The 69,534-nt window shown below is 40.2% G+C and overlaps 12 protein-coding genes across 12 annotated transcripts; 6 read left to right on the top strand and 6 right to left on the bottom strand.

Moving 5' to 3' along the window:
• Positions 1–16,022: 16,022 nt before the first annotated feature.
• BKA55DRAFT_531331 (uncharacterized protein) lies at positions 16,023–16,307 on the bottom strand (the record flags this gene model as incomplete). Its single annotated transcript, XM_046189220.1, has 1 exon — positions 16,023–16,307. A coding segment is annotated over one exon (285 nt), but the record flags the coding sequence as incomplete, so codon positions are not given.
• Positions 16,308–22,881: 6,574 nt separating this feature from the next.
• On the bottom strand, positions 22,882–27,494 carry BKA55DRAFT_587627 (uncharacterized protein). The gene is made up of 7 exons (XM_046194686.1): positions 27,216–27,494; positions 25,375–27,106; positions 25,068–25,322; positions 24,176–25,002; positions 23,739–24,126; positions 23,571–23,685; positions 22,882–23,517 (listed from the first exon to the last, which is right to left on the bottom strand). The coding sequence occupies exons 1-7, from the start codon at positions 27,269–27,271 to the stop codon at positions 23,273–23,275; spliced, it is 3,618 nt and encodes a 1,205-aa protein (XP_046040697.1). The 5' UTR covers positions 27,272–27,494; the 3' UTR covers positions 22,882–23,272.
• A 1,227-nt stretch (positions 27,495–28,721) lies between these two features.
• Positions 28,722–29,605, top strand: BKA55DRAFT_698827 (uncharacterized protein; the record flags this gene model as incomplete). Its single annotated transcript, XM_046200558.1, has 3 exons — positions 28,722–28,919; positions 29,001–29,065; positions 29,131–29,605. 3 exons carry the CDS (start codon positions 28,722–28,724, stop codon positions 29,603–29,605), a joined length of 738 nt encoding a protein of 245 aa, XP_046040696.1.
• A 102-nt stretch (positions 29,606–29,707) lies between these two features.
• Positions 29,708–30,014, top strand: BKA55DRAFT_587613 (uncharacterized protein). Its single transcript, XM_046194685.1, has one exon. The coding sequence runs from the start codon at positions 29,729–29,731 to the stop codon at positions 29,903–29,905; it is 177 nt and encodes a 58-aa protein (XP_046040695.1). The 5' UTR covers positions 29,708–29,728; the 3' UTR covers positions 29,906–30,014.
• Positions 30,015–30,111: 97 nt separating this feature from the next.
• BKA55DRAFT_547444 (uncharacterized protein) lies at positions 30,112–30,989 on the bottom strand (the record flags this gene model as incomplete). Its single annotated transcript, XM_046191022.1, has 4 exons — positions 30,112–30,230; positions 30,294–30,756; positions 30,790–30,860; positions 30,968–30,989. 4 exons carry the CDS (start codon positions 30,987–30,989, stop codon positions 30,112–30,114), a joined length of 675 nt encoding a protein of 224 aa, XP_046040694.1.
• A 3,542-nt stretch (positions 30,990–34,531) lies between these two features.
• Positions 34,532–34,974, top strand: BKA55DRAFT_292865 (uncharacterized protein). Its single transcript, XM_046185553.1, has one exon. The coding sequence runs from the start codon at positions 34,648–34,650 to the stop codon at positions 34,903–34,905; it is 258 nt and encodes an 85-aa protein (XP_046040693.1). The 5' UTR covers positions 34,532–34,647; the 3' UTR covers positions 34,906–34,974.
• A 5,834-nt stretch (positions 34,975–40,808) lies between these two features.
• BKA55DRAFT_600518 (uncharacterized protein) lies at positions 40,809–43,041 on the bottom strand (the record flags this gene model as incomplete). Its single annotated transcript, XM_046196540.1, has 5 exons — positions 40,809–41,209; positions 41,274–41,654; positions 42,041–42,623; positions 42,691–42,883; positions 42,983–43,041. 5 exons carry the CDS (start codon positions 43,039–43,041, stop codon positions 40,809–40,811), a joined length of 1,617 nt encoding a protein of 538 aa, XP_046040692.1.
• Positions 42,893–43,385, bottom strand: BKA55DRAFT_292849 (uncharacterized protein). Its single transcript, XM_046185552.1, has 3 exons — positions 43,142–43,385; positions 42,983–43,074; positions 42,893–42,924 (listed from the first exon to the last, which is right to left on the bottom strand). The coding sequence occupies exons 1-2, from the start codon at positions 43,328–43,330 to the stop codon at positions 43,045–43,047; spliced, it is 219 nt and encodes a 72-aa protein (XP_046040691.1). The 5' UTR covers positions 43,331–43,385; the 3' UTR covers positions 42,893–42,924; positions 42,983–43,044.
• Positions 43,386–44,209: 824 nt separating this feature from the next.
• BKA55DRAFT_587604 (amino acid/polyamine transporter I) lies at positions 44,210–45,808 on the top strand. The gene is made up of 5 exons (XM_046194684.1): positions 44,210–44,458; positions 44,512–44,582; positions 44,645–44,758; positions 44,817–45,367; positions 45,413–45,808. The coding sequence occupies exons 1-5, from the start codon at positions 44,321–44,323 to the stop codon at positions 45,610–45,612; spliced, it is 1,074 nt and encodes a 357-aa protein (XP_046040690.1). The 5' UTR covers positions 44,210–44,320; the 3' UTR covers positions 45,613–45,808.
• Positions 45,809–46,356: 548 nt separating this feature from the next.
• BKA55DRAFT_698822 (cyclic peptide synthetase) lies at positions 46,357–55,853 on the bottom strand (the record flags this gene model as incomplete). The annotated part of the gene is made up of 2 exons (XM_046200557.1): positions 46,357–55,120; positions 55,168–55,853. 2 exons carry the CDS (start codon positions 55,851–55,853, stop codon positions 46,357–46,359), a joined length of 9,450 nt encoding a protein of 3,149 aa, XP_046040689.1.
• Positions 55,854–58,781: 2,928 nt separating this feature from the next.
• On the top strand, positions 58,782–60,463 carry BKA55DRAFT_682000 (ketoisovalerate reductase; the record flags this gene model as incomplete). Its single annotated transcript, XM_046198281.1, has 3 exons — positions 58,782–60,146; positions 60,183–60,282; positions 60,455–60,463. Exons 1-3 carry the CDS (start codon positions 59,014–59,016, stop codon positions 60,461–60,463), a joined length of 1,242 nt encoding a protein of 413 aa, XP_046040688.1. The 5' UTR covers positions 58,782–59,013.
• A 658-nt stretch (positions 60,464–61,121) lies between these two features.
• Positions 61,122–66,079, top strand: BKA55DRAFT_658150 (putative ABC-type multidrug transport system). The gene is made up of 12 exons (XM_046197508.1): positions 61,122–61,504; positions 61,585–61,690; positions 61,755–61,839; positions 61,886–61,940; positions 61,994–62,329; positions 62,387–62,557; positions 62,629–62,723; positions 62,786–63,458; positions 63,550–65,204; positions 65,266–65,384; positions 65,439–65,875; positions 65,961–66,079. The coding sequence occupies exons 1-12, from the start codon at positions 61,382–61,384 to the stop codon at positions 65,985–65,987; spliced, it is 3,882 nt and encodes a 1,293-aa protein (XP_046040687.1). The 5' UTR covers positions 61,122–61,381; the 3' UTR covers positions 65,988–66,079.
• The last annotated feature ends 3,455 nt before the right edge of the window (positions 66,080–69,534 follow it).

The raw sequence follows: 69,534 nt of genomic DNA, 5'->3' as shown, positions 1-69,534 counted from the left end.
TAAGCAGTTAATAGCATATTATGCTCTTATTAGCTATTCCTAGTTATTTTATTAGTTGTAATAAGTATCTTTATCTAAATAATATAAATACATAATAGTCTGTATACTTGTTAGATAGGTAAGAGATCCTGGATAGAAGGTCTTAGAATATTAATACTTTAATTAGGTAAGGAGACTAGGTATAAAAGCTATAGACTTTATTTATAAAACCTATATTAATAACTAAGATAGCGCTAATATTTAAAACATAGCTTTACTTCTAACCCTAAGATTTATATATCTTTATATTACTCTTTAGTATTAGGATATTAAGTAAAACTAGTATCTGCGTTTATTCTTTATTATATTAGCTTAAGGAGACTAATAAGGATTATATCTGTATTTATTTATAATGTTATTAGTTACTGCTATAAGCTATTAATAAGGGTATAATATTATTTTATAAGTAATATTTTAATATAGTTTAGTCTAAGATAGATTTAATTATAAAAGATATAAAAGAAAGTAGTATAGATGCTGTAAATAGTAATTAAAATATTAATAATAGATATTAGAAGATTAATTATTCTTTTACCTATTACTATATATTACTTTTGCCTTACCTTTTACTATAGTTAATTTTTAGTAGATTTTACTTGCTATTTTCTAGCTAACGCTTAAATTTAATAAAGACATCACGGCCATCCTAACCCTATCTCTACTTACCCTCTTAATATTATTAGCATTTACTCTGCCATTAGCGTTTACTCTCCTTACCTTACTCTATGCTTAGCGTTTACCCTGCTATTAGCGTTTACTCTCTACTCTTTAACTACTCCTTGCTCTGCATAACCCTTACCTTAGGATTTATATAGGTTTACCTACCTACCTATTAAAAACTTTTTTTATCCTTTTTATTACTTTCTTAATGCTATATACCTACTTACTATAAGTAGATTTATATAAGTTTAACTTACTTACCTATTAAAACCTTCTTTTTAACCTTAACCCTAACTTTATTATCTTACTGCTATTATACTATACTTACTATATATATATTCCTTTACCTTATAAATTTATATTATTTTATTTTAATTAAAACCTAGCTTTTATATTTTTATTTAATTATTATATATCTTTATCTTAACCTTTACCCTTCCTTTTTATATCTTTTTTTACCTTTACCTTTTCCCTTTAATCTCCTTCTATTTATATTTCTTTTTATTTTTTTATTTTTTTTTTCTTTTAACTTTCTTTTTTTTTATCTTTTTTTTTACTTTACCCCTTACCTCTTTCCTCTTACTTTTTAACCTTTATTACTCTTTTTACTTATTTTAATTTTCTTTTTCTTTTTACTTTATATCTTTATATCTTTATATTTATTTTTTTAATTTCCTTTTACCTTATTTTTTAATTTCCTTTTACCTTATTTTTTAATATCTTTTTTTCTTTTCTTTTTAAATAATATCTTTTTTAATATTCTTTTATTTACCTATTTTATAAATATTTACTTTATTTAATTACCTTTTTATAATATTTTATCTTTATTTAAATACTTATATTTATATAGTATCTTCCTCTTTTAATTAAGCCTAACTTATAGTAATAAGCTTATTTATAGCGCTCTGACTTCTAGTATTAGCTATATTAGCTATATTATCTAAGCCTTTAATATTGCTATCTTCTTAAATAATCTAGTATTATATATAATGCCCTCCTATCTATATCTATAGCCGCATATTAGTCATCGCTCCTTAACTACTTTATGCCCTGCCTCTCTCTAGTAGCAGATAATATTATCTTATATAATAGTAAGATATTGTATATATTATAGCTATATCTGCATAAGATAGTAAGTTACTTAATTACCTGGCTATTATCTTTAGGTATTGCAGTAAGCTTTAGGTTAGCTAGTTTAAGTATATTATAATAGTCTTTAATATCCTTAAGCACTTAACCCTTTAGCTAATACTTCTATTAGAAATATAATTTAATACCTAGGCCTGGCTAAATAGCTACTTAATATAATTAGTAGATTAGTATTTAATATTCCTAATTAAGCTATATAATATCCTTTATTTTACTTTAATATTGCCTTTTTTATCTTAATAATAAATAAAATAAATAGTTATATTTTATAGATTTATTATAAGTTACTTATATTAAGGTTAGTTTTTTTTTTTAAAGACTATTTATTATTTTTATATATATTTACTTTTTCTATTATTATAATTATATTAATTTAGCCTTAAATTCTAAATTAATAGAGTTATTCTTCTTTAACTCTAACCTACCTACCCTATACCTCTCTAGCATTAGCACTTTACCTAAAATTACTATATTTATCTTATTTATTTTAACTAAATCTAATCTACTTACCCTATACCTAGCACAATACTGCATTAACCTCTAAGTATTAAACCTTATACCTATTTATCTAACCTTAAATTTCTATTTAAAGCTGCCTACCCTATACCTATATAAAAACTGCATAAAACTTATAACCTTAAAAGTATAAGGGATAGCAGCTATAGGTTAAAAGGAGGATTTAACTTTTGCCCTCTTATCTAGAAGTTAAGATTTAGCTAAAGAAGATAGCTAACTTACTTAGGTTTAGCTAGTTATACTAGGACTTCTAGCCTACCCTATAGCAACTATACTAGTATCTATAACTAAGAGATATATATTAGGCCAGCCTAGAGGGCCAGCTGCTAGGTAGGTTATACTGCATACTAACTAGCATATAAGCCCAAATCCTCTAGCAGGCGCCAGAGAGCAAGCAGTGCTGCCCAGCATGGCATTGCATGCCTAATAGCTATCTAGAAGTTAAGATCCAGATTAAACCTAGGTAAGGATCTATGCTGGCATCTTACTATACTACTTAGGTATAGGGAGTATAAGTTACCTAGCTAGCTAGTAGCTATCTAACCTATAAATAAAGTAAGTAAGAAGTAAGCCCTTAAGGCAAATAGTAATAATAGGAATCTTATATTAATTTATATACTAAAACTATTAAATAAAGTAAAAAATAGTATTTTATTTATTATACTAGCTATAAACTTTATAGTTATAGGCAGGGTAGGGGGTAAGGGGGTAAGGGGGTTCTACCTATAACTACTTAGTTATAAGTATAAAAAGGGATAGCGCAATTAAGGGAGGTAGGGAGGGGGGTGCTATAAGAGGCCTAAGTAACCTATAGGCTATAATATATAGCTACTGCTATATAGAAGCCTAATAGTTAATCCTTCTTTTTTCTTTAATTAAGGCAGTAATATAGTTAGTACTTGCCCCCTTACTTTAGTCCCCTTTATAAAAGGGGCTAACTAACCTATTTTCTATTACTAATACTAGCTTAAGACTGCTAGGGGCAATCTATATAAGTCCTACTTAGGTAAGCCTCTAATCTCTCCCTGTGCCTTAAGGCTATAAGGAGGGAGGTAACTATTTATATAAGGTATACTATTAACTCCTTATATATCCTGCGCCTTATTACTTTATATAATATAGGAATTACCCTATATGCTAAATAAACCTATTAAGGTTTATTTATTATATCTACTTTAAAGCTCCTTATTAATACTTATTAAGCAGGCTAAGGTATAATATAAGAGAATAAGTAGTCTTTTCTTTTCTAGTTTAACCCTATTTATCTAGGCTGCACTAAGCCCTAACCCCCTATTATAAAGCTAGGCCTTATATAATTGCCCTAATAATATATAAGCCTACCCCCTAGAAGCCTCTATTACTAGTATAGTAATAAGGTATAAAACAAGATCTTTTGCCTTAAATCCTAGCTAGCCAGCCTAGTTAGCAGTCTAAGCAGCCGCAGCAAGCAGAAAGGATAAGCTATAGCTATCTTAAATATAATATAGGAATAACTAGTAAAACCTAAGGCAACTTAAGGTAGGCTTAATCGCGAGACCAGCCCCCAGGCGCCCTCCTACGCCTCTAATACAATACAGGAGTATCTATATAAAACTAGAGTTAGTTTAGCTGCTTAACGTGCCCCAGAGCCCTCTCTGCTAGTAGTATTAAAGCCTAAGTATTATTAGCTTATTTAAAAGAGGCACTACAGCATTAAAGACATAGCAGTTAGATCCTCTATAATATATAGTCCCCTTATTGCCCTATTAATATACTTCTAGCTAGCATAACTAGCTATATAGGCCTATCTGCCTATTTACATAACCTTAAAAGGTCTGCTAAGTCTAGCTATAATAGCAGGTATAATCTATATAACCTTATGCTAGAGTATAGGCTTTTAGGAAGGATGCTTGCTTTACTACCTTACTGCAAGGCCAGAGCCTATTAGGTTATATAGATATAATATATTTAAAGAATAGTTAGCCCTAATAACTAAAGGGCAGACTATATAGTCTAGGTATTTAACTAGAGCTATTCCTTATATATAATGCAATTTAAGATTAGGTATATAAGGGTAATACTAATCCGGTTAACCTATGCCTTTTTAGACCTAGTTAAAGTTACCTCCCTTATATACCCTTTAAGACTGTTTTAATAAGCTATATACTAGAACTGCCTTATAGGCTACTTTTTATTTTCTATAATATTTATTTATATAAGTAAATAAAAAAATTAACTTATAGCTACTAAACTATAAAACTATTTTATATATATTTTTCTAAAAGTTACTATATAAGTTCTTTTAATTAAGGCAAATTAAATAGTAATATCTTATTCTTATATATTACTATATAGCTATAAAAAGATTTAGAGTTTAGTATAAGTAGTATAAGGTAGTATAATAGCAGGCCTAGTAAGTAATAGTAGTTTAATAGTAAAGGGCTTATAAAGCTATAGTAGGTATAATTATAAAATATCTAGTAAGTTACCTTATAGTAATTTAAAAGGTAAGTATAGGTAATTAAGGGTTAACCTATAGTAATTTAGAGAGTTAAGCAGTAATTTAGAGACTTAAGTATAATTTAGAGAGTTAGGCAGTATTTAAAGAGTTAAGTAGTAATTTAGAGACTTAAGCAGTGATTTAGAGAGTTAGGCAGTGATTTAAAGAGTTAAGCAGTAATTTAGAGACTAAGCAGTAATTCAGAGAGTTAAGCAGTAATTTAGAGAGTTAAATAGTAATTTAGAGAGTTAAGCAGTAATTTAGAGAGTTAGGCAGTAATTTAAAGAGTTAAGTAATAATTTAAAGATTAGGCAGTAAATTAGGTATTAAAAGCCTTTAATATATAATATAGCTAGAATATTATTTTATTTTATATTAAATTAGAAAGTTAACTTATAGTAATTAAAAGAGTTAACTTATAATAATTTAAATATTAATAATAATATTTTTATATAAGCTATAATTTATATATAGAGTTTATATACCTAGCTTTTTAGGCTAATTATATACTATACTAGCTAACCTTAAATATAAAGTTAAGGTTAATTTAAGCTAATTTATAACTCGGCCTAGTATTAAATAATTAAATATAAAAATTTAAGTAAAATTACTTATTTTAATAGCTAATTTATAATAAATTATATTTTAATAATACCTAGGCTAATAAATAAGTATTAACTTTTTATACTTATAGCTAAGAATAAACTATTTATTCTTATCTTTTTATTATTTTAACTTTATTAATATTATATTTATTCTTTTACTTAACTATTTATATTATTAGTATTATTAGTAATATAAAAAACGCCTTTATTAATTTAGTAAAAGCTTTATAATATTAGTTATAATTAATTTTCTTATCTTTTAAAGTCTTAATATCTTTATTTTAACTTAAAAAGCCTTAAAGCTAGTTCTTTTTAATACCTTTTAAAAAGCTATTATAAATAGTAATCTTACTAGTAAACTCCCTAACTTACTAGTATAATATAAGGCATCCTAGATTAGCCTAAATAAGAATTAATCTCTTAAATACCTTTCCTAAATATTAAAGAGCTTTTACTGCCTTTTTTAAGCTTCTCTTAATATTATACTTCCTTTAATTTAACCTTATAAAGTAAAACAATTAATGCATAAGCTTTTATTACTTTATTTACTAAAACTCTATTTATAACTATCTAAAGCATAATACTTATATTTTTTTTAATAAAAGAAGGTATTTTAAACTAATTAGTATTAGTTTAAAATTAATTAGAATTAAATTAATAGAGTTATAGCTGTTTAAAGTATATATAATTTATATAGCTAGGTAAAAAATAAGGTAGCTAGTCTATAGGGGTAGTAGCCGTCTGTAGGTAATAGATATTATAGCCTATATGCCTGGCTTTTTGGCTAATTACTTAATATGCTAGCTAACCCTAAGTATAGAGTTAGGGTTAATTTAAGCTAATTAGCAACTCGGCCTAGTATTAAATAATTAAGTATAAAGATTTAAGTAAAATTACCTATTTTAGTAGCTAATTTATAATAAATTATATCTTAATAGTACCTAGGGTTACTCCTAGGGTTAAAGGCTATACTTAAGCCTTAATTTAACTTATAGCTTAATATTAATATAATAACTAGCTAATCTGTTTTTGTCCTTTGCCTAACCCTCTTAAATACTTACTAGCCTCTTACCTTCCTTAATTAAATAAAACTTTTGCTTTTGCTTTAGGGTTAGGGTTAGGGCTATAGGTAAACTATTTTTATTACCCTTAGTCCTTAATATATAAGCAAGCAACCTAATAGATAATAATAATAAAAATAAATAATAATTATACTTAATATTTCTATCTTAATTACCCCTATATTATACCTAACTTCTTATCTTATTGCCTACTTATTATTACTATTTAGCTACCTTAGATTTACCTAAATACTATTATTATTTATTTATTTATTTATTAATTAATTAATTTACTATCTAAATATTATTACTATTATTACTTTTATTAAATTTATTATTTTTATTATTATTATATTTCTTATTTTATTATATTACTTCTCTTTTAACTATTTTATTTTCCTTTATTTTTATTCTCTTGCCTCTAGTTAAGTATTATTATAAATACTGCTATAGTATTAGTTATCTCCTGCCTATATAGTACTTACTATACTTCTAACCTAGCCAGTCCCTATAGTCTTACTGGCTCTTAAACTCTTATCTGGCTGCCTCTTATATCTATAATAGTAAATCTGCCTTTAGTTATAGCTAATGCTATAGGGATTACTATATGTTTCTACTGCTAGTATAAGGCCCCCTTTATCTTATAGCTTCTTAGTAGAGCTCTTATAATATATAGCAGTAAAAGTAGCTTAGGAATCTTACCTACTAGTCCTTCTTATAGTTAATTAAACCTAGAAGTCTATATAGTAGTAAAGGATAGGTCTTTTATCCTAGCTATTAACTAATACTTGCCCTATATATCCTGCCTCCTTAATATTATTAAACATCTAGCAAATATAAAGCCTATCTTGCAAGCTCCTTAACCTCTTTTAGGGCAATTGAGAACTTTAAGGGCATAGGTATCCTGCCTGCCTTGGGCATATAAGGCAATAATCCCCTACTAATAGCTCGCTCTTCACACCAGCTTATTATAGTGGCAGTTATTGCATCTTATAACCTTAGCCTCGTTATTACTGCGAGGTCCTTATAGTCCTGCAGGTCGCTTTAGGCATTAGCCGAGTAGCCATACCGGCACCTTAGTCTAGACTAGCCTGATACCTCCTATATACTTATATCTAAGCAGGACTTACCTGCAGTATCCTTATCTAGCTAGTCCTTATCTTTAATAATAACCTTAGCTATTATAGGCTCTTTAGTTTATTGGCCTGCCTGGCCTCCTAGGTATATTAATAATACTAAAGGGCGCCTTAAGGTAGATAATGTAATAATACTAGTAATATTAATGCCTATACCTAAAGCGCTATTACTACTATATAAGAGGCCTTGCCTTAGAGCTATGCTTAAAACCCTCCTTATATTAGGCAATAAACTGAAGTTGCTATTATTGCATAAGGTATAGTATAGTAATAGTTAAGCTAGTAGGCAAGGGCCTTATATTTTGCCTAGCTATATAGTATATAATACCCTTCTCCCTTACTAATAGGTCTAGTAATTATACCTTTACCTATCTCTTTACTTCTATTACGCCCTGCCTATTACAGATATAAAGGACAGTATATTGTATATTTAGCTAGTAACTTAATGCCTATATATAAAGTAGGTTCTATAGCTATATAGCCTCCTCGAAGTCATGCTAGCAGAGTGGCAGTAGGGTCCTGGTTAAGAAGATAAAGGGATAACCTAGGCTCTGTAAGAGGATAAGGCCCTAGAGCTTTAAGTAGTAGGTCTCGGTAGCTATAAAGGTTAGGTAGCACTTATTAATAACTATACAGTTTAGCCTCTTATTAACGCTTAAGTTAGCTGCCTATTATAGGAAGTTATTAGTTATAGCCGCCTTAGCTAATATAAGCGTAATCCTGGCCAAGATAACTATGCCTCGGCCAGGGCTTGCAATCTAGGCCGGCATTAATACAGCATTAAACAAGCTGCCTCTTAAGCTCGGCATAGGGAGCTACTATAATAGTAATACCTATGCTTGCTAGTATAGCCAGGACTATAAAGACTAAGCTCTTGCTGCTACCTGTTAGCAGTACTGCTATAAGCAGGCTCTATTAAGCTGCAGCTTGCCTTATAGCCTCTTCCTGCTAGGGTAACTGAAATTAGGCATTATTATTATATAGCACTGCCTATAGCGCCTATATAATTATATCCTCCTCCTCCTCCTCTTTATTCTTCTCCTTCTCTTGCTTTTCCTTCTCTTTTACCCTATCTTGCCTGCCTATAATGCCTTAAGGGATATAACCTTGCCTGCTTCTAGGGGGTATCCTTCCTTTACCTCTCTATTTTATCTAGGAATAGGCTTAACCTTCTTACCTAATAGTAATAATAGCAGTAATAAGCTTTTATTATAGCTAAGGAACTTATATAGTAATAGCTTACCTGCCTAAAGATTTTAAGGACTTAGCTATTAAGTATTTAAGTATATTAATTATAATACTATAGTTAGTAGCTATCTAGCTAGTATAAGAGGCAGCTAGTTATCTAATACCTTATATTGCTTTAACTTATTATAATTATCCTTACTATCCTTAAAGTCAGCCTAGCTAGCTCCTTAGTTATAGGTATACTTCTTATTAATAGTAATAGTAATATAGCACTAATCCTAAAGCATAATCTAGCGCTAATATAATAAGACATCTACCTCCTTATAGCTGCTAATATTTAGCTGCTCTCTTAAAGTACTCTCCTGCTGCCTTATTATGCCAGATAAAGTTACTTAGCAATACCATCTTCTCCCTATATAGCTCCTACTTATTGGCCTCCTAGCAATCTATTAGCAGCTAGATATAGATTATATATATTATAAATAGCTGCCTAATCTGCCTAGGCAAGAAGTAAGGGATAACCTTAAGTAAGTTAAAGTAGGTAAGGGACTTATAATACTATATAATAAGAATAACCTTGCTATTAATAATAAAGATATTGCAGTCCCTATTAATGCCATTAATAAGGCATAGCCCTATAATCTCCTCTCCTCGGCTAGGTTGGCCTCCTGTAATATAGGCAAGAAGTAGCAAGAACTCCTTAAACCTCTTAACTAGCTTAAGGTACTTCTTAATGCCTGCCTACTTCTATTTGCCTATTTAGTTAAGAAGGTCAGTCTTCCAGAAGCTTATAATAAGGTCCTCAAGCATCTTAACCTCCTTACTGGCAAGACTATTATAATAATAAAGGATTACCCCTACCTTATCTGCATAAGGTCGTCCTTAATACTGGCCAGGGAGATTATAAAGCGCTTGTTATTACCCTCCTTAAACATTAGCTAACCCTAGAGGAGGTCCTTAGTATCGGCCATTATCTTGGCCACTATAGTCTAGAGGTCTTTTATTAGGATTGGCTTGCCTATAAAGTATATTATCTTACCTTACTTACTCTAGGATACTATAAGCCTGCTCCCTGTCTCCCTTATAATCTTCTTCCTAAATAAGAGCAAGCTAAGTATATAACCTATAAGTAAGTATATAGCCTTATAGAGCTAGGCGTCCTGGACCTAGGCAAATTGCTAGGTAAGGTCTTTTATGCTATCCTGCTCTTAGGTAGGTATAGCCTACTTCCCTAATAGCGCCTGTCTTATAAAGATAAGACTAGTAAGCATATAGGTAAATAGGTAGGCCAGTTATAGCTACCCTATCTCGCCGTTAATCCCTAGCATACTAACGAAATGCCACAGCAGGCTTATAAAAGGGTCCCTATTAAGCCGCTATATCTAGAAGCCCGCTAAGACCTATAGTATCTGCTCTTATAGGCCCTTATTGCTATTAGGGCTATTATAGCGGCTGCTTAATAGCCTGCCCCCTAAATCTTATCCTCCTCTGCCTTATTATTATTTCCCTTAATCTCTTTATCTTCCTCCCCTTATAGATAGGCCTAGAGCTTCTTAAGGTTAGCCCTTTACTCTAATATAAAGCGAAAGCCATAGTTAGCCAGGAGGACCTCTTCTTCTAGTAATAATATATTAAGATAGTAATACAGAAAGCGTTTTATATAGCCTAGGTACTGGTTTATGCTAGTCTTCTCTTATAGCGGCCTAAACAGTTAGCTATAGGCGTTATAAGGGTGTAGGCTAGCTAGCAGCAGTTAGGTTATTAGGGGCATACTCTTTAGTCTGCTAATATAGCAGTTAAAGAAGAGTTAATCTAGAGCTTTGTTTATATGCCGCAGTACCTTATTATTGCCCTTATTACCTTAGCTAGGTATCTTACTATAGGCCTAAATATCTATTAAGTTCTTACTAATAAAGTAGGCTAACTAGCTAGTCTGCTTTAGCTAGTTAGTTATCTTATGCCTTAAGATGCCTTTATCTATAACCTTCTGCATTTCTTCTTATTCTTCCTGCTATAGTAACTATCCTTTAGTAATATAGGCGATTATTATTTAGTCTTCTGGCTAGGTAACTATTGTTGCTCCTTTTCCTCTTCTCCTCCTTCTTTTACTTCCCCCCCTTCCCCCTCTCTCCTTCCCCTCTTCTTACTTTACAAATGTAAAAGTAATAAATCGCCCTCTTTAGACTAGTAAAGAAGGTCTATAAATGCATGGCAGCCTAGAGGTCTGCCTAGGTCTTCCTCTTAGCTGCCTTAGCATTATGCTTATTATTAAAGTGTATGTATAGGTACTTCTAGCTTGGTATAAGGTACCTGCAGCCTGGCTAGGTGTATGCGAAACCCTAGTAGATAGGGAGACCCTCGATAGGCTTGGCCGGGTTAGACGAGCCATGCTGGGCCAGTTAATCCTCTCTTAGTCCCTCTTTTAGTAGTGTTAATAGCAGGCCCTTATGACGGCAGATAAGATTGCTGCGGACTTGATGGCTAAGATCTAGGTAATAATCCTTTAGATAGCCTTCCAGGTTATAGAAATAGACTGCATAGCTATAGAAGGCATAAATTAGTAATTAATATTCTTTATTATAAAGAAGCTACCTTCCTTTACCCTCTCCTCTTTCTGACCTATCTATTCTTCTCCTTATTGCCTAGGTATTGCTATTAGTATTGCTAGGTAGTAAGTCTGGCAGGTGCTATTGGGCTATTATAGTTATAATTAATCGGTTAGCTTATATATATAGTTAAATAAATTAAGCTTGTTAGTTATGGCCTTTCTAAATTAAGATAAGATAAAGAGAAAAAGAGAGAGGTAGTGTAGATAGATAGATAAATAGATAGACTATCCTAGCCTCTTTTTTTCTTTTCTCTCTTATATTATCTATTATCTCTCTCCTCTTACTTTGCTTTTTCTGCTTTCTTGTTTCCCTATCCTGGTTTACCTTAAGGACTAAAGTAGAGACTTGGGGTTAACTCTAAGTCTGTAATTAGCTGCTTATAAGGTTAGTAGTTTAGGGTTAGTAGTTTGGCCTCCCTATTGTCTGTCCTGTCTCTACTAGATAGGGTTTCCCTATATTATTATTAGCCTATGCCATTTTTAGAGGTTGGCAGTTTGGCCTAAATTACTAATGGCCTATTAGTTAGGTTAGTAGTTAGCAGTTACTCTTTACTCTCTATCTATTACTTACTCCCTATAACCCTTACCTTAGAGGTTATACCTTCTAACTTACTTCTAAAACCCCTAATACTAGAAGTTAGCCTCTACTTCTCTTACCTTATACCTAACCTCTTAGCTATAGCTCTTTAAACTTCTTATTATAGTCTCTAAGTATATAGCGGTTAGTTACCTTCCTTTTCCTTTAACCTCCTTCCTTAACCTCTTTAAGTCACTCTAGACCTTATAGCTTAGCTTTACTTCCTACCTTCCTTAACCCCTTCTCTCCCTCCTTCTTTTAACTTTACCTTTACCCTTACCCCTTAACCCTAACCCGATATTAGGTTAGGGTTAGGGTTACCCTTAACTTACTATTACTATCTAACTTAATAGCCCTCTTATCTCTTAACCTATACTTACCCTCTACCCCCTTAACTTTCTAATTAAAATAAAAACCTCGCTATCTATTATAAGGTCTGCCTTGCCCCCTTAAACTCCTGCTAGTCTCTTAACCTTTTAATTTAAAGAAAAATCCACCTTTTGCCTTAGGGTTAGGGTTAATATTATATATAAGCAAATATTAACTCTCCTTTAAACTATTAGTAATAGTTAAAATTATATTTATTTAATACCTTTATATAGTAACTAGTTAGATCTTTGCTTTTTTATATAATTATAAGTTACTTTTCCTTAAGAGAATAAAAGCATTATTTTCTAACTGCACTTTAGTATTTATACTTACTATCTTAACTTTATTCTATTTCGCTAGCTAGATAATATATAGTCTCTTATAATAATTATAAGGATATACTATAAATAATAGTAATACTTCTCCTTCCCTTCTCCTTACTTAAATTCTCCTAATAAAAGAGTAGCTATATAGTTAGCATTTATATATTAACTACTGCCTAGAAATATACCTTTACTAAGCTATAATATATATTCCTGGCATGTTTTAAATAACTTATTAAAATGCTTTAAAAACTATTTAGTATAGCCTAGTTAACTAAATGCACTAAAGTATAAAGGCATTACTATATCTAGGTATTAATATAAATTATCCCCTTTATACTCTAGATCTGCAGCTTGGCAAATCTCTTATAGCTAGTAATACTTCTAGCATACAGCATGCCGGTCTATTTATTCCTTCTTCTTGCTTTAATAGTCTTAAAGTGCTTTTTGCTTAGCTTAAATTTAATTAAAATATTAAGTATAAGCTATTATAGTATACTTAAATAATTTTCCTTCTATATAGTAATAGAAATAGTAGCCTTTTATTATCTTAAGATCTCTTTTATACTAACTTAATTCTTTATTATATACTTAGTCTTAATAAAGCACCTTAGTAAGTCTAGTAAAGATTATCTTACTAACAGTAAGGTTAGTGCTGCCATTATCCCTGTCCTATCTGGCTTTAGTCTTATTATATAAGGGCTGCAGTAGATAAAACTCTAGGGTAGGCGGTTAGCATTGCGTATAATGCTTAGGACAAATGCTATAGAGCTTATTGCCCTCTATGTACTACTGCTAGTTAGGTTTACTATTAAGGAATTAGCTTAAGACCCTATATAAGCAGTATTCTTATAAAAGATATAGTTATATGGCCTCTTTATCTGCTGCTATAGGTTGACCTAACTGCGGCTATTAGGCTGTATTAAGTAAAATAATTAACTTAGCTACTTTGCTATCCTAACCTGCTTTACCTAACTTCTAAGAGAAATCCGTTAGAAGGCTTAGGGTATTAATATAAATGACTAATTAAATATAAGGGTAGTTAAACCCAGGACCTAGCGCTAATGTCGCTATAATAATAGGCAAATCGGCTGCCGTTAGCTATTACTTTATAATTACTATCTTCTCTTCTTTTATGCCAGACTTAGCTATATAGGACAGATAGCCGAATATATTAGCAAGCTCTGCTATAAGATCCTTTATTAGATAGTATATAATAACCTAGTCTTGCTTGCTCTTAAATAGGTCTATCTAGGTCTAGTAAGACTATATAAGACAAGCTGCCTGCTTATATAGATTGCCTAGCTTACGTTCTTGCTAGATAATATATTAGATATTAGGATAATTTATTAACTCTTTAATAATATATAGCTATATAAGCTTATTATGCTTAAAGAAAAGCTCTTAATAAATTAGTAGTAGTATTACTATTAGCTAGATAGTCTATATATAAATCTGCTATATATACTATACTAGCTGCAATATACTTTATTGGTAATAGCTTGCTATAATTATAAGATAGTATTTATTAATTATAATCCGATCTAGATACTGTCGATTAGACAGTTAGTTAGCATACTCTAGGAACGCCTCTATATAAGCTGCCTTAGCTAATATAATAATAATAAGGGCTAATTTCTTTAAGCCTAGGCACTAAATATAGTGCTTTAGCATAACTTTATTAAGGCGCCTAAGTATATTACTATATAAGGCTATAGTAGAAAGGATTAAGATAGTTATTTTAGCTCCTACTAGTATAGCTCTAATTATAAATACTAATATCTTCCCTAAACCCGTTATAAGAATGATAATAACCTGCTTAGGTATATATAGACCTATAGTTGCTAGCATGGCATCCTGCTAACCAGGGCAATGCAATTATAGCTCTGGGTTATTATGCAGCCTATAGGCAGCTGCAATAATTCCATCTTCTTTAGCAGCTAGCCTTATATAAAACTATACCTTCTTATAAGTATTAAGTAGCCCTTGCGCTTATATATCCAATATAGCAGAGGGCCGCTTACCCTAGAGCACTTAATTAATCCGAAATAGAGACTGCTAGCTTTAAGATACTTAATAGGCATAGTAAAGTAAGCTTATTATAGTTAAGGTCATACTGCTAGTATAGCTATAGTTAAATATCTAGAAACTATAATTGCTTATCCTAGTAAGGTATATAAGATCTACTTTATCTTTAACTTCTTTAGATACCGCAATCTTACCTATATTAAAATTAGCCTGCTCTTTAGCACTAAACTTCTCCTTTATAATAGAAGCAGCAACTTGGCGCCACCATGCTACCTAGAACTAGGGCACCTCTGCCTGCATATATGCCCTCTAGAGGCAGGATAAGACCATACTATCCTGCCAGACCTCGCCATTAAGCTTTAACTATAGGTATGGCAAAAGTAAAGCCCCTGGCTTGCTCTAATATAGAAAGGCCTAATATAACGGCAGTATAAATACGAGATATATTAAGAGGAGGTTTCTAATAGCTAGGGGTAGGAACCTAATATTATCCTTCTCCTCCCTGGTTTATTCCTGGCTTTTACTGTATTATATATATATTATAACTATCTTCTCTTATAGAAATACTAACTGGTAGCGGGTACCTGTATTAATATATGTAATAGAGAGTAGTTCTGGGGAGTATAATGGAGGGCCTAAAGGAACTGAGATAGGTACTAGTATCCTCTTAAGGAACTCCTAAATATGCGCCTTATAGATAGCTATTGCCTTAGGGCAGAGGCGAACCCTACTATTTAGATCTAGCCGCATAAATACCTGCTATAAATCTGCCCTTTCTTTAATCTATTAGAGCAGGGCATTATATATCCCTGCCAGTATCTCGCGATTCCTCTTATCTATTAACCATAAAGCGCTATAGTTATCTATATCTAGATTATTATACAGCCTCTATGCCTTAATTAGAGCAATATCCCTTATTCTAAACAAGAGCTTATTATATAGAAGCAAGTATGCCTAGCAGAACTTAGACTCGACTAGCTATATTACTTGTTCTATATATAGTTTTATCCCCATATAGTTAACCGTTTCCCCATTAAGGGACTAGCAGGCTTAGTACTTAGTAAGACTAGTACAGGAGGCCGCAAAGAGATATAGCCTCTATTATAGTATATATCTAAAAGGTATCTCTACTATCTGCTAAAAGTACTTCTTATATATTTAATCTAGCAAATCAGGGATTCCATCTTTATTATCCTGCTTTTAAAAGCATATAAAGTCAAATAGGATAAGCTAGGCAGTCTAGGTAAGTGCTAATAAATTGCTATTAAAGTTCCCTAGTTTGCGCTATATGCACTGCTTATGCTGCTTGTTATCTACCTGGCGCATTAGAGCCTTTATCCGGCTAAGTATAATACAGAAGCTTAAGATAGTAAACCAGAATAGCCTGCTTCTGACAGTCTGGCAGATAAGTAAGATATAAAATTTGCAGATAGTATGCTTTAGCTTGGCATTATGCTTATTATAGTCCCTAGTAGCTATACTATCCTTTTTATTATAACTTGGCATCCCCCTCCCCTTTGCTGCCTTATCTCGCCTCTGCAATATACCGATAACGTCCTTTATAGCTTGTTATTATAAAGGGGTTATTTTAATTATATCCTGTAGCACTATATGGCTTTTATCCCCTCTTATAAAATAGCCATCCTTATAATATACTACCTAGTAATAGTATATTAATAGCTATTTTATAATTTAGAAATAGGAAGTAAGGGATAATTTGTTCTTAAAGCTCTAGAACTTACTGGCTTTTATACTGCTTATATAGCTATTATTGCTGCAGAAATTGCTTAGCCTCTTTGCATACTACTGCATTATCTTGTAATTAGGTAATTTATTACTATATAACTTATATATATCTCTAAGTATACTCTCTACTGCGGCAAGAATGCGCCCTAGATCTATATCCGTATTAACTGCGCTGCCTTCTTCTTCTCTATTATCGTCATCACTACTATCGCCGCCGCCATTGCCATTATTATCCCTGCTTTATAGTAATGCATATAATGATATAATCTCGGTATCGCGGAGACCCTGCAGGTGCATAGGGAACCCGGTATAGATAAGCCAGGGTACCCAATTAGCCTGTAATGCCTCGACGTCTTATACAATCTTGGCTTCCTTATCTAGGTCGCGTAAGGCCTAGATAATATTAGCCTTTAGGTCTTTAAATAGCTTTCCTTCCTCTTATAACATAGATGCCATAGCCAGGCCTGACCCTGCTAGTGCTCCTCCTGTTAGTAGTAGAGATAGGTCTTTTTTAACTAGAAAGTAGTTAATAAGGCCCTTAGCCGTAAAGTATATCTAGAGCTTATATGCCCTCTAGAGAGGTATAGCGTTTATATGCTCTAAGGCCTTCCTCCTGTAAACCGGTATATAATTATATATCTTCCTAGCCTGCTATATATAATAGTTATATTAGACTTCTATGTAGGTGTAGATATAGGCTTTGTATATAGTAAGACCCTCTATAGGCCGGCATGGCCTTTTTCTATTGGCCCTCTACTGCTGCAATGCCTCGACTAGGCGCAGTTTATAGCTTAAAAACCGCTCGACTATCAGTCGCAGTTCGTCACCTTTTATCCGGTGCGGCTCGGCCTGCAAGTAACTCCTTTAGCTTGTTTGTTTTAGAACCAGGTATATTCTGCAGAGGCGGCAGACTATAACCTGGTAATTGGCGTTATAATGGAAGCTATTAAGACCTATAATAGGTAGTACTATTACTATAAGATAATATATTTTTATTAATCTAGGAATAATAAATAAAATAGAGAGCCTTAATTTATATCTATATTCTTATATATTATATTTATTTTAACTTTCTCTCCTTTTTCTTCTTTTCTCTCCTTTATTTTCTTCTTTATTTACCTATTAATTTAAACTTCCTGCTTACCGTGTTCCGTTAATATCTGTCTAATTATAATTAACCCTTTTACTAAAATCCCCTTTTACTTAACGCCTGCCATGCCCCTGTTAATGCCATGTTATTTCCTAGCCATGTTATGCTGCGCGGGGTACCTCCAGACCTGACCAGGGTTGCCCCTTTTACTAAAAGAGTCTTAACTCATAGTAGCTAGGAATTAACTTTAATATCTTTCCTCTAAATAAAGAAGTAGATATCTTCCTTAATATAGACTAGCTATAAAGTAAAAACCTATATATTAACTAAAGGACTAGCTAGGTTACTTTTTCTAATAACCCTAATAGTAATAATTAATTAATTATAATAAATAATAAGAGATCTTAAACCCTAACTAAAGAAAATAATATAGGTATATATAAAATAAAGAATTTACTATTTTTAATAAAAATAAAGTATAAGTATATAAAAGGTAAGAAATAATAAAATTAATAAACCTTAGGTCTTTTTAAATATTAATTATATAATTTAAATAAATAATTAAAAGATTAAAAGTAACTTTAAGAAAAAGAATAGTAAAATAGACTTAAAAATATTTTAGAAAAATATTATATTTATAAAAAACTATTTAAAAAAGAACTTAAAACAAAGGTATTATAATATAGCTATTAAAACTATAAAATATAACTTAAAATAAATAACTTATTATTTTAAAAGATTTATAACTTTAATAAAAAAAACCTTATTATATTAAGAAAATACTTAAAAATAAAACTAATAAAAGAAAATATTAAAATATTTATATTATTAATAGGATTTCTAGTAATATTTATTTTTAAAAAAAAATAAGAAATTATAACTTATTATAAATTATAAGAAATTAAATACCTTTATAATTAAAATTAAGACCTTACTTTTACTTATTATAAAACATAAAGACTACTTATAAGGTAAATAAAATTTTATTACTTTAGACTTTAAAAAAGCTTATAACTTAATTTATATAAAAGAAAGAGATAAATAAAAGAATATATTTAAAATTAAGTTTAAACTCTTTAAGTATTTAATATTACTATTTAGACTTATTAATATACCTATAATATTTTAATAAATAATTAATAATATACTTTAGTAATATTTAAATATCTTTATAATATAGTACTTAAATAATATCTTAATTTTCTTAAATAATAAAGAATAATATAAAGAATATATCTATAAGGTTTTAAAAGCCTTATAAAATACTAATTTATTAGTTAAATTTAAAAAATAATTATTTTTATATAAAAAAAATAAACTTCTTAAGATATATTATTATATTTAATAAAATAAAAATAAAATAAAATAAAATCTTAATAATAATAAATTAGCCCTTATTAATAATAGTTAAAGAAGTATAAAGCTTTTTAAAATTTACTAATTATTATTAATAATTTATATAAGATTTTAATAAGATTATTAATTTTCTTATTAAACTTATAAAAATAAGTAAAAAGTTTATATAAAAATAAAATATATAAATAGTATTTAAAATATTATAATAAGTAATCCTTAATAAACTAATATTAATTATATTTAATTTTAATAAGGAAATAAAACTAAAGATTAACTTATTAGATTTTACTTTAAAAGGATAAATTAAATAATAAAATAAAAAAGGAAAGTTTTACTTAATTATATTTTATTCTTATAAACTATATAAAGTAAAGCTTAACTACCTTATTTATAATAAAGAATTCCTAATAATTATTAATTACTTTAAAGAATTTAAATACTATCTTATAAAAAGTATATATTAAATTAAAGTCTATATTAATTATTAAAATATTTTATATTTTACTTTAAGATAAAAACTTAACTAATAATAACTATAATATATTAAATACCTTTATAAATTTAACTTTATAATTATTTATAAAAAAGGATTAAATAATAAAAGAGTAAATGCAATTAGTAGATAGCTAGATTATAATACTAATATATTAAAAATAAAAAAATAACTCTTAAGGAAAAACTAAAAAGGAAAATATTAGTTTACATAACTAATATAAATATTAAAATAAATATAACTAGCATTAATAAAAGAAATCCTAAAAGATAAAGTATATAACTTTCTTTATAAATTTTATTTATATATATTATATAAATATTAAGGAGTTATAAAAACCTTTAAATAGCTATAATAATAAGGATATAAAATCTAAAGAAAAGAAGTAAAAAAAATAATTAAATAATATAACCTATATATAAAAATAAGGTTATAATAATATAAATTATATAGGTTATTATAACTATTAGAAGTAGTAAAAAGACCTTAAAGTTTAATTATAATAGACTTTATAACTAAGCTGCCTTTATTAAAAAAACCCCTAACTAAAATCTTTTATAATAATATCCTAGTTATAGTAAATTAACTTATTAAGTTTTCTTATTATATACCTTATAGAGAAAATATATATATAAAATAAATAGTATATATTTTTTATATTAAAATAGTTAGAGAATATAAACTACCTTATAAAATCTTAATAAATAAAAGAATTATATTTATTAGTAAATTCTAGTAAGTACTTATAATATATATAAGACTAAACTATTAACTATTAATAGCTTTTAAATTATAAATAAATAGATAGACTAAATAAATAAACTAAGTATTAAAGTAATATCTATAATATTATATTAACTATAAATAAAATAATTAAGTAAAAAAGCTATTAAGTGCCTAACTTGCTTATAATATAGTATATAATAAAAGCATTAAGATAATATTATTAATAGCTAATTTTAAATTTAACTTAAACCTATATTATATACTATAAGAACTAAAAACAGTTAACCTAGCTATTATAATTAGAAGTAAGGATTTAAAAGCCTTATATAAAGAATTAAAGAGAAAATTAGAATTTATTTAAAAATAAATAAAAAAATACTATAATATAAAAAGAATTAAAAGACTAACCTTCTTAAAGAAATATATAATTTACCTAGCTATAAAAAACATTATAATAAAATAACTAAGTTATAAATTAGATTATAAGTATATTAAACCTTATAAAGTTAAATAAAGGATTTTAGAAAATAACTATAAACTAAACCTATTATTAAAAATTAAACTCTATTTAATCTTTTATATTATATTATATAAATTAGTAGCTAATATAATATAAGTTAAAACTAATAATAAACTAAAAGAAATTAAAAGACTAAAAGTTTATAAAGTAAAGGTAATTATAAATATAAGGAAAACTAATAAATAAATAAAATACCTTATTAAATAGAAGAACGACTTAGAAAATAAAAATATATAAGAATTATTAAAATACCTTATTAATACCTAATAACTCCTAAAGAATTTTTACTAAAACTAGAGGAATTAAGGAAAGTATTAAGGCCTAATAAATCCTATTTAAACTACTTAATAATAGTAAATTAATTCTAAAAGGACTTATTAATTATAATACCTTCTAGAGTAGCTTATTTATTATATTCTGCCTTTTTTAACTTATTTATAAAGCTAAGATTATAATAAATTATATTTAAGCCCTTTACCTTTATTTAATAATATTAATACCTTAAATAAGTAAGTTTAGTAAATTAAGTATTTATTATATTATAAATATAAGTAGATTTTACTTAGAAATTAATTAGTTTATCTTTAATAGCCTTTTCTTTATATTTTAAATAATACTTTTTATTAAGAATCTTTTTAGTTAATTTTATATTAGTAAAACTTATTAAATAATTTTATATTAAAAGAAATATACCTATTACTATAAAAAAAACTATAACTATTATAAGATATTTCTAACTTAATATAAGGATTATAGTAATTTAACTTTATAAAGTTAAGGATATAAGAATCCTTTATCTTTTAATAAATATAATTAAAATAAGGTATAATAAGGTTTTTAAATACTATAATAAGAATATAAAGAGAATTATAATTTTTAATAAAAGTTTTCTTAATTTTAAAGATATAATTAAATATCTTAAAGGATTATAAGATTAAGAATATACTTATAAAGGATAATTAATAAAAAAAATATATTAATTAGGCCTTAAGGATAAGGCCTAAGAGAGGAAAGAGATTATATTATAACCTTAGTAGTTTTATTATATATACCTTATATTTTCTACTAATTATTATATCTTTTACTAAATATAATTAATACTAAGACTTTATAATTAAAACTAATTTATTATAATTAATATTAATTTATTTAAATTATTATTAATCCCTTAATAACCTTACTAATTACCTAAAGATATATTTAATATATAGACTATATTTATTAGCACTTTTATAGAACTTAGCTTATTAGCTATTAATAAGACTTCTTTATATTAATAAGCCTAATATATATTACTTAATTATTAAGAGATATAATAACTAAGCTGCTTAATTTAATACTTTATATTATTTATAAATATAAACCTAATATAGACTAGTTTCCCTATTTAAAACTGTAATTATTATATATATTTAATTTTATATTTTATATAAATATAAAATAGAAATATAAGTAAATAAATAAATAGCTTTATATTATATATTATATTAAATATAAAATAGTAAATAATAAACTTCTTAAGGGTATTATTTAATTACACTATCTCTTTACTTTTATTATAACTTTCTTTTTTCTAACTTTTTAATTTTAAATTATTAAACTTTATAACTAATAGCCTACTTTCTTTAAATTATCTAGGTAATTAAATTATTAAAATTCTTTACTTTTTATAATATCCTTTAATTAACTATTAAACTTTAACTTAATATTATAACTATAAATAAAAAATTACACTTTAAAAATAAAATTAAATACTAAATTATATCTCTGCTTTCTAATAATATTAATTTTATTTAATTCTATACTCTAGTTTTAATTCATACTAGCCCCCTGTTATTAATAGCGCGGTTTTATTTTATATAGGACTTTAATTCGCGGCAGCCTCGTTCAATTTAGAATTTGGAGTTAGGCTATTAATGATATGTCAGGGATGATGGAGGGAGTGTGTTCTCAAGCCAAGATCATCTATGCACATTTCAGTATCTAATATGCATGATAAGCTGCTGTCGCGGGCAAGCAAGTGGCGCGCAATGTCGGAGCCAACTTTCTCCTGTTACGCCGGTAACTATGGCAGGCTATAGAGGTGACTGTTGCAAAACCCCTGAAATTACTGCAAGTGTGCTAAATTGGGTTTGTTAGAGATTATAAGTATGAGGCGACCAAGGCGGTGGTAAGGTATAGAAGAAGGAGGAATATTCTATAAGAGATTATGCCTGTATATAAATAGTAGTTCCCCTGCTGCACTTTTAGGATGAATCAAGCAATAAGCATCTTCTCATTCCCACACCATCTGCCGGCGCCATAGCATCATACAGCCAACTTTGTAGATCTCTGCAGCGCGCCTGAGCTTCCATTTTAGGTCATTTTGAAGGGCCAAAAGGGCAAGAAGGATTCTACCCTCAATATTATGGTCTGACATATTTCGTGGTTGAGAATCAATTGATCAAATATAGATGATATAGGTTGAGGGATTTTTGTCACGCAAGCTTGTTTGTCACATAAGCTTATCATATACGTTAGTAGTAGTAGTAGTAGTAGTAGTAGTAGTAGTAGTAGTAGTACACTTATTGAGAAAATTCACTCCTCCCGTAAATATCTTGCTTTTACACCTCTATTCTGACCTTCGCCTCATTAACACCCCTCTCGTTAAGTACTGGTACAAGTTGTCCCAAACTGACTGGCCGTGTCAGGAAGACGTCAAGGCCGCTGGCAAACGCCTCATCTCTAGCGCCGTCTGTCGCGAGACCAGTAATAGCGATGATGGTAACAGGCTTGAGGTGATTTTCCCTCTCAAATTTGCGGATGAGTCGCGTCGCTTCAAGACCGTCCATTATTGGCATATTGATATCTGGCATGTTCATTAGCCTCGGTTTCTTAGTAGGATCTGGGGGTTGGAGGTACCCATTAGGACGCAGCAAAATCTCTCCGGGTTAAGCTGGAACGTCTTCAGAGCCTCGAAGCCGTTCACAGCCGTGCGATAATTTATGCGTAATCTCTTCATATAGGCGGAGAGAATCTGGAGATGGGTAAGTGTTTGAAGCTTGCCAGACATTCAGAGTGTGAACTCGCCTTCAGATTAATCGTGTTGTCATCTACAAGTAGAAACTCGGAATGCGGCTGGACAGATCCTTCTTCGGTTGCTGAGTTGTCTGGGCTGCTTCCGCGTGTCTGTTTGGATTGAGGCCCTTGATCCTCAGATTTGATCGGCCCATTGGGGTTCGAACTCGAGTTCGTCTGCTGGTCGGGCTGGCTATCCGCGGATGACGCACTCTCACTAGACTGTTCTCGAGTCGTCCAATTCCATGACCGATTACTGTCTGCGCTCGATACGGGAAGAGGAGACTCGTCAGTATTGTTGCTAGAACCCTCTGTGTCACTCAGAGTATGTGTCGTTTGGAGCTGCTTCCAGCGATTGAGAGCATAGCCAAGGATCCTGCTGAACTTTCGGGGTGTATTCCTATCAGTCAGTGAATAGATGGTTAGATGATGGTCGCGGCTCGACTCACGGCTGGTGAATGAACTCAAATACAGATTTTGTGCCAGACTCCCTGTACATTGTGTCTAGCTTTACAGTAGTTCCAGCGTTGTGGCATATCACGACCGCAGGAAGGAGGTGGCCGTTGATCGTATTCTCATCAAGTTTGCTAAAGGCAGCCTCACTGTAAATGATGATATCGGGGCCAGGGGCGGCAGGATCACTATTCTCAGCTTCCCAGAGGTTGATATTGAACCACTTCAGAGGCAGACTTTCCAGTGGGAGTTGTGCTACGCTGTTGACCTCGGCAGCAGCACACGGGACACGGGTGAATCCCACAGCTGCCACCCGGATAGAGTCAAGAATGCTGCCATCGAAACCCAATGACTCTTCTTCCCGCTCTGTCTTACCCGTGTTGTCAGTTCCAGGGTCGGCGTAAGCTAGTGGCAAGGAGACTGACATGGTCGTGCCCTTGCCGACATGGCTTCGAACGCCAATCGAGCCGCCGAGTGATGTGACAATCTGCTTCACAATACTGAGCCCTAGACCGGTGCCCACAGCAAGCGAGTCTTCCTGGGAGAATGGAACGAAGAGTTTGTTGTGCAGAAACTCATCCCCAATGCCCTTGCCCGTGTCCGAAACGGTAAGGACTACGGTGGTTGACTTTCGCGGCCCTTTGTGTGAGGTGCCCTTTTCCTGCTTGAGGCTGATTTTCACGTGGCCTTGGGACGTGTACTTCAGGGCGTTGCCCAGAATGTTCATGAGAATGCGGCGGATAGCACCAGGTGCAGTACGAAACAACCACGGCTTGCGATGGTCTATATCAACTGTGATTTGTACCTTGCCGGCCAGATCCGCCTGTGAATTCGACATGGTTGGTAAGGCGCTCGATCATCAATTGTGGATTCATTTTCAAGACTTACATCTGGCGGGAGCCATCTTGGCCCCTGTGGCATGACTGCGTAGTGGAAACTGTGGCCGATGGTGACGGTTTCGATGACTTCTTCGGCGAGTCTGTCCAATGCAACATCCGAGCACAGAGACTGCATCTCGGGCCCAGTACTTGCTCTGCTCTCCTCATCCTGTTTACCGGCTCTGAAAGGGCTACGGTGTCTCCTGTGCTCCTTTTGCGACTTGAACGCTCGCGAGAGAGTGTTCACTTTACTAAATACCAACAGCTACACAAGAATTAGCAACATGACCATTTTAGCTCAGCCGAACATATCATACGTGATCGATGGTGTCAAGCAGTGTCTTGCCGGATATTTCCAACGCGTGTACAACTTCTTGTTGGAACAGGTCGAGTGAAGTACCGGCTAAAAGCTCCGCACCGGCTAAGATTCCATGGAGCGGCGAACGGAGCTCGTGGCTTAACGTGCCTAGCAGATCCGCCTTGGCCTTGTTGGCGAGTGTCATGTCTATCCGGTTGATCTCAGCCATGGTGACAATCCCAAGGGCCTTCAGGTACGGTAGGTCTGCTTCTGGTGTGAGAATGCGAGCGGCTGTCTTACTCCAGACGAGGCCGCAAGCGTAGAAGCGGTTTCGGGAGGGATCCCATAGGGGAACTAATGCAACACTCCTCGCCCCGGCAAATAGCTCGGCAACGGGCCTGGCTTCATCCTTGCGTGAGGAGGTGGGTTTGTGATCTGCGGCAGTCTTTGCAGTTCGGGTATCGGGAAGACGAGGGTCTGTCTCCTCGCCGGATGATGATTCCCCTGAGTACAACGAGCCCGACTCCTCGAAACTGAAAACCTTGCCATTTGGATAGCGGGAAATTAGTCTTTTAAGGGTCTTCTGATTGAGCGATATTTGCAAGCCTGGTTGGACTAGGTCGAGTATAGCCTGATCAGTGGTGGAGAGGGCGAGTATGGTACAAGGCCTCTTGTTCTGTGGATCGCTGACGTGGTCCGCCGAGCTGTCCTCGCTGCTCGATGCGGAATCGTTGACAGAGTGTAACGACTTGTTCTCATGGTCCATGGGAGCCCCAATGGAGTTTACACCTGCATCGAGAAAGAGTGCGCCCTCAACCTTAAGTGAATTACAGACGATATCCGCGGCCTTGCTGAGCATGCTTGCAAACTCAACTTTCTGGGGGTCAACAACATGTGATGTGTCGGTCTGAAGATGGGTGGCTGGACTTAGTGAAGCCAGAGCTGCTGGCTTGCTGAAAGGTAAGGGAAGTTTATTTGTAGCCCCATTGGAGCACTCGGAGCTATCCTGTAGGCTTGCGCTGGTCTTCATTATGTGACTGCCGGAGACATGATTGCTAGATGAGTCGTTTTGTTGAAACCCCCGAGTCCGGCTGTCGCGCTGTCTAGAGCTGGAAACGTCGTTGGTAGCATTGTCATTGCCACGGACCAGGTGGCTAAGGCCATTCACCATGCGCTCACTGCGAATGAAATTTTCTGTGGCGCGACGCGTCTCCAGATAGGACATGATGGTCTTAGAGAGATCCCTCAGGAGCTGGATGGAAGCCTGATCTAGACCACCGGGCCTGGGACTGTCATCGAACACGCTCAAAACACCGATGTTGAATCCTCTGGGGGTTTGGATAGGTATACCGCAATAGAATCGATGATGAGGAAGCCCTTGGACGCATGAGCCACTGGGTGAGTGGGCATCTTCGGCAAGGTCAGGAATGACCGAGACCTCCAGTCCCACATCATGATCCAAAGAGACATGTTTCGTGTTTCGAAACTGAAGGACATGCTCGCAGATGCTGTCGCCACGAGGGTTAATCCCAGAGGGCCAGAGCCGGTCCTTCATGCGGTCTGGGCAGGGGCCAATGGGAGAGGACTGAGTGGCCTCAGCGACAATGTGCTGGTACTTGCGGTCAAAGAACGAGATGATGGCGCGGCGAGCCTGGAGACGGAATGCGGCCAGCTGTGAGAGGGCATTCAAGATGGCGTCGAAACATGGAGCATCTCCAGTGATCGTGCTCGTGGTGAAGGAAGAGGCATATCTGTGTTGGGTCGTCAGCGCTTGCCCACAGGAGCCACTCTACCCATCGCGTCTGGGAATGAAAGTTAACCCAAGCAGACAGCGGACAAAAGCAGCAGTTTGGTATGTACTTGAGCATCTCCCACTCACGCGGGCCTTCAGAGGCGATTGGTTCTGCCTTGACCATGATTCATCGACTGGAATGGAGGCAACCCAAGTGGTTTCGATTGGAAATGGATCACAATGGGGATGGGGAGATGATTGAATGGTTGCTGCGGAAAAGCGATAGGTAATTAAAGTCTGGTCAAGCATGTCAGAAACTCTATCGTGGGTTAAATTGCAAGCAACTGGCAAGGATTTGCCTGTTTGGCAGGCTTAGCAGGATAATTGCGTGTATGGTACTGTCTAAGCCCTTTCAAACGGGCGTCCAAGACCCTTGTTAGCACCAGCACCAAGGTTTGCCACTAGGGCTTCATATAGTAAAGCCCCAAGAAAGAAGCTGCCTCCAGTCCATGATTAAGGTTTGTCTCGACTGTCGTCTGATATATTTGCCGCATATTCCGGAAAACCAAGGGAAGCTGAACTACCGGCCGCGGGTCCCGAGACATTTGCTCCAAGTGTTCCACGAATCCCGGCAACCAGAGCAGCATCTGACATCCCCATCTGTCAAACGAATGAGGAAGGTCCAGCCGAGCTGACTAAAGCGAGGGGCAAGATCATAAAGATCTTGCCACCCGAAACGAACAGAACTGTCAGATTTTCAGGTGGAAAAATTTATTGTCTGTCTTTTTTTTCCCTGTATTTGGACGTTTTAGATTGTAGGTACAGTAGCGTGGCCCTAAAGGTCCCAAACGGGGACAATCTTGAACTTAACCAATAGCAAGCAAGATCGGGCTGCAGGCCCAGCCAAGCGCCCGCAAAATAATATCCAAGATGTTCCAGACGTAGTGATCAACGGACGAAGGGGTCGTAATGGGTTAGAAGGACACGACATTCATTGCCCCATAGGCCCTCCTACAGAGTACAGTAGGTTCAATTGAAGCAAAGCGTTAGGGAGCAGCTTTGTACCTGCCGGACAATTAGTACTTTTTTTCCCTGCTAATATCTAAGCAGATAGAAGTACTGCTAAGCCGTTGCCATCCAATTGGCTTAAGCCCCTGGACTTTTGACTACAACTGACTGGGACACATATCGATGCTGATGGGCATGGAGATGTTCTGGGCGCCCAGCAGCTCAGCACAACCCCAAATCATTCCATAGGGGTAGAGCCGTATGGCAACCCAAAGGCTTATAATTGGGCACTTCAACTAATTTTCGAGCTTCTCGAGCTTTGCGCAGAATGAAACAGGGAGATGACCAAACCTGAACGATTTTTGGGTTTTGGGCTTAGGAGGAGGAGGTTTATTCCGCCGGGCCTAAGGTTGTGTTGGGCTTAGTCCCCTGAATTATCCTCGTTCATCAAATGCTGAGTCCGTCAACGTTTTGACCCTGTTGCCGCCTGGTGTCTCAGTGAAAAAGCTAACACTTGTCTAGTCTAACTCGTAACCTTGAGGACCTGACTCGTCTGAATGGAACACAATTCATAAATACGTACCAGATGATATCATTTCCCCAGCCGCATTCAGACAACACCAGCAATGCGCCCAACTAGCTTCGCCTCTCCTCCCATCAAGGCTCACGAATCGACTCTGTCCAGAAGGAGCACGTCGTCAAGTACGAAGTCGGTCAAGCCTATGCACCGTACCTCGAAGCAAGCGAGCCCCATTGCTGGAATAGATAGTCGATATAGGCGTGCTTGGAAGGCTTGCGAAAGATGTCGAATGAAGAAGACCAAGGTTCGTCTCTTATGTCTATTAGTATCTTGTCCCAACTAATATAACCAGTGCGACGGCGAGTTCCCCTGCAAGTGATGCAAGGACGATGACCTGGTCTGCGCTGCTGGTATTAGAAAGAAGATGAAATACAAGAAGCTGTCACAAGGGTATGTAGTGTTGCGATGTGGAACCTTGGGCGCCGGCCTCCTACATATCACTTACAAGCAACCAGATACGCCGAGATCCTAGAAAACACCCAATTCGCTCTCATCATTACCATCCACAAGCTCTACTTCATGGTCCGAAATAACCAGCCCTGGGAGCTCGGTGATCCTGAATTAAACGACCGGGGCCAGCCCGTCATCCATAATATCGTGCAGAAGCTGGGCTGCATCCGAGCTGATAGCGATATCGACCTCCCTATTGACTTAGTATTCCCCAAAGATCAAGCCGGCATCGCTAAACTGGCCCACCAGCTCAAGGAGCAGCAGAAAGAAAATAAAGGCAGGAAGGAGGTTAAGGACGCCGACTCTTCCATATATAATCACACGCAGCGGGCATCACTATCAGAACTTGATCATCCTGGCTGTAAGCACGATTACCAAGCCGCCTTTAGCAGAAACGACGCCATAGTCCTATCGCCACAGAGCTTCACCTCCAGTAGTGGCTTGGACTTCGCGCCTCCACCACCCGGAACCAACCCATAGGCCATGTTCCCCTCGCAGTCGCCCTCGATACCAAGCTTTTCCTCCTGGTCTTCCATCTCGGCCGACACTCAACCCAGACATCTCACCATGCACTTCCTCCAACGGCCCAGCGTGCCGGGCAGGATGGACATCTTAGGTCAGGGGCTTGTGGAGTCAGAGCTTGGCACCATCGATCCTCACATTCTGTCATGTCCCAACCTCGAAGTCATGATGGGTATGGGTGACCCGATGGTTTATTCTGGCTACGACAGCGAACCGATACTATCCGGGACCAGTTCTGTTAGATACGCGATGGGGTAGGGGTGAAATCAGTAGATGATGGACAAGAAATTGATGATTTTATTGACTGAAGTCAAGCGACGCAAGATCTCGAGATCCTCCGCCGGTTTGCTGTGCGATGCAACCGCTAGTGTTGAACGCTCTCGTCGGGGAACACCGTTTTTGAGATTGAGATCTACCCAGTCAACCTAAAGGGGGAAGTATGCTCAAGAATGCGGTATCCTCAGTCAAGCGTCATCCCAGGCGACGCTCGATGAGACCGAAGTCGGGGCGGTTCTCGCTAGCTTTGAGCAATGGCCGCTCGAGAATGCTTCGCTCAAGCGCATAACCCAGAACGGCAAAACAACTTTCCAGGTACAGTTCAGTGAGTATATTAAATCATTAGCGAGTGTAGATTCGAGATACTTACCTTCTGCAGATTTTGTCTCTTCTGCTGGATCTGCCTCTATTATAAAAGGTTCCTCCTCCAGGTTTGTAGACTTGGCGGCGTCCTCCAGCGACTTGTCGCAGACCGAATCATCGCCATCATCACTATGATGAAGTTGTGGGAAGTCCTCATCGCAAGGCTTCTCTGCGTCTCGTACGTCCACGTAGTACCCCTCCGTTACTTCGGGTTCTGGATCATTTGTTGGTTCGTCGTCTTTCGCTGCGACCCCAGGCTCGTCGGGCAAATCATGACCCGGCTTCGGTTCCCGTATCCAAGGGTCCTCCTCAGCGACAGCCTCTTCAGGTGCATCGACATCAAGTGGTTCGCTCTCTCTTGGCGGATGTTCCGTTGCTGTCTCCTGCCATTCTCCTGGCCTTGGTGATGCCTGCTCTTCTGGAAAGAGGTCGGGAAATCGACGTCTTGCTGCATCAATAGATGTAAATACCTTTTAATCAAATAAGGCTCTAAGTAAGGTTACCAGAGGTGCAATGCCATATTTGTTAACTAGCTTTCTCACAGCTATTTGGCTTTTCTTCCGCTTCTTAATAGCTAATGCAATAGATTAATCACTTAGGTTTTATTCTGCGATTCTTTTTAACGAGAGCGAGCCTTAAAAAGCAATATAGACCCTTCTCTTATCAGGAAGGGCTGCTTACTTAATACCTGGTTGCCTGGCATTATCAGGTTTCCGGGTAGTTACCTCCTCCAGATGGCAGTCTAGACAGATCACTATTATACCAAGCTCGCCTTCAACCTCATAATCCTCCCTTGCCTTAATACACTGATAGCTGTCAGTAGTCAGTGCATTAGATCGCGTTATAATCTAGGTTAATGGCCTTATAATAGGTATAGATACGATACCGTTCAAAGAGCGGTTAAGAATAATGGCGAGAAAAGAATAGATTCGACTAATAATGATCGACGACGAAAGCACCATATGTCTTGTACTATAGTCAATAAAATCCACCAGGCAGAACCACATACGAATCCTATATATATATCTTATTACCCCGCTCTTCGCAGCGCTTAATCAAGGAATAATCGACAACTTCAAAGGCTAAGATATAGTAGGTAATCAGCCGTGGGTTAGTCTGAGGCTCTGCCAATCGCAACCCGTTGGTTTTCTGTCGGCACTGCTTAAGCTATACAGCCGCTTCTCTGTTCATCTCTGCCCAATGTACTTCCCGACTAATTACTGCGTTTATATAATGCATAGTAGGAATACTTAGACGCCATAAATATAGGTTAACTATTCTATCTATAGCTAACCTTATTTTATATATTAGCTAATATATAAATATAATTTATTAATACTGCTTCTTATAATAATTAATATCTTATAATCTATATAATAATATAATAATTAATAAATAGAAATGGTTTATTTGGCAATAGTTAGTAGATAAAATATAGCTAATAACGCTTACCCTATTTACTAATATAGATAAGCTAATATATATTTTATATAAATCTATTTAGCTATATAGATTAGTAACTAATTTTATATCCTAGTAAACTAACTATCTTTTATTAGAGAAAGCAAAATTATAATAATACTTAATTAATATTTTTTTTTTTTTTTTATTTATAATATAAGTTTTTAGTATAATCTCTTAAAAACAGGGACCTTAAGTAGACTTAAAGAAGGTTTAGGCATTATAGGAATAAAACAGCAAGTAACACGATATATAATACAGGTCTTTATAAATATAATAGAAACCAGCCATCTAGTATATATATAAAATGCATATAATCTAATACCTATGCTATATTACCTATAATACCTAGCGCCGTATTAAATACGCTATTACTTATCTCTTTGGGTAGCATAAGGCATCAGGGAGGTTATAACTAGGGTCGGGGGCTAATTAAAATAATCGCGACAATTAGTATATTCTACCTATACCTAAATTAGCATGTAATAGAAGTACTAATAGTTAGCATTATTATAAATTGCTATATTATATACTTTGTAACTATACCTAGTCTTCTAATACCCCTGATTTCCTAATATTGGCTTAAGATAGCCTCCTTTTTCCTTCCTTTTTTTAAAAGGTTAAGGCTGCCCTTGCTGGCAGCCCTTGCAAGCTAGGCAAGGCAAATAGCTGCCTTAGCAGATATAATTAATATCTCTTTATAGGTGATTTTGCTATGCTTTTATATCCTTAATATCTTCTTCCTTCCCTAACTGGCTTCTCTTCTTTATGCTGCTATTAGTAGTATATATATTAAAAATCGCATTATAGATATATTCCTTTTATACTTATAGTATATTATAAGGCTTTTAATAAGGATATTAGGTCTTTTTTTATAAAATAAAGCTATTTATAAGTATAACTTTAAGGAAGAAGCTCTAAAGTAATGCCTATTATAATCTATAATAGAATTAATACTTATATATTATATAAGACCTTATTTAATTACTATAATTTATATAATTTATTTTATTATTATATTAAGTAGTAATAGTAGGTATAGGGATTATTTTAAAGCTATTTCTATTAAAAAGGCATTATAGCTATTATACCTCTACCTTTATGCCTTATTTAGCTAGTAGCTTTTTCTTTTTTAATATATACTTATAAGAGGCGCTAGTATATATAGTTAAAATAAAGAGTATTATATTACTATCTTTCTAAGTAATTTAAATAACTTAAAGGAAATAAAAAGGGATAAATTAATAAGGGAAATATAGTTAAAAGCTATTTATATTTATTTATTTTTTATTAGGATTAGTATAACCTTATTATATCTTAAAGGCATATTATTAAGAGCTTTGCTGGTTTTTTTTATTTACTTTATCTTAGTATTAATATTATAATTAAGGCATATTATACTTATAGTACTAAAGCCAAGCTGCTAAAAGAGGCAGAAAAGCTATAATAATAATAAGAGGTTATTTATAAAAATATAATATATTTAAGGAAGTAGCCTTTTTATTAAGTAAACTATAATACTTTATATATTACTAAGAGGGATTTTAGTTTATAGCTTTCCCTTCTTACTTACTAGCTTTAATATAAGTAAGTTAATAATAATAGCTATATATAGTAATACCTTTATATATTAAAGCTATTATAAAAAGAAGCCCTATTAGGTAATAACCTAGACTTTAAAGCCTATTAATATAGGCTTTCCCTTAATAAGCATTATCTCTTTTAATTTACTTATAAATAGTATTATATACTTATTTATAGTTAAATTAATCCTTAGAAAATAAAGCTTTTTTAATACCTTTTATATAAGGTTAAATTACTTTTTAATTACTTAAAAGGTCTTTAGAAAATCCCCCTTATTTCTTATATTAACTTTAATATAGTTAAAAGTATAAAAATACTAGCTAATTAGTTAAAACTTTTATAAGGGCATAAACTTAATAATTAAGTAAAGAAGGCATTAATCTCCTAGGCTAAGTGCCTTTTAATAGTCCTTTATTAAGATTTCCTTATAAATTCCTAGGTAAATAATAACTTTAAGTTATATATAAGCTATTATAAAAGAGAGGCCTTTTTACTTAAGGATATATAAGTATTTAAAAATAAAGATATTTTAATTATTAATAATGCTATTTTCTTAAATATAAAAGACCTAGCTATTAATATATTTAATTTATAATTATATAAGGGAAATAGGTATAAAAAGCTAGAATAATTAAAGGGGTTCTTTAGGTAAAGGGTTAATCTTAAAATTATAATATTCTAGCTTAAAAGGTTTAAAATCCTAACTGCGGCCCTCTTTAGGCAGAAAATTAGGCATGCCAGTAAGGTTACTTAAAGGAGGGATCTTAAAGCTGTAATTATCTAAGCTATCTTATATCTTTAAAGAGCTTATCGTTTTAATAATAACAGGCTAGGGGCTATTTATATAAGGTTTTTAATGAATTTGGTAGTAGAAAATTATTAAGCTGTCTGATGAGAACTTTATATACCCTGCAGGTACTAGCGTGGTTAGTTAGCTAAGTAGGGCGAGTGACCTGTTGATGCCTTGTGCTACGTAAAGAGATAGCAGATGGAAATTAGGTTTACGCCGCCAAACATTCTCCCTTATAATCAGGCTGGCTTACCGCTACCAATGCGGGAGGCCGACCTGATATGCCAGGCAGCCGCCTATCCTCAACTCAGGCCTTAACATGTTAGTCTAACACTGATATCGTTCTTATCTATATCTATGGTAGTGGAAGCGACTTTAAGAAAGTTCTTCATTCAGTAGCTTTTCTAGTAAGGGAATCCATCACTAAATACAGACTGATACTTAGCCAAACTATCTGACTCATTTCTCACAAGACATCTATCACCATTTGTTTTGCTTACCAGTCTTCTCTCTTTCTCTTTCCATAATGGGTAGCATCAGCAGCAATGACCAGATCAAATATCTCTTTCATCACCTGTTCCTGCCTCCACAGTTACCAGGCGGTGATGATATGAGTGCCCCGAATACTATCTTCCTGGCGGATTCTGTCCTGAAGACTCTGCAACGCTTTACCGTCAAGTTGGGAGGAAAAGATGTGACGACCGCCGAGCCTGTTATTTCGATGTTGCAAACCATGCGAGATACGACGGACCCGAAAGGGCTTCTAGACTACGTCGGCGTTTAGAAGGTCTTGCAAGGCCTTTCCTTAGATAGTATATACTTACATTACTTTATGTTAACCTTTCCAACAAATAATCATATTTATAGGACCTGTTGCCCTTTTCTATATCGCTGCATAGAATGCAGGCTTGATTATTTGCAAATTAAGCAATTCATTCTGCTTTAAAACTTTTGAGCTATCTCCTACTAATGCAGCCGCTATGGCCGCCAAGGGTCCCCTAATTCGTCAGTTTCTAGACACTGCAACCGAGATATCTTCAAAGGATTTTGGGAACCAGGCACTGTAGGAAGTCCTGGCTAATACACTTATTAAGATATCCTACTAGAGGGTTTCTGAAGCTCAACCTAAGGCCAGAAAAGCCGGAAAAGATTATCATAAGGACCGAGAGACAACAGATCTACGAATCGTCACTAAGCTGCTAACGAGTGTCCTTAGAGGTATCGGAAAGTTGGTCGAGGTTAAAGGTATCTGCAAGAATACTTATAAAGAAATCAGTTGTAGTAGCAGCAAGCTTCCATAGAGAAGATCTCCCGTCTGGCTGCTCATCTGCATCAGTCTATAGCTCACTATAAGCCGCCTTTCAGGTGGTTTAGATAATATCTATAAATGCTTCATGATCTACCTGATAGCACAGGTGCTCCTTATAGCAAACCAAGCCCCAGTTCTAAGAGAGCTACTTTACATTATAATAACCAAGATCTCATGCCGCCTCTGCAAGCTTAAAGGGCTATACAACGATAAGTAGCTTTCGACTATCCGTAATATTATATTAGCAGCTTTGAAAAATCTAAAGGAGAGATAGGAACGAATATATAATTATTCAGAGGAGCAGTTAGATATCACATCCTTATCCTTAATTAAGATAAAGGACCACCTCTTATTCTCCATTCCAAAGATTAACAATTTCCTTACATCCATTTCGCACCATAGGAGTAATAATAACACCTCAACTTTCAGTCCGGTTGCCCACCTCTCATCCTTGAATGCCAACAGCCTCCTACTGGTTCGCACACCAGGTGACAATTCCTACGTCTTGTTCAACCTTGCAATAATAGAGTCATAGGTTCAATACAACCTCGACAAATAGATCCAAAAGCATCTTCGCGAGGAATCAGTCTGCGCATCACTTAAAGTACTACTTAAAAGCTATCATTCGGCTGCAAGAGCTTATTACTCAAGCCGTCCAGAAGCTGCATCACGAATGCTTCTGACAATCGGGGAGATTTAGGTAGCTATCGACAAAGCCACATTATATAACTTCCCTATGCTCAAGGAATATGACGCCAAAGTACCCACTAAGTTCTAGCAAGCACTTTTCTTCCAGTTAAAGTCAGATATAATAAGACTCCAGCGCCTTGAAACATACCTTATAGGCTGCAAATAGACACCAAGCAGGCCATCTGTATTTCGCTCTTTTGGCGATAGCATGTCATTCCCTATACGATATTTCCAACAGTCGCCAATGCTTAAGAGTAAGAAAATTATAATCGAGGAGAGGGCTAAGTTAGATAAATAAGCCAAGATTAGTAAGTTCTATTAACTTAAAGATAGATATAATAACTTAATATAATAGTATAATGCCATAATATGCAGATAAATTTATTAAATTTTACTAGGTATTAGGTATCTTATATATAACCCCTGCTGCCATCGTTATTCTTTGGCAAGTTAAGCGAACAGCCTGCACATAATGGTCTACGAGTGGCCATTACCTACCGATACTCTCGAAGCTTAGGCTACAGTCTTTGAACTCGGGATTCCTTACTAATTCGCAGAGTGGCAGGATGTTACGTTTTATTTTATCCATAATATACTTTCTTTCAAATCCCTTAGAGAATGCCCTGATTCATCTTATCCCTTGGATTCATATAGCGGTCTCTCCTCCTGGTGCACCTCTAAACCGAGTCAAGTGCTTCTTCTGTCAGAAGTAAAACCTCATCTTCAAACTCACCGACGTCAAAAGTCCATCGCGGTCAGCGATATAGTTAATATCCACCTAAAAAATAGACCCGTATATTATTATTTCGATCGTGCCAGTGGCAGCTTTATTTCCTCATTCACTTAGTCAATGACCGTCTCGAACTTATATACGTTCAAAGTTCCCGAGCGCGCCGAAGCCTTGCAATCTTTTCTCGTCTGCAACTGGCTTCAACCAGATGGAGAGACTCCCAACCAGGTAATAGCAAGTCAGTCTAAATACCCTAAGTATATGACTTTAGGAGAGTTTAAAGCCTTAGCTGTCTTGCCGTATGGATACCGTCTTCAGTGGATGAGCATCTTGACTTAACTTGCTATGCCAATGATTGACTTTAACTAAGACGAGACGGCGATCTTCTTGCTTCAAACTACCCTACAGGCTGGGCCAAAATCGGTTTTTAAGGTCACCCGAGAAGCTCACACACATCTCACTAACGTAGAGTTTAGTCGTCAGCTATTAGAAAACCTCTAGCAGGCAGTTACAAGGATCAAAAAGAATTAGGAGGCCTATATAGCCTTATCTTCTTTTATACTTCTAGCAATTCGGTTTCTGTCACTAGCTAGCCTACAGCTATCCTAAGATATCTTGGGGCTTCTATATTATTGCCGCAACATCTTATATCAGTGGTTAATAACTTTAATCGGGAAATTCCAGGATATAGCTGACGATATGCAACGAAAGGAGTTTTCTGAATCGGCCCTAAATGTTGCCAGGATATGTGTACAAACGTTTAACGTTGATGATAAGCACTTGGAAAAGATCCTAGGAGACTCACAGCAGGCATCTCTTCTTGTTGAATCCTTATCGTCATCTACAACACCATTCTTGCCAATAATAAGACCCAAAGCCCACTTCAACGCATCATGGAGGACAGAACCAAATACACGTTGCACCGCACTCGGCCAGTCCTTATCTATAAGGTCATCTATCGCGGCAATGAATGCCTTGATCTGTTTATAAAGCGAAGCTGGCCAGACTTCTCATATACAGCAGAGTGGTCTATAGCCTCTTCAACATATTATTAGCTTGAAATAAACTCTAGATAAACATAAGTCGATCTTAATATCCTAACAGGCAAACTACTGGTCAATGGCGCCCTATTAACTCGTCTACCTCATAACTATAATATGCATAAAGATTATGGCAGGATTTTTGGATCCATGATCTTAGATGTTATGCCGAGTGATATACCAGGCATGCAATTCAGCGCAACCAGAGAGTTACAAGGCTATACAGTTCACTTTGGCATGCAAGAACAAGACCTTCTAGTGCAATTACACAAACCTGGATTAACGCTAGATCTGATTCCGTCCAGACTGCTGAAAGGGGTAGTCCCTTATCAGTTTTCTGACAATTTTGCTCATTGGCACCATCGCGAAACAAAAAGCATAGAATTCTGCAAACTTCACAATCCTTGGGCTTCAGATGATCAGAGAAACTGGCGCTTTATACGAGATAAGGGCCATCAGAAACTTGGCCGTCACGGTGATGCTTTTCTCGTTGCCCCCTCAAGTGAGTTGGCCACGCGAATCGCAGAGATCCTCAACCCGCTCGAAGCACCACTGGGACTTCACTTGGTTTACGATACTGTCAAGTCAGCTACCGGCCGTGCCGTAGCCTTCTTCGTTGATGGCCTCTTCCTCCAGCGCTCACATCTCTCATCGCCCTTAAACACGGTTGATAGAAATAACACGAGGGCATTATCCTTCCATGCGATTTGGTTCACCAATTGGATAAGCAGGCATATTAGTAAGGGAAATATAGCCAAGAGTATCAAGGGTTTATACCTGGTTATCAGGGGTTGGCACATCTTATCTCATTGAATTTAAACCCTGATTTCCCCGATTGATCCTTTATTTTATAGTCTGCAAACTCCTTATAAATGCCACAGTTAGGACGGGCTGTGCCTGTAGCACCGTGGCCGTGCTGACGAAGAGAGAGAAAGAGGTCAGGCGACGAGAAGAGGTTATCCACAAAGATATGGTATGTCGATTGTGGTAGTAGGTTAATAAGGGCAATAACGACGCTCTGAGTCGAGTTCAATGCGATGATCTTATCCCCGTCGTCTGTGAGGACGTAGATAACTTCCTCAACCTTATTAGCCTCCCTATCTTCCCTATTTTGGCGGCCTCTCCCTCTGCCTCTTCCTCTGCTGTCTCTTCCTCTTCCGCGTCTCTCTCTTTGAGCTACCGTTCTTCTTCCCGCAGGGCGTTCAATACCAACAGGACCATATCTCGCGCCGGGTTGATGCCAAATCCATCGTAAAAAGATACCTAACTGAGCCACAACCCATACCTTCAAGCCTGTATCAGTAGGCTTGCCGGGTACATATGTGACCTCCGAGTTCCTCCCTGTATAGCAGATCATGCCCTCATCTACAGCGAGATGAGAACCTGGCTCACAGAGCTGCGTTGTGGCGTATTGTATGTGCTCAGACCATGGTTGTGCGCATTGGAAGACCTCAGGGAATCGCTCATCATCCTCCAATTTAGTATAGTCAAAAGGGCGAAGGTGCCGATGAAGGATCTGGAATCGCTTATGGGTCATAAACTTAATAATTGAGTGCTCAGGGCACTGATCCTCTAGCTCAGGGGTTTTCTAATGGTCTTCAATCGCGATTTCTTTGTAGATTCCTATATAAATCAGGATCCCAAGCCAGACATATAATTCTGCTGTAGAGGTCGGCTTCTACTCCTGTAGTTTAGATCCCTCTCTTAATTCGTGGTTCTGGCTATTAATAATACCTCTTTCTTTCAAGCTATTGAGCCAGCTATTGGTATACTCGGCCTAGCTGCTAACTAGGGAAAGTGGCATGAAGTGTTAGAAGAGGCATAGGGGCTCTTGGGGCAGTTGGTTGACCTGAAGATTGCGTCTCTCTACCTGAAAAGGTTGAAAATTGAAGCCTCGGTCTGTAGCGGGAGGAAAATCAGGCTGCCGCGTACTATCCCCTTCTTGCTCGCGGCGGCTGCCATCTTCTCTGATAAAGCTGCTATTATCATATGCATTGAAGGCCTCGCCCAGTATCGATCGACAATTCATAGATGACATTGAAACGATTTATATAACGACTTTAGCAAGAATGGTTAATGATGCATCTTTAGGTTCCCCTCATGTACCTGTCATGTGACAGGGGTCATGTGGGGCAAGGTACTTTCGGGAGCCTTTCGACAATTGAGGGGATACGAAGATAATAAACACGTGAGATTTAGTAGACGATGGTAATGAATGTTATTATTTAGGTCTGGAGCAGTTAAGTTGTTGAACTCGACAAGGGTCAGCCGACGCAAACGCGATGCGTTTCGTGTTCTAGGTTTTCTGATTTCATCAGTGCTAGACGGTGATTGGTCCAAAACAGGAAACGCAATGCGTTTCGGGTGATAATTCTTGAGTAGGGTACGGGCTGGCAGTTGAACCAAACACAATCAAAGCATCCTCGGGGCATCTAGGGGATATTAAATATATCAGATGTTCAGAAACTCAAATCTGATTTGTTTGACCTGACTAGGTTCCATATCTGAATTGAATTGATTGGTCTGATTGATATATCTGATTGTTAATCTGACCTGACGGCAGCGCTGATACACGCCTCTTTCTAACCTTTCTGTCATGGTCAACGCCTATATGGTCTTACCCACCTATACGCGGAGGAGACCCTGAAAAGATGGTCCCTTTCCGAGTTATAGGACCCGTCATTGGACTTTGGGAAAGGCTGACACGACTCTCGGCATACGCAAGTAAGCTCCAGTGGAGATTTTCGAGATATATGACATCATAGAGCATTAAGACCTCACTCAATACTATCCAAAAGATCCTGTAGCTCTCCAAGAAGAGTAACATTGTATATAGAATATCTGGAACCATGTAAGGGTTCTGCTCAAAAGCTAGACACCAGGACTGCTGCAATCAATCTTGAGTGTCATAGCCGGACTCAAGTCTCAGGCCATTTCCAAAACATGTTAGCACCCTCAACATCCGCCAAGGGGTTACCCTCACCCTGTCTAGCGCTTCCGTACTGCTCGTCAAACCCGCATTTCTTATAGAACTCATCTGTGCCAAAGGCACTAATAACCGAAGCGCAAATACCATCAGCCTTGGCCTGCTCGAGGCCCCATTGCACAAGCTTCCGGCCCACGTTTTTCCCCTGAAAATCTGGACGCACTGCTAATCCTTCGAGATACCAGGACTCAGCGCGCTTTCCGCTCCATATGTCTTCGAAATGAGGATATGCCCGCTCTATGATGTCCTCCTCCTTGGGGTCGCTTGCACGATTAGGCCAGGCCCAAGCATGGATGTTCATGACAATAGAAGATAAAGGTTTGAGAAGGTTTCCTGGGTCGATGGGTTAGCTTAGCCTGTATAAATAGGCTTGAGGCTAATGGGATGAGACACTCACGAGGATCCAAATACCAGCACTCAAGCTTTTGGCCCCCATCTCCCAGTCTTACCCACTGAGCAATGCCGGCAATAACTTCCTGACCACTCTCGTCTTTGGCCACAGCAACGATCCATCGCCAGCGATAGTCCCAAAAGTTGACCCGTGCCCGTCGCAGCCAGTACAGGTGTACATCATCGGGATACTCGTTACGATGGGGGTGTATGAGCTCGCCAAATAGGTTATCCTTCCAAAATGCCTCTGACATGATGTGGGCAATCTCTGGAAGTTCGGAGTAGCGCGCATCGCGCAATACAATCTCAGACATGGTTTTTTCACCCGGGCCAGGTGACAAAGATAAACGTGATGTGATGTGGAGTGCAAGATCTAGGACCCTTATATCTTCCGTGAGACCAGGTAGTGTTTCAGCGCGTGTGATTTGATGTGATCCGATTGGCCCGCTTCGCTCCTTGCTGCAGATCCTACACCGCCCGAAATGAGGTTGTTGGTTGTTAAGGTTGTCAACGACCAGGAAAGTGTTTCGCGAACCTGGCGTGGCATCTCTCCTATGGCCTTACAGGTATGGCTCCACCCCAATGAAACTTGGCTACTGTTCGTTTGACTAAATCGCTACAGACTCTAAAATCCAACAATCTATGAGCCCATGTTTTTCAAATCCCAAAGAAACCGTTCTATCCGGTTTACTGCCAGCACTCAGCGCCTAATATATTGGTTGTCCTCATACGTAACCTTCCACGTCACTTCCTTATTAATGATCATTTCTTGACTGCCAGCCCTAGAGTTCCGCCCTTCCTCCGATATATCATCCCGATTATTGCTTCCAGAGTCGCATGCTGCCGTTGTTTGGCATGAGACCTGGTCCGGCCTCCAACCGTGCGGTCGGCTACGGGCAGCGCTATCAGATCTCGATTTTACTGCAGTTGCCACAGCCGCAGATGATGTAACCCCAGAGCGATTATCTCTAAATGACTGAAGTGCGTAGACGTTGCTTGATCCAGACATACTGAGGTCAAAGGACACTGGAAACCCCATTCCTATAGAGAATGATTTTAAAAAGTTCTTCAGATTTGGCACAGTGGCAGAAATGAGCGACCAAGCAACCATGATCTGTTGACAGAGTAGGGCCTTTGTGACGGCGAATTGAGGCTCAGTAGAGGCTGGATTTGTTGCAGAATACGCCAGATGAACGGCTGAGAGGTCGATGAGCGGTATACGGAATGAGAAAGCCATAACAACCTGACACTTGCGGATGTATGAAATGTTGACGGACCAGGATAATTGCAGTACGAGGAGCCAGGTAAGGATCTCGGTCAAGATGTCTATCGCCGTTATGACGGCCCAACGTGTATTCTAATTATGAATTCTTTGGTTAGGCATCTGATGATGAGTCTTCAGGAGGTTCAAAGTGTTTTCATACCTGGTGCGGGCATTGCTTGACGTTATCCAAAGCCAACAAAGAATCTGCGCGGCAGTTCACAAGCCATGCCGAACAGGAGCAGACACCCCATACTATAATGATTACCATGAGTCCGATACAGACCGGTCCACTCTTCCCAGGCTTCGAGCCAATGATGCGTCGGATGAGGGCGAGGACAGAGCATTTGGCGAGACTAAGAGTTAAAAGGCAGAGAATACCGGCCGCTAGAGTTGACTGGCAGTGGCCGTGTTAGCTGGTGATAGTAGTAATAGTAGTACCGCACAAGGCTTACTTTCGAAGATGTCGCCCATTGTTCTGGTGCAGTGATAGAGTTGAACTTGCCGAGGCCATTACTCAAAGCAATAAAGACAGCAATTGACTGAGCTAAATGGAAGATCTGAGTGGTTAGTATATATGTGGAGCGTCATCCAGATCTGATGGGCATCCTCACCATTGCCAAAGCAAAAAAAATATCATCGAAACCGAACTTGTGGTACTTGATATACAACCGTGCCAGAGCCACAAGCGTGCTGTAGATCAGCGACAAAATTGTCACGATCCACAATTGACCGGCGTGGTCGTTAAATGTGACAGGGGAGAACCGATATGAGCCGTCGTTGTCTGATGTCTCTGGATCCATGGCTAGAGACCATTGAGTCGGACTCGAGAAGGGTTACGAGGGAGATGCATTGCACTGTTCAAGAGGCAACGGATGACTATTAATCTCTATTTTCACCCTTGCGGCATGAGTACCTAGGCACAGGCCACCTCAGCTCGGGTGTTGGCAGATGTGAATGTTCAGGGCTCGGACTCTACAGCCACCAACGCCACAGGAATATATCTCCTAATTTCCGACCAGCCAACATCTTACTCTCACAAAGGCCTGCAAACTTCAACTTTCAGTTGCGCAAGAGGTTCCTGCTAACTATGCACCTAAATCCAGGGGATAGGGCATGGGTGCAACAACAGAGTAGTCAGAAGTAAAGTGCTTGCTATTGCGTACCAGAAGAGGCCGAATGTAATGTTGAAGCCAAGTGCCTCCCCAGTACCGTACCCACATCTGTTGGCTGTTGGCGCTTTGTTTATTGGTTCAGTGGCTGCTGACGCTTTGTTTGTTGGTTCTGTGGCTGCATGGACCCTGGACGAAATGAGAAGATATGAGCCCACCATGTTGGTTGTTAGCTGAAGCATGATGCAGATTAAATGTGAAAATTGTGAGAAGCAGCTTGTTTGAAGGCATCATTTATGATACCCTTTACGTAGAAAATAGCGTATTTCTTTTCATTTGTTAGCTTGATCTACCAGGAGAGATATTCGATCAGGTTATCAGATCATCATAAAAGCCCGCACTACTAGACTGCCGAAGTCCGGGACGGCACAGGAGGTTCCCGTCTAGTCTAGGCCCGAGCGGACTGAACCCCTGTAGCATTGAAGCAATTTGACCAGGATGGATATGCCGGCAAGCAACCAAGCAGCTGTTGGATCGGATGTACATTCTGAATTGCGTTCATGCCGCACTCCTGCATTCCTCTTACCGAGCCTTATTTGTCTCCCTCTCTACTTTCTTTCTTACCCTTTACTTTTCTTCTATCTGGCTATGCCGTCAAAGAAGTCAAGAAATACTGCCAACATGTCAATTGACGACGACAAGAGACCCCTCGACGTCCACGATGCTCCCATCGGCATTAATGACAATGTCGACGAGAAAAAAGGAACTGCGGCCGATCGCGCCGACATGTATCGTATGGGCAAAACCCAAGAAATGACGGTTTGTACCAATACCTGTACCCTTTTGTCCTGGGCTCACGCGACATCACACAGAGAAATTTTCGCTTCTTGTCCATCTTCGGCTTCTCTATGATTCTAATGGCATCTTGGGAATTCTCTTTGAGGTAAAGAATGCAGATAAAAGTATTCTAGTCGCCTGTTGGCTAACTAATCCTGTCAATTGAAGTGTCTCGACTATCGGACTCGTCAACGGCGGCACTGCTGGTACGATCTGGATGTTCTTTGTGTGCTGGATGGGATTTTTATTCGTCAACACTTCCATGGCCGAGATGGCTTCAATGTGAGTATCCTCCCCATACACAACATGTGGTCAGATTGTTGACGCAAACCTTGTACAGGGCACCCACGACGGGAGGACAATACCATTGGGTTTCCGAATTCGCGCCATCACAGTACCAGAAGCTCATCAGCTATCTCATGGGATGGATGTGCGTACTCGGCTGGCAAACATCATGTGCATCCTCTGCCTTCATCACTGGCACCCAGATTCAGGGCCTCATCGTTCTAAATAACCCAGATTACGTCCCCAAGCCATGGCACGGCACGCTACTCACCATAGCTATAGCTGCGTTCTCGGTACTCTTTAACATCCACCTAGCCAGGAAGTTGCCATTGATCGAAGCTATTATCCTGGTCATTCACGTCTTCGCCTTTTTTGGCATCCTTGTTACCCTCTGGGTTCTTTCGCCAAGGGCTGATGCCAAAGCTGTCTTTACCCAGTTCAGCGATGGCGGAGGTTGGAATAGTATAGGAGGTTCGACGCTCGTGGGCATTCTTGCAGGCGTTTTGCCACTGCTGGGTGCAGATGCTGCTGTCCATATGTCCGAGGAGCTGCACGATGCGAGTCGTACTTTGCCGCGTTCGATGATCATGACGACTCTCTTCAATGGTGCTTTCGGATAGATCATGGTTATCACATACTGCTTCTGCATAGGTAACCTTGAAGAGGTCATCACGTCTCCAACAGGCCAGCCGTTTATGCAGGTTTTCTACAACTCGATGCAGTCAGTAAGCAGTGCTACTGCCATGGCATCCATCCTTATTGTTATGATTGCCTTCTCCAATCTCACCATGGTGTCCACATCGTCGCGTCAGCTCTTCGCGTGGCTTGTTCTTGATCAAGAACAAACATAGTCAGAAGGTGGCTGGGGTTGATGGCATGTCAACTGCCAATAGCGCCAATATTGTTCAATTTGAGGACAATGGCACGAAGGATCACTTGTGGAGTTTGCTCCCAGAAGTGATCAAGGTTTGAGGTTTTACAAGTGGGCTACGTATACTTAATCAACTATACTGTCTGAGAAGCGCCAGAAGAAATAAATTAATTGAGTAATCTTATGTGATATCTCAGAAAAACTGATGGCTGTTACAAATACGAAACAGCCCCTGCTCTTATCACACTTTAGGCATTTCACATTAAAGAAAAAGGCAGGTCAGTGGTCAGCTCCAATGATATCCTTGGCTGAAGCCGGATGCACCGAGACATACAGCTTTCCGCCAGCCACTCTCGCTGATGCCCCCCATTGATTGCTTAGAACCGTAGCACCAGCCGCCAGAAGCGTTTACCTGCAGATATATTGCATTGAAAATATGATACTGCAACAGTGATTGGGGGGGTTGAGGATAAAGCGGTCAAGGCTATGTATAAGGAGATCGCAGGATGAGTCTTGTATATTAATGTTAATAAGTACGTAAGAGGGGCAATGGGATCTTAGAGCATACCAATACAGTATTTATCACAATATAAATTTAGTTTGAAAACACATATTAGAATTAAAGTTCTATAAGATATCCATTCCTCTTGTTAATCACTACCAACTACAGACATAAACTTCTAACCTAGGCCAGATATCCTTCCTCTCCGTGCTTGCTACCGTCCTATGACAAGGACGAGTTCAAAGTCTGGAATGTCCTGCAGACATCTTCCAGAACCTGCCTAACTTTCTCTTCTTGGAATAGCCGCGCCTTCGCCACGACGGTAATATTGAGGCTAACACCATCAGGCTCAACCTCTCCGGCTATGGCCAAGTCGTAAAGCGGCTCATCCTTGCGAAGCTCAACATGCTTTGCCAAGATTCCCATCTCAACCCGCTGCTGTCCTACTTCACTCTCTGGGTGATACTCGAAATTGTGATATGTGACGCAAATGGAGTAATTCGTCGTTTCCTTTGGCCAGTCGGTGCAGTTGCGCTTGATGTCCTCGAACCCAAGTGTCTCGTAAGGTAAACTCCGGAGATATTGGTCTTGCATGTCGCGAAGCAATTGTTGCTGATTTGCTTCTGCATCTATGCGAGTACGTACTGGTACTGAGTTTGTGCAAGGTCCGATGATATCTTGCCAAATAGCCAGTAAGCCTTGCCGTCCAGAGACAATTCGACCAAAGACGACCTCATCTGAACCTGATTCCTTCGAAAGCACTAGAGCAGAAGCAACATTCAAGACTGTCGCCTGTGTGGCGATGCTGCTCCGAATAGCCTGGAGGGGAACGCTAACGACCTGTGACAAATGCACAGCCTTGTAATCTGGGATTTCTTGCTGACCACTGCGGATGCTGGGATCACTCAGAACTGTCATGGGCGAGTTCTGAATCACATCACGCCAGAACTCGTAGCTCTCCTTGCGGTTATGGGCAGTGTATTGCATGTATTGCGCGAATTGGGTCGGTGGCGGAAGGACTCTGCCATTGTAGAGAATGTGAAGACCGCGTACCATGTAGTCGAAACTCAAGCCGTCATACAAAGCATGAGATAACCTCAGTATAACTCGCACCGATGATGCCGTCTTCATAATGCCAAGTCGTATCAACGGATGTCCTAGAGATGCAGGGTCTTGTGCATGCTCATCCAAGTAATCGCTTGTCGCAGTGTTCACGTTCTGTTCAGTCTCAATCACCTGGATGTTCATATCGAGATGCTCCAAGACTACTTGGTAGATCTCGCCTGAAACTTCCAAGAAGACTGTCCTGAAGATATCGAGCTTTTGGACCCAAAGCTCGCAAGCTCTGACTAGGGTATCAGAGTCTGAATTGTGTGGGAAGTCTATGTAGAATGGCACAAGCTTTCGCGGGTACCCAGTTGTCGGATCGAAGAGGAACACCTTCTGCACCTGCGTAGATGGATAGACATCCTGAATTGTTCCATAGCAAGAGTCGAGTTGCGGGCGAATTTCGCGTTGAACAAAGTCCTGTGGATCTTGCAGATCAAGGAGCTGAAATGCAGCATAACCAGCTGTCTGTATGTCATGGCTTGCCTCTTTGCTGTGCTGTGATTGAGCCAAATCCATCATTTCAGCGAGCTGGAAAAGAACAGGGTGATCAAAGATGTCTTTAACCACGATGGTGGTGTTCAGACGATGACCAATTCGCACAGCGAGCTTGGTAGCCATAAGTGAATGCCCACCGAGGTCGAAGAAGTTGTCAGTGATTCCAACCTGGATGCCTAGGACTTTGGCAAACTCTTCACATAACATCCTTTCGGTCTCGGTACGCGGGGCCACTCGTGAGGACCATGCCTGTTTGTCCTGCCCATCGGCGATGGGGTTCTGTAAAGCTAAGCCTTGGCGGACGATAGCTGCAAGATCGGCAAAGACTGGGTGATCGAAGACGTCCTTGACAGTGACGCGAACCTTGAGTTTATGGTCGATTCGCGAGATGAGCTTTGTTGCCAGGAGGGAGTGTCCGCCAAGTTTGAAAAAGTGATCAGTGATGTCGACTTTCATTCCAAACACCTCGGTCGCCTCCTCACACAATATGATCTCGATGTTGCTAATAGGGAACGCTGGCACGGGTGCTGCCGCCTGGGCCTTTGGTAAGATTCGGGCCTTGCGTGCAAGTTCCTTTCGGTCGACCTTTCCATTGGCATTGAGAGGCATCTTGTCCAGCACAACTATGCTGGATGGAATCATGTACGATGGAACCAAAGACTGTAGCCGTTCACGGACCTTCAACGCGGCACGACGTCTCTGCAATCGCTGGAGCGGTCTGTTGGCAAGGGTTGACCCTAATGGAAGATGATTGTCATTGGGGAATCGAATCAGGGTACGGCTAGGGCTAGCTGTTTGAGAAGACGAGTAGTGGTGGAAGACGGCATCCAGCGCACCGCTCTGTGACCACTGTCGTGCTGCACTGACTTCTAAACGGAATCCAGTTCCCTTTGCAAGCTGGAAAAGCTCAGGAACAGAGAGTGATGAGCGGCTTTCGGCTTCGGAGCGAACTGCTGAGATCCAGGCTGCACCATCCAGTGCACTCTGCGTCTCATCTTTACTGTCATTGTCGAGTGACTCAATAATATGTCGCTCAAAGGCAGTCTTGTCATAGGGGATGTTGCTGACAGCCACAGTCGTAGCGTCTTTAGAGAGCTGTAGGAGTTCTAGAAGAGCATGTCTGTTCATCTGAGAAGCTTCAAAGTCGATCCAGTGATCCTTTCCGATCGAGTACACAGGTTGTGTCGATTCGCTTGACTCATCATGTAGGTGTATGACAGCCGCATAGCGGTACGCGCTGAGCTCGTTTGTGGCTTTCATGTTCTTTGGAAGAATCTCGACGTGCTTGATTAGGTCTGGAAGCCGGTCTTGGAGCGTGGTGAAGAAGGCTGGCTCAACAAGCAGCTCCTCCTCGCCTTCTTCTAGCTCTGCGATCTTTTGCCGGACACTGTTCTTGCTTGCATTGTTACCTAGCGTATGAATCGCCCTGGCAGCAAGGAAATGTCTGTTGATGGCGTGAGATCGTATGTCGCCAAAGAAAATGCGCTTGACACCAGGCATCCGAACCAGAGTATCCACAACTTCCATCAGGTAGTCGGGTGTAGGGAAGTACTGAACTACAGAGTTGAACACGACGAGGTCTGGACAAAGTCCACTCAGTTTGTTCATATCTGTAGCTGTACCAACGTGAACCTTGGCCTTTCCTGCAAGTGATGGGATGGACTCGATGGCCTTGTTCACAAACTCGGTCGCTGACTTGGAAGGCTCAAGACCTACGTAGCTTTGTAGCCCGACGTCGAGGTTGAACAATATCATGCCGCTACCAGTTCCTATCTCCAGTACATGACTAGGCACTTGACTGTCATGGAGTGTGTGTATGGTGTCGTCAAGCCACTCCTGCATATCTGCCTTGTCGATCTCGCTTCCGTCGTACATGGATGTCCAGCCCTTGAAGTCGTTTCCAATAGCCGATTGGTCGATGGCGGTGCTGATATCGGAATACATGCCACTCTCAAAATGGTCTTGCCATCCCTCAACTTGATTGCCTGTCTCTTCTTGCTCGACGGAGTGGTCGTTGTCTGCAACCACAAATCCGATCATCTCTGGCTGCTGCCCTTCGTCCTGTCGGAGAACGACAGCAGCGTCACGGACCGACTGATGGCTGAGGATGGCAGACTCTACCTCACCCGCCTCGATACGGTTGCCTCGAAGCTTGAATTGGGTATCCATACGCCCAAAGAACTCGATAAAGCCATCTCCTAGCCTGGCACGCACCCGGTCGCCTGTCCGGTATGCCCTTACAGTCTCACCGTCCATGTTGATGTGAATAAAGCGGTTCTTGTCAAGAGTTGGGTCGCTATAACCACGAGCAAGACCGTCTCCAGTGACAACAAGCTCTCCCATAACGCCGACACCCACCAGCTGCTGGTTGGGATCCATGACGTAGGCTCCAGAGTTGTTGAGAGGTCGTCCAAGGGGAAGCCCGTTGTGGAAGGATTCATTTTCGGCAACATTGTACATGGTACTGAAAACTCCATTCTCAGTTGGGCCATATGCGTTGAAGCATCGACCCCGGGCAAGCGCCAGCGCCTCGACAGCATCCTGGCCGTCAAACCTGTCTCCAGCGGCGATGAGGATGTCGAGATTCTTCATGGCATCGCGAGCATCGGCTAAGTATAGTTTTAGCAACGCAGGTGCCATCATGGCGACGTTGACTTGTTCTTTGGCAAATACAACCTCAAGGGCTTTGCCGTCCAACGTGGTCATATAGTCAATGCAGACTACTGTTCCACCGTTCAGAAGCATGTTCCAGATCTCATAAGTAGCGCCGTCAAAGGCAGCATTGAACATATGAGCCATCCTCGCTTCAGAAGGGAAATTTGGGATAATGTCACCTTTGACAAGTCGTAGAATGGCACGGTGCTCACACATGACACCCTTGGGCTTGCCAGTTGACCCGGAGGTGAATAGCACATATGCAAGGCTTGTCGCGGAAGGGTTCAACGAGTGTGCATATGCATGGCCGTTCACACCATTCTTGCCATGATCTTGCACAGCGTCTGTGAAACGTACTAGCTCCAGGTCTGGTAGCTGAAACCCAGGGGCAGTCACTCCAGAGCCCAGCAGTACTATCTTGTGTCCGGGTACCCCTGACAGGATATCCTTCATGCGGGCAGCAGGAGATCTCACATCAAAGGGGAGATATGCCAGGTTCGCTTTCAAGATACCAAGAAAGGCAACAACTGTCTCGCATGACCTTGGTGCTAGAACCCCGACCAGTGTTTCGGCCGCCATGTTCCGTCGGCGAAGCCATGTCGCTAGCAGCTCAGACTGATGGTCCAGCTCTGCATATGTCAGGCGTGATGAGGAGTCGACGACTGCAACAGAGTCGGGGCAAGCATCGGCCTGGGTACGGAAGACATCAACCACGCTCGAATCTCGTGGGTACTCGACCTGGTTGATCTTGAGTAGGCCCATACTTCGAAGTTCCGGTACCCCATCGGTAAGCGGGAGAACCGAGATGAAGGTTTGAGGTTGATCGAGACTATGACGCAGAATCTGGAAAAACACGCTGACCACGTTTTGAATGGTTTCAGGCTTAAATAGGTCTGTAGCAAAGTTACAGCTGCCTTTAAGCCCGCCAGACTCTTGCAACAAATGGAACTCGATGTCAAACCTGGTATATGCCTTGCTCGAGAGCAGTTCTGACTCGATACCTTGCAGCTCGAACCTTCCGAGACTCTTTTGCGAATGAACAGCGAACATGAGCTGCGCCAGCGGGGTTCGTGATAAATCTCTTGACCCAGGTTGCAGTGCAGATACAACTCGCTCAAAGGGAACATCTTCGTGCTCAAAAGCGGCCGTCGTTATTGACTTGACCCGGTGGACCAGGCTCTCAAATGTGTCACTATCATTAACAGGGATTCGCATACATTGAGTGTTGACAAAGAAACCGATCATGTTCTCCAGCTCCCGTCGATTGCGGTTGGCGATGGGTGTGCCGATGACGGCATCGTCAACTCCGGTGAGACGATAATGCGCAGCGCGGAAAGCGGCCAGAAGCACGGAGAATGAAGTCGAGTTATGCTTGTTGCAGAACTGTCGTAGCTTCTGGTACAGCTCGCCATCGATAGTGACTGGCACTACGCCTGCTTCACCCGACAGTAGAGCTGGACGAGGGAAATCGGTTGGGATCTTGGCGGGCGAAGAATCCGCGAGTTGTTTCTTCCAGTACTCGAGTTGCTTTTCATGCTCAACCGCTTGACTCTCCTGCTTTTGCCACATGGAAAAGTCGCTGTATTGTATCGGGAGCGGGCTGACTGCTGATAGAGGATCTTGACCCTGCAGGGTGGCAGCGTAGAGTTGACTCAGTTCCCGTCCTAGTAAGTCAATAGACCATCCATCAGAGATGATATGATGCATGACGATAGAAAGGACATGATCGTCTTCGCCCAAGCGTATCAGCGATGCCCTCCATCCAGCCTCAGATGCTATATCAAATGGAGTGGTCTCCACCTGGTATAGCGCCTCGGAGTAGTCGTTGCGTTGGTCATCTGACAGATCGATCACTTGTAACCCTTTGGCTAGTTTCTTATGAACAATCTGCACCCCTACGCCATCCTGGTTCTCGAAGGTAGTCCGCAGTGTCTCGTGCCGCTGTTCCAGGGCTAGCAGGGCGCGGGTCAGCCCGTCGACGTCCACCGGTCCTCGCATGCGGACGGCGTAGGGTATCAGATACCACGAAGCACCCTCTTCCAGTTGGTCCAGGAACCATAGTCGACTCTGGGCATATGACTGTTCAACAGGACCGTCATGAGTTGACTTTGGGATGGGGGTGTATGATTCCGAGCTGCCGTTGATCGAGCTACCGTTTATGAGGGCCTTGAGGCCATCAAGCGTGGGGTTTTGATAGATACCAGAAACCTTTAGCTCCATGCCGGCTGACCTCGCAATGTTGACCATTTTGATTGCGGTAATAGAGTCTCCGCCAAGCTCGAAGAAGCTTGCTCCAATGTTAGCAGAGTCCGGTTCAAGGTTCAAGCTTCGGATCCAAATCTCCTCTAGCTTGGAATCTGTATCAGTGGCCGATGAATTGGAATCTCGATTCCACTGGGAAGCTGTTGTCTGAGTCTGTCCACTGGCCAGCTTGCTACCCATAATTCGAAGCTTTCTTCGATCAACTTTGCCAGTGGCAGTGTGGGGAAGATCATCCATGCAAATGTAGAAAGACGGAATGGAATGTCGGGGAAGAAGTTTCTCCAGCTTCGAGTTGATTTCTCTGGTAGCCTTTTGATCCAAGATGTAAACATCTTGCTCAGACTTGGACGAGCCTATCAAGAAGGCAGTCAAGAGTGTGCTACTGGACGAATCTGGCTTCTTGACAGCTTCGACGACGATGGTCATGTCGTCAGGCATTTGTTGTCTCAGACGTGTTTCCACTGCGCCCAGCTCAACACGCTGCCCTCTAATTTTGACCTGCGAATCCACGCGGCCAAGGCAAACAATGCTACCATCAGAAGCATAACGTGCAAGGTCTCCTGTTCTGTAGAGCTTGATTCCGTCTGGTAAATGTTTTGACGGATACCAAGTTGGGGCTGTCGCAATGAAGGGTGACTTATCCGGCAGTGGGGCAACGATGTAATCGCGTGCAATACCTGGACTTTCTATAACTAGCTCTCCAATGGCGCCGATGGGGACAAGACGGTTGGCGTCATCAGGATCAATGATCCAGGAATGTGCCCCTACTGCCCGGCCGATGTTATTCGGCTCAGAGGAGTGCGGATTGATCTTAGCAACAAAGCAGAAAGAAGAACTCTCACTCTGGCCGTAACCGTTCAAGAGCTGCTGAACTCGAGGAGCCCAGGTCTCGTTGACTGATGCTGACATCTGTTCTCCAACCAGGATCAAGGTCTGCAGTCCAGGGATAGCGTCTGGTGGGAATGTTGATATATAAGACGGCGTTACCATGGCCCAGTTGACGTTGCACCGGTTGATGAAGGCAGGAACATTGTTCATGCGGTCATCATCCGAAGGGATACAGACACATCCGCCTTGAATCAGAGTCGTCATGATTTCTAGCAGACACGCACCAAAGGCATGGGAGCCAAATTGTAGAGCGCGGGTGTTGGTATTGATGCCCATAGCAGGGCCAAACTTGGCGGCACAAGACGCGAATGCTTGGTGCTCAATCATGATACCCTTGGGATCGCCAGTACTTCCAGAAGTGAAGATAACATATGCCAAGTCCCGTGGCTTCGCTGTGAAAGTTGGCAGTTCATCATCGCCGGTCTGCATCAACGACTGAATAAGCTCATCATCGACCACAATGCATCGGCCAACGATATCCTTCACAGTGCTGCAGTGGAGCTTGGAAGTGAGGGCGATTGTTGCAGCGGTTTGTTCGAGTACCTGGGACATCCTGGCCAGGGGGTCGCTTGGGTCGATGAGTGTGAATGAATGACCAGCTTTGAGCACAGCCAGCATTGACGCGACGACCCATTTCGATTTCTCAAAGTAGAGTGGGAGTATCGCCTGCTTTTTGCCAAAGTCAATCGACTTGATATGTTGAGCCAGTCGCGAGGAGACATTGTCCAACTCGGCATAAGTCCATTCTCCATCCCACGAGACGACGGCAGTTTTGTTTGGGAAATCAGCAGCCCACTTCAACATCTCGCTGTGAATCAGTGTGTCTTGTGCCTGTATAGGTTCTGAATTCCAGCTTTCGATCTCTGCTCTATCCTCACGCGTCACCGTGTCGACCTGTCGTACACAAGGCACATTGTCTGTCGAGCTCTGTAATTGCTCGATCAAACATCCGAGCTGCCTGAGGAATCGAGTCATGTGACGGGAGTCGATAACACTTTGGTCATACCTTGCGACAAATTGTGCCCCTTCACTGGTCAGCTGACAACTGAGTAGGAGCGCACGGTTTGTGCAGGGAATAAAATTCTCTGATTCTTCTGTCTTTTTAAGAATCTCCCAAGTCGCAGCTCTCTTAGTGTCACTATCAGTGACTAGCAGGACGGTTTGGAATCCACAAGCGGCAGATGCATTATCTCCAGTGCTGCTAATGTTGCGGAGACCGGCATGTACGAACTGGCGCATGGCATGATCGTGGGCATCGATTGCACCCATGACATCCGATACAGACTGATCAGAGGCACAGCTCACATGGATAGGCACTACCGTACGTGTCGGACCATCCATCATAAGCTGATGTTGATCCAACATAGGAGCTTGTTTGGTCACTACACCAAATAGTGCCTCAGGAGAGTGTGTGTAGCGAGATAGAAGAATTGCGAGGGCTGCGCGACATAGAGTAGTGCTAGACCACTTCCTCTGAATTGGGGACGAGTATGAGATGCGATGCTCTGCCTGTGCATCGGGGGAGGGTATAGTCAAGGGAGGTGACAAGGGGGGGAACGCAGAAGCATCCAGGCCGCTGAAGTATTTCCGCCAAAACTGAGTCGCGCGTTCCATGTCCGCGACTTGAGGGATCTTGAGAATCCTGGATGGGTTTGGGTTTGGGTTTGGGTCTTCCTCGGGGTAGCTTGGGAGGAGTCGGGTGTCTCAAGCTGGCGGGGGAGTTCATCGTGTACATCCTTGTATGCTTTGAGAACTCGCCCAAGGACACGTTCTTGAAAGGCAGTGTCCACCAGAGCATGGCTGAATGTCCAGATGAGAAGTCGTTCATTTGTATCAGGGTTGTCTAGAAGAACGAAACGATTGCAACGCGGCCCAGCCACGGCAGCAGCAGCTTCGTCTTGCACCACCTCATCTTTCAGGCCGAGGGATGTCCAGTCCATCCACGAGAACACAAAGCTCTCTCTCAAGACGACTTGAAAGACATCTCCGGTGTTTGACGTATATGCACAAGTCCGCAAGGCTGGAGTCTGATGCACAGTCTCTTTCCAAGCAGCGGCTAGGCGTGCGGTGTCAACATCTTGAGGGATCTCAAAGACGACATGGCCAACAGCACGCTGTCCATCTCTGGCAGCGCAATCCATAACGTCTCGCTGAAATGGCGTCCCAGGCAAGATATTCTCGATCCTATCTTGGCCTAAGCCAAAGAATCGAGTTACTTGCTTGGAAAGACTGTTGGGATGACTAACTGCGTCAAATAGTGGCGTAGCTGGGTCATGTTGCCCCTCGGTTGCGTTATTCATGGATGCCATGTTGAATAGATGTAGGCAGGTGTTGGTAGTTAAAGTTGGTAGAGATGAATAGAACTGGTGAGAGGGGTGACTGGTAGCTGAAACAAGTATAATAGCTGTTCTCAATGACTGCTTTCCTCTTTATAGATAGTTTACAGCAACTCAACAAAGCGCATCCATACGGCCACTAATACTTGGATGCAGTCCCTTGAATCTGTCAATCTTACGCCCTATGTCTATCAGTCAGTCGTACCTGTTGGGTACTGAGCGAAAGATTTGTACCCCCACCAGGAATCGTGTTACTGACGCATGATAGCCCAGTATTGTAGCGGGTCACAGAAAGAGGCGCAACAAAATACCTTGCTTGTTTGATGAAATCTTATGAGCAAAGTTTTCCACGCAACCATTTTCCTTGTCATTACCTTTCTGTAAAGGTACAAAGTGAGGCATCCCACATGCAATGCTACTTGGCTTTCAAGTACCTACTACGTGAATGTGGGCTTTCAGCTCTGGTTCTTCATTGCATGTTTCTATACTAAAAGGATGTGCCGTCTCACTATAATCCTATATGTAACTTATACTCTCGGTTGAGTATATTTCCCGTTATTGCGTCAGCGGCTTTTATACCTATGCACGGGAACGAACGAGCCGTCTCTACTGTCTCACCAGGACCCTCTATGTAATGGATGCTCCCTTTTGAGCATATCGCACGCAATCAAGTCGCTCGATTTATCATAACTACCTCCTTGTTATGGCAAGCAACATTCCATCCCGCAAGAGCTTTATATGCAATGCATGCGCAGCCTTGTGAGTAAATGCCGCGTCTATCTCATCGTTTAGCCCTATGTCTTCATACGTACTTTCATCTACTTCAGGTGATGTAAGAGCGTATCCTACGGTAATTAGTGAGACGGAGCGGACCGGCGGATATGACAGAAACGCCTGTATCCAATCACACCTGACGCTCTTGGCACAAGTCCTGGCAATGGCCTCTTGCTCTCATGCAGCTACAGTAAACTGGAAGTTACTGACCTATGTGTCTTCAGAGCTGTAGGACTAGTGAGGCAGTAACTCTCCACACACACCAGGTCTTTTGTCGTCTCATATCTCAATATGCCTGTCTTCCTTTAGCTAGGGCGGCTATACTGAATTCAGAAATACTGAGCTGCACCTGTACAAGATGGAGGTGTCAGGTACCTGAGAAAGTAGCTGGCAGAGGTATGTATCAAATCGAATCCATTATCAAACGCTCTAGGGTGTAGCATGGTTTAGGGTTACATGACTTCCTAAAGGATAAGCGGCTGTCAATCTGTCAATCTGCACCCTCCAATCAGGCTAGGCTCTCAAACATGAAGATCCACCACCCTTACGGCTCTTGCATCGATGGCATGTCGATTTGCTAATGTCGATTGACGTGGCCAGGACGGCTGAGTTAAGGCACGGAATCTTGGAGATCACAAGTGGCAAAAGTTCCTCACCCGCTACGCTACTGTATAAGACACGGTAAAAGGGGGCGGGTTCATCACACCGCCATAGACTCATTTCGGGAATAGGCGGGATCTCCATCCCGCCCGCGGGAGAGTGGGGATGGAGTAAGCACTAGGAATATGCTGAGAGCTAGGGTAAGTAGCACAGAGATCCGGCACGGCAGTTAAACAAGCTAAGCACTAAGAAAGTGCTGAGAGCTAGGGTAAGTAGCACAGATCCGGCACGGCAGTTAAACAAGCTAAGCACTAAGAAAGTGCTGAGAGCTAGGGTAAGTAGCACAGACCCGGCACGGCAGTTAAACAAGCTAAGCACTAAGAAAATAATAGCTGTAATAACTATTGCGGGAGCGGGTGGAAAGGATATAGATATCGTAGGAACATATAGTCATAAACATGGTAAATGTTATCTCCTTGGTAGTGAGGGCCTTACACGCCGGTCACGAATGGATCTCTGCCGATTTTCCGACCAAATCATGAGATCTTTTATGACCGATCTAATGGCGATCTTATTAATAAGATATGTTCAGAAATACTTTCCATCTGCCTTATCACGATGAAGCTAATCCCTGCAGCTAAGGTTATATGCCTGTACAGATACTTTTCTGATCCCTACAGCTAGGTGAAGGGAAAGGTTAACGGTACCTGGTGGGTCAGCAATATTTGCGTGCTGTGCCCTTAATGCCAAGGAGGCAGCTGTCCACCTAAAACTTTAATCGTGTAAAACTGCTCATAAAGTTCAGGTATATAAACGGGGGCGAATAGGAGTCCCTTGTATCTCTATGACGCATGCACCAAGATCTTCGGAATAATATTCGGTCACTAGTCTTATCTAAACGCCTCTGGACCCATAGGGTCCTTCCTTTTTGATTGAGGCCATCGCCAACTGACGTACCAGTACGTACCTCTCGAGACCTCCCTCTAAGACCTTCCGCAGCAATAGTCGACGGATTGGGCTGCCGCTCAGACCAAGAGGAAGACCACGCAAAAGGCCTAGCCAATGAGGCAGCTTTGCCTACGCCTAAGACAACAGCACTGTCAACATCAGGGCCTTGTAGATCCTTTACTCCTAAATAGTCTTGTTGCAGCTGTTGACCCTAGAGGTTTACATGGGTAGGATATCAAGTTGTGCCGAACGGCCGCCAGAGGCAAGCAGCTTACAGCCCCCCATGGGTAGAGTTGTCGTAAGACATTCCCTCAATGAAGATTGACAAGCCCAAAAAGTGACCTAAGAGGAATAGAGAGGATTGGAAGGAGGAAAACACTTAGCAACGGGACAAGGAAAAGAACCTACAGCTCGAGTAGGACTTTTCTGGTTACAATTGAGATCATTCTGTCTGCACTGGGATTGTGTATATATATAGCTTACATTGTTATGACCAATCGATCAATCTCGTGTTCATCTGCTGAGAGCGTCACTGGCATCATCATAGTGAAACAGGTCCACCTCTCTGCCGTCCATTGCCAGATTCTTCACGGCACTTCATCGTCGAATTTGGTCGAGTTTATGACATGATAATATATCACATATCAGCACCTTTCTCACATCTAGCGCTTCCTTCTCACTCTTAATTCCACTGCTCTGCTCCTCCTATATTCTATGACCTCCGATACCCACCAACCCAAAACTCAACACCTCTTTGCAGCTTCCCTTTTCTCATAACTATCTCTGAATCTTGATCGGGATTCACGAGACTATGGCCTCCCAAGTCCATTCAAGCTGGTTGCCGGCCCTCTTAGCTGATGCAAGATTATCCCCAAAGTTATTTGCTTGGTCTCCTGCCAATATCCGCCCAACAACTACATCAAAACTCAGAGAAACTATTAGCAATGGTCATCATCACGAAGATCGTGTCCATGCTGCCTCAAATGACTCTGACAAGCGCATTTTCATCGTGGGTCCTGGTAACATAGGTAGACTCTTCGCGAGTCACCTGGTCCGGCGACCCAACCCGCTCCCCATCACTCTCGTGGTGCCCAGAAAAGAACTTCTATCACAATGGGTAGCAAGTGAGGGCATAGGTCTTGTAGACCCAGACCACGGCAAAGTGCTTAAGAGCAAGCGGTTCAACATCGAATGGTGGACAGAGACTAGACCTCAGTATGGTCCTGTAAGGGAAGTGGCAGATGGGGAGAAGCTACGCAACGTCTTCATCGCCACAAAGGCAGCGGCTGCGTTGACCGAAGCAGATCGGCTTCGTCGATACTTGGGAAGATCCACCTCGGTGGTCTTTGCACAGAACGGAATTTGCAAGCTGTGGCCTCCGCATGGTCCTTTATACGTAGCCAGTCGATATGGAACTGAGGACGCCCCTACCTTTTCAGCATGCGTCGTGAATCATGGCGTATCATCGGCAGGCCCTTTCATGAGCATTCAGTCAGTTTCTGGCGACGCTTCTATTGGGCCTGTCTTCTCGGCTTCGGACAAACGGCCCTCGGACGACTTTTTCAACAAATACATCGCCAGCACACCCTTTTTGGAGACAAAACAAGTTTCTTCAGGCGAACTGTGGCTAATGCAGCTGGAAAAGCTGGTCAAGAATGCCACAGTCAATCCACTCACAGCCCTGTTACGCTGCAAATCGGGGGAATTATTTACAAGCCCTGATTCGCAAGACCCTTTGACTCGCGTACTCGACAAGCTCTTATGGGAAATTAGCGCCGTGATCCAGGGTCTTATAAATCACGATGCAAGCCTTGACATTGTTTCTTCTTACGCCGAGCAGACGCATCAGGATGAGACAGGCTGCGAAGACTTCCACCAAAGCGTTGCCAAGATCAGAATGAAGCTCACTGAAAGGTTCTCACAGCCTGTTCTGAAATCGAAACTGTATGCATTTGGTCGCAAAATAACTGAACATCGTAGCTCCATGCTTCAGGATGCGGAGGCGGGCAAGCAAACAGAGATACGAGACTTCAATGGTTGGGTTGTCGATATGGCAGATTTTTTGGGTACGGGTCTGGATGTAAGTATACATCAAGGTTTAATTAAGTTGATTGAACAAGGTCAAATCTTGGATAAGGAGGAGTTGGCGAGGAAGCTATTATAGTTAAGCGCATGTTGATTTGGAGAATAAGACATGAAAAAATTGCGATTAATACTCTGTATTTAGCGCTAGCTACCTGACTCCTTAGTAGATAATTTAATTGATTTCTCGTTTCGTGCGCCCGAACCCTTAAAAAGTGCTTATATTAGATCATACTCTTGATTGGTACTTACCCGACTGGCCGCGAATGATTTTCATGCACCCAAAGCTCAGCTGTATCTGCAGCACTTTGTAACCCAATCAAGAACACATGGCATGATTCTTTCTTTGGAAGCTGACAATAGGAATAGGGATGACGCGTTACGGCTCAGTACGGGCTGCCAATGACGGAAAGTAAAGGGCTAGCTGCATGCCTCTGCTTGTCTCGGCCGGCCTCGGAACGGAAGGGTTTACCTAATTATGAGTATGTCTGTTGTTGGTTGTTGGATTGTTTGCTTGCCCTCACCCCACCATAAGTAGACCAGTGATGCAAGGGGCCTCCCCTCGTATCTCGTAAAAGCATCACACCACTTTCGCGTGATGAAATTGGCGGATGAAAGGCGGTAGTGGAGCTGGTGCTGAAGGGATGGGAAACGAAATGGGAAATCCGATTGGTTACCAGAGGCGGGTACGAGCTGCAGGTTAATCCAAACAGGGTCGTGTCTACGGATCGACAGCCAAGAACCCAAATCGGGCTAGCGACAGGGCTGAAAAGAAGCTTAACTGCACATTAACGCCCCCAGCTTTACGGATAGACACTGATTCTTGGCCACCCACCACTGCGCTAACCTGGTGACGCAGATCGTTTGATGTTTGTGCCCCTTTCAAGACAGCGGATCCTCGGGCTCTGCCTAAACTCCGACGACGGGCTAGCAAGCTCCCCGGCCCCCAAGTCTAAGCCGCACACGCTTTGCTGTTTATTCCCGAAGCTTGCGAGAGACTCACCAACAAAACAAAAGCATATGTACAATCTCTTTCCTTTGATGCATTTGATTCTGTGTACATTTCCTGTAACCGCTTGCTCTCTCACTCAGTCATTATGGGACCACGCAAGGCTGAAAATAAGAGCAGTTCAATGCCACCAGGGCAGGACGAAAAGCCGTCTCCTGACACCAACGCCAAGTCTACTTCTGAGCGAGAGGCTAAATTTCAAGACTATTTGGTATGAAAATGACCATATCCATCGCTAACGCCGCAACGAGATGCAGCTAACTTGGGTATCTTCTTGTTTTCTTCTTATAGCGAGTATTCAAGTATGCCACAAAATGGGACTTTGTGGCCTACGCTGCTGGAACAGCTGCCTCGATCGGCGCTGGCGTAACTCTCCCTTTGCTCAATATTGTCTTTGGTAAGTGGAAAAAATAAAAGAATTGATCTTTGGAGCTGTTTGCTGACGATTTATCGCATTTTAGGGCAATTTGCTAGCAGGTTCTCTGACTATGCTGGTACCGGAACACTTCCTGAAAGCGAGTTTAAGTCGACGTTGAATGAACTTTCGTATGTATTTTATGCGTTCTGTCTTTCTAATATCTAACCGCGACAGCTTATACCTACTCGGTCTATTTCTCGGTCGCCTCGTTCTCAGTTACATCAACAAGGTAATTCTTTCTTTTCTTCTGTTCGCTGTCTCCGCCTGCTTACTCAGTCTTAGTTCGCATTTCGTATGATCGGTATCAGAATCTCTTCCGCCATCCGACAAGATTTTCTCACAGCTCTATTTTCCCAAAGCGTCCACGTACTAGACTCGATGCCTCCTGGATACGCAACGACAGTCATTACATCTGCGAGTAACACCCTGCAGCTGGGAATATCCGAGAAGTTGGGTGTTTTTGTTGAGTTCACCGCGACAATGATTTCATCTATCATCATTGCTTTCATCTTCAGCTGGCAGCTTTCTCTCGTCACATTCACTGCAGTCGTCTTTATTCTACTCAGCGTCCGCGTGCTGCTCCCTTTCATTACCAAGGGTCAGACGCGTCAAGGCGAGGTACGATGCTCTATCCCGGCCTTGTTGTTTGAATGACCACTGACTTGGGAACTGTAGTCCGAATCCAAGGCGGCTTCTGTTGCAAGCGAGGCTTTGAGTAGCATTCGGATGGTAGTAGCCTATGGTGCTGAATCTCGAATTGGCAACAAGTATGGTCAATTTGTTGAAGAGGCCAAGAAACATGCACGATTCGTGAGCCCGTTTATTGGTATTCAATTCGGCTTGGTGGTATGTCAGACTGAGCTTTTCGTTTTCTTTCGCAATCAACATCACTCGCTAACTACATCCCTTGAATCTAGTTCTTTAGCAGCTATGCCGCTTTTGCGCTGGCATTTTGGTACGGAACCAGGCTTTTGCTCGAAAACGAGATCAACGAGCTTGGAGCCATTATTGTGTAAGTCCCTCCCTCACTCTCTACAATTGAAAGAAGACCTGTGCAATGCTGACCGTTATTAGTGTTTTGTTTTCCGTCATGATGATAGTGACTTCGATGGAGCGAATGTCCACACCAGTTCTTGCGATTAGCAAGGCCACAGTTGCCGCGGGCGAATTCTTCACCGTCATCGATGCACCCCGGCCTGACCCTGGGCACCTGACAGATCCAATCGTATCTGCCTCCGAGGACATCGTCTTGGAAGACGTCACTTTCGCTTATCCCAGCCGGCCACATGTCAAGATTCTGGATAATCTCAACCTACGACTTGAACGTGGTAAGGTCACTGCCATTGTAGGACCTTCTGGCTCTGGCAAGAGCACGATTGTCGGCCTTATTGAACGGTGGTACAGTCTGAAGGGCCAACCCGGTATCCCTCAAATCGTCGAGAAAAAGCCCGAACGGACCCAAGAGAACGCCGACACGGAAGAGGAGTCTGGTTCACCTGTTCAACTCCATGGCACTGTTTCTACTTGCGGCCACAGTCTGGACGACATCAACCTCCAGTGGTGGCGATCACGAGTCGGCCTTGTTCAGCAGGAACCGTTTCTCTTCAATGACACTATCTATAAGAATGTCGCCCATGGTCTCGTCGGGACCCGGTGGGAGAATGAACCAGAGGAAATAAAGCGAAGGATGGTCCGAGAAGCTTGCAAAGAAGCCTTTGCCGACGAGTTTATCAGTGAACTCCCAGATGTAAGTGTGACGAATCACTCCTTATTGAGATTGCAGCTCCAAGCAACGATTTCGTCCAAGGCAGAAGGCTAATACTCTCTGGTCATTATAGGGTTACGATACAGCCGTCGGCGAAAGTGGTGCCAAATTCTCCGGTGGCCAACGTCAGCGAATTGCCATTGCCCGCGCTATCATCCGCCAGCCTGCTATTCTCATCCTCGATGAAGCCACCAGCGCAATCGACGTCCGAGGTGAGCGAATAGTGCAAGCAGCGCTAGACAGGGCCTCCAAGAACAGAACGACAATTACAATCGCCCATCGCCTCTCCACCATCAGGAAGGCAGACAGAATCGTTGTTTTGAGACAGGGACGGCTTGTCGAATCGGGCACTCATGAGAGTCTCCTCGAAGACACAAACGGTCTTTACTACAGCCTTGTCAATGCTCAAGCTCTATCCCTGGGAGATACCACGGATGACGTTGGGGTCCCAATCAAGGAAGAGTTGCCATCTCCTGTACGTGAAAAGAGCCACGCAGACTCCGCGATGCAAGACAAAGAAGAACAGAAAAGTGAGAAGCAGAGGAATCTGTTTTCTAGCTTTGGACGATTCTTTTACGAGACTCAATCCATTTGGTGGATTATGGCTCTGACTCTGTTCTTTTCTGCCTGCGCAGGCGCCGCCATCCCCTTCCAAGCTTGGCTATTCGCCAAGGTCATTGTCGTGTTTAGATACCTCCCTGATTCTGGGAAAGTCAGAGACGAAAGTGAGTTTTGGTCGCTTATGTGGACAGTTCTGGCCATTTCGTCAGGTATCAGCTACTGTGCCACGTTTCTGCTATCTACTCGCACTGCTAGCACCATTCGTGCCAAGTACCAAAAGCAGTACTTTCTGTCTATCCTGTATCAACAGATCTCTTTTTTCGACGACGACGATCACTCTCAAGGCACCATGACTGCACGGAGCTCGGGCGATCCACAACAGCTTGAAGAGCTCCTGGGTTCCAACATGGCCAGTGTGTATGTTGCCTTATGGACACTGACGGGGACTATCGCTATTGCCTTTGCCTTTGCTTGGAAGCTAGCTCTTGTGGGTCTTTGCGTCGCTATTCCTATTCTTCTTGGTTCTGGCTACTGGCGACTGCGTTACGAAATCAGATTCGAAGAAATGAACAATGCCGTCTTCGCCGACAGCTCCAATTTTGCCTCTGAAGCAATTGGGGCGTTCCGAACAGTGTCATCTCTTACACTCGAAGGTGTCATTTGCGATCGATTCCGCAATCTCAGCAGCAGCCAAGTCATAGATGCTTACAAAAAGTCTCGCTGGGTGAGCTTGTTATTTGCCTTCTCAGATAGTGCAACTATCGGATGCCAGGCACTGGTACTCTACTATGGGGGTCGCCTACTGCTGAAGGGCGAGTACAACCTCGAGAGTTTCTTTGTGTGCTTTATATCTATCTTGAACGCGGGCGAGACCACAGGACGAGCACTCAGCTTCGGCCCCAACATTGCACAAGTCAGTGCAGCGGCCAACCGGATCCTGAGCCTGAGGAGCAGTCAAGTGAAAGACGACCCTTGTGTGAGTGGCGAGTTGTTTAAGTCTGATGGCGACGGCATGAAGATTGAACTGGATAACATCCACTTCAAGTATCCTACACGAGACGTGCCAGTCTTCAAGGGACTTAGTCTCACTGTGGAAAAGGGCCAGTTTGCAGCCCTTGTTGGTGCATCGGGATGCGGAAAGTCAAGCATCATTTCTCTTCTCGAAAGGTAAGCAAAACCACCTCTCTCACATATAGATAATACATACTAATACATGGTTGCTAAACAGATTCTACAATCTTGATCATGGTCGCATCCTGTGTAATGGCCAAGATATTGCTGCCAACAACGTCTACGCATACCGCAGTCGCCTCTCACTGGTGGCGCAGGAGTCTAGCTTGTTCCAAGGTACGAGCAAACGCACAGCACTGCTCAATTACATGCTAACCAACAATTATACAGGTTCACTTCGGGAAAACATTCTTCTTGGGGTCGACGAGTCCACCATCACAGACGAGAGACTCCACCAAGTATGCCGCGAAGCATCTATCCACGACTTCATCGCGTCTCTTCCGGAAGGATACAACACTCACATTGGCTCGCGCGGAGTGACTCTGTCAGGAGGGCAGAGACAGCGTGTAGCTATTGCACGGGCTCTTATGCGTAACCCTGACATCTTGTTGCTTGACGAGGCTACTAGTTCGCTAGACTCGGAGAGTGAGAAGCTGGTACAGGCAGCATTTGAACGCGCTGGCAAAGGGCGGACAATGCTTGCTGTTGCCCACCGGCTTGCAACAGTACAGAATGCCGATGTCATCTTTGTCCTTGGGGATGGCAAGTTGCTCGAGAAGGGGAATCATCACGATCTTCTTGCCAAGCGTGGTGTTTACTGGCAAATGGTAAGATTTCTCCTCCTTTCTTTAGCCACTATTTATCTCTCTCTTGGGGTTTTAGTCAGTTCACTGCTAACCTTCTGGAAAATAGTGTCGAAGCCAAGCTCTCGATAAATAGACGTCTTGATTTCTCGTGGGTTGGGCATCTGATGGATCGAGGTATCTATACCTAGCTTTTATTATGTATTATTTATCTTAACTCAAATTGACCGTCTCTTCACTTCTACACCTGTATCCAAACGCCCTGCCACTGTCATATGTTTGTCTTTAGAGGTTCTCCCACGTTTCTCACGCCCTCAATCGTCCGAGGCTGGTTCCTTTGTAAGCTCTCAGTCAACCATCTTCCCTCAGTGCCACCTCCAGTCACACATGCGATGGCGGTTGAGAATCTTTGAAGTTCCAAATTATTCCGCACATGCGGAGCAAGAGATTGGCGTTTGCATCCATCCAAAAGTTTGCCGACGAAGCGGTCTTGACCACAGATCGCCCTTGTTCGCCGAGTAACAATTCCCCTGTCAAAGAGCGAGGGGCCGTCGCCTAACGTTCTCCGAGGATCAAAGCGCTTATCATATCTGAAGATGACCGGTAGCCGAAACTATTGAAATGGCTCCAGCCAAGGATTCTAGCGTCTCGTCAACCACATGACATAGCTGAAACAAGGATAGCATGGCCAGACACTGGAGAAAACCTGAGGAACTGGGGAAAGGTGACAACGACAGTGGAGCGTCCATTAGCTCATAGTCCGAGAATTGGGAAATAAATAGGCTGGGAGGACTTGTAAGAGAGTCCGCTCTCTTTTTCTGCAACGACACAACTCAGAAATATTTATAATTATTTATTACCTTTTAACCTGTTTAATTAAATAATAAATTGAATTTTTCTAATTTTATACTAAAGTAATACCTAAGTAATTAATTTCTTTCTCTATTCCTCTACTATAATATATTTCTTTAACTACTTATTAATTTTTAAATATCTTAATTAAAATTTATATCTTTAGCTTTAACCTTTATAGTAAGCTTAGACTTATATATACTATCCTAAAGCCCTTTCTGTATATTAGCATTTATAGCTTCTATAGTTATAGTCTATAATTTAAATAAACTACCTATTAAGGTAAAAGTAATATAATTAAAAGAAAAAAAAAAGAAGAAAAAACAATTAGAAAGATAAAATAATCTTATTAATCTTTTATTTACTAGAAAAAGACTAAACTTATAATATAATAAAGCCTAATAAAAGTAGCTACTGTTAGAGTTTAATAATATATTATAAAACTAGTAAAAACTATAATAAGTTAATAATACTTATATTATTTATTCTCCTTAGCCCTATTAGAAATCCCTTGGTAATAAAGCAGCTATATAGTTGGCATTCACACATCAACTACCTCTTAGAGATATATCCTTGTTAAGCCCTATTATATACTCCTAGCAAGTCTTAAATAACTAGTTAAAATACTTTAAGAACTATTAAGTATGCCCTTATTAACTAAATGCCCTAAAGCATAATAGCATTACTATATCAGGGAATTTATATAACCTATCCCCTTTATACTCTAGATCTGCCACTTAGCAGATTTCCTATAGCTAATAGCATCTCCAATATACTGCATAGATATCTATCTATACTTTCATCTTACTCTAGTAATCCTAGAGTGCCTTTTTCTTTATATAAATCTAATTAAAGTATTAAGTATAGGCTATTAATATATACTTAAATAGTTTCCCTTTTACTTAATAGTAAAGATAGTACCCTTTTATTATTTTAAGGTCCTGTTTATATTAACTCAGTTTTCTATTATATACTCGGGTCTGATGAAGCACCTCTGCAGGTCCGGTAAAAGCCATCTGACCAGTAATAGGGCTGCCATTACTCTTACCCCAGTCCTCACTTATAGTCTTAGTATATTATGTTATGTTATGTATATTTTTCGTCCGGGGGGCCATAGGCCCCGAAAAGCCCCCTACTGGGGCGCAGGACGTGCTGAACTAGAGGAATCAGAATCTATCTACATGCTAGTTATAGAAATGCTATTAGCCATAAAGGATTAGTCATTCGCGATGCGAAATTAGTCTTCCCCTCAGAATCCAATTTCTGCAAACGCGTCAGTAGACCGCACTCTATCCAGCATATCATCGGCACAAATGGCGCATCCTATCGAGCCTGCTACCTGTCAGCGGGATGGCCAGGCAAAGCTGGCATATCGCAGCCGCTTTTGGAGCCTGATACCAGGAGAGCTGAGATCAGTCTGTGTGTGCGGCGGCTCAAGACTACCTCAAGGTAGTCCCGGCCAGATGAAGGGCGTGCCAGCGCCCTTTATCTGGCCGTAAGCATATAAGAGAGAGAAAGAAAAGGTAATAAAAAAAATATATGGAAGATAAAGAGGGAAGGAGAGTCGCAAGTGCTTCTCAGGTCGTCGTTGCCTAATAGCAAGGATAAATCTTTCCAAAGAACGCGCTATCCTTAGATAGGTCGATAAACTTAGTAAAGTCTTTTCCTATTGTAAGGTTTACTGCTGCACTCGGTGAGGGTGTAAGCCTTATCTGATACTGCGGCAGTACCTTTCTATAATAGAAAATATAATCTAATGCCTTATATCGGCTATATAAGCAGACCAGGTATATATTATTATAGTTAAATCTTTTATAGTATATAGTAAAGTCCTTATAGAGGGATCTTACTGCTAGCAAATAGTATAAGGCTACTTGCAAGAGTAAGAGCTTTAGCAGATAGCCTGTAATTACCTTAAGATTAAATCTCTTATATTACTTAGGAATAGATATAGATTATTATACTTTAAATACTTCTTTTAGTTATTATCTTATAATCCTTTAGAGGTAAGCTAGTATTAATTAAGTACTTTTAAGCTTAGGTAGTAATAATACTACTTTTGCTAGTTTATTAGCCTATTTATTACTAGGGATATTAGTATATCCTGGCACTTAATAAACCTATATGGCTTTATATAATGCTATTAAAGCCTGGAACTTGAGAAAAATATCTTAAGAGGAGTCTGATAGTGTGCCCTGTAAGTATGCGGCGGCCGCGAGGTTATCTAGGCATATGTGAATTTTTTGTATTGCTAAGTCTATATCCTTATTATCTGTCCTATTTTTAGTAAAAGAGGAAATTTACAACCTCTTATTAACTTATACCCTTATAAAATCCTCTTTTATTAAAAGAGGAATGGTATTTTAAGAGGTCTTAGTAAAGTTTTTAATTAAAAGTATATAATAAACCTTCTTATTGGCTAGTTTATTCCTTTAATATAATCTACCTAGCTAGCTTTACTTTTATAATATAGGGTAATATTACCTCCTAAGCGCCTATATATAAATTAATATCTTAATTATATATATTTTATAACTATATTATTGTTACGATTCGTGCCCGTAACAGCGCTATAAGGCTTCTATAAGGCAGCTGTAGCACACCCATAATTGCTTGCATAGCGATTATGGCCCGATCTTTTGCCCTGTGGCTTAACGGCTTGTGCAACCGTTACAATTATAAAAATATAAAAAGGGCTTTATTAATGCCAGTATATATATAACTAAGTTTTTACCCTCCTTAATTAATTTATTCTTATCTATTATCTACTTTTATTATAATATATTAACTACTCTAGCAACCCTAACTATTTTTAAACATATAGCCTATAA

Source organism: Fusarium redolens (genome assembly GCF_020744475.1).
Source record: "Fusarium redolens strain MPI-CAGE-AT-0023 chromosome Unknown BKA55scaffold_47, whole genome shotgun sequence".
NCBI classification, from domain to species: Eukaryota; Fungi; Ascomycota; class Sordariomycetes; order Hypocreales; family Nectriaceae; genus Fusarium; species Fusarium redolens.
Note: the sequence above shows the minus strand (reverse complement) of the source record. Positions and strands in the feature narration are given on the sequence as shown.

Bases quoted from the DNA above. Each gene is read 5' to 3' on its own strand.
- BKA55DRAFT_587604 (XM_046194684.1), top strand. From the start codon at position 44,321: ATGTCAATTGACGACGACAAGAGACCCCTCGACGTCCACGATGCTCCC. The intron at 44,459-44,511 runs GTTTGTACCAAT...GACATCACACAG, and splicing joins GCAAAACCCAAGAAATGACG to AGAAATTTTCGCTTCTTGTC. The intron at 44,759-44,816 runs GTGAGTATCCTC...AACCTTGTACAG, and splicing joins ATGGCCGAGATGGCTTCAAT to GGCACCCACGACGGGAGGAC.
- BKA55DRAFT_658150 (XM_046197508.1), top strand. From the start codon at position 61,382: ATGGGACCACGCAAGGCTGAAAATAAGAGCAGTTCAATGCCACCAGGG. The intron at 62,330-62,386 runs GTACGATGCTCT...TGGGAACTGTAG, and splicing joins GTCAGACGCGTCAAGGCGAG to TCCGAATCCAAGGCGGCTTC. The intron at 62,558-62,628 runs GTATGTCAGACT...CCTTGAATCTAG, and splicing joins GTATTCAATTCGGCTTGGTG to TTCTTTAGCAGCTATGCCGC.
- BKA55DRAFT_292865 (XM_046185553.1), top strand. From the start codon at position 34,648: ATGGGTAGCATCAGCAGCAATGACCAGATCAAATATCTCTTTCATCAC.
- BKA55DRAFT_292849 (XM_046185552.1), bottom strand. From the start codon at position 43,330: ATGGATCCAGAGACATCAGACAACGACGGCTCATATCGGTTCTCCCCT. The intron at 43,075-43,141 runs GTGAGGATGCCC...TCTTCCATTTAG, and splicing joins TTTTTTTTGCTTTGGCAATG to CTCAGTCAATTGCTGTCTTT.
- BKA55DRAFT_587627 (XM_046194686.1), bottom strand. From the start codon at position 27,271: ATGGTCAAGGCAGAACCAATCGCCTCTGAAGGCCCGCGTGAGTGGGAG. The intron at 24,127-24,175 runs GTGAGTCGAGCC...ACTGACTGATAG, and splicing joins TTTGAGTTCATTCACCAGCC to GAATACACCCCGAAAGTTCA. The intron at 23,518-23,570 runs GTACCTCCAACC...TGAACATGCCAG, and splicing joins ATTTTGCTGCGTCCTAATGG to ATATCAATATGCCAATAATG.
- BKA55DRAFT_587613 (XM_046194685.1), top strand. From the start codon at position 29,729: ATGGACATCTTAGGTCAGGGGCTTGTGGAGTCAGAGCTTGGCACCATC.